The sequence below is a fragment of the Canis aureus genome, chromosome 8, assembly GCF_053574225.1.
Source record: "Canis aureus isolate CA01 chromosome 8, VMU_Caureus_v.1.0, whole genome shotgun sequence".
NCBI lineage: Eukaryota > Metazoa > Chordata > Mammalia > Carnivora > Canidae > Canis > Canis aureus.
In genome coordinates this window covers 9,609,965-9,682,053 of record NC_135618.1, presented here as the reverse complement: position 1 = coordinate 9,682,053, position 72,089 = coordinate 9,609,965, and the positions used below count along the sequence as shown (strand labels likewise).

The following is a 72,089-nucleotide window of genomic DNA, read 5'->3' as shown; positions in this document are numbered from 1 at the left end:
CCTATAGCTCACAAAGCATAAAACACTTACTCATTAGCCCTTTACAGAAAGCTTGCTGATGCTAGATCACTACTGTGCTGCAATCCTTCAGACCACATCTTCTAGGTACAGTTTGTGTCGCCTCCTAGTCTGCCTGAGGATCTGATTCTGATCATCTCGGCTTTGAAACTTTTATCATCCCTTCTCTGACTTCCCTTTTGCTCCATGGACAATTGTTTCTGAGACCATTCCTCTACCCCCCTCTGGCTCCTCTCACCAAGTCTAATGCATACCCCTTGGACTACAACTACTTTCATCCACTTGAATGTCAGCCAAGCCTGATCCAGTCTGGATTCTACTCAACTTCAGCCCACACAGCTCGAATTCCTTTCGGATTCATCGTTCCCTCAGACAAGGCCTCTGGCAGGTATACTGAATGTTAATGCATTAGCTTTCTAAATTAACACATACAGTTATAGAAAAACATTGTCCTGTCTAATCTCTCCCCATATGACTTTTCTCTCCTTTGAAACAGCAGACAGGCTTCAAGTAGTTGAGTTATGTTTCCAAAGAAGAAATGGCAAGTTAAACGTCTTTAACTTGTAGGGTCCTTTTAAAGAGAGTAAATTTAAAAGATTCAGGGAATTTTGGTTAGAAAGGAGCTATCTTTTTCCAAGTTCACCTGTGGCTCCCTCATTCATCATGGTGATGAATGCAATATTTCCTCAAATCGTTGTGTATTTATACTAGAGAGAAAACATAGTAAGGTTTATAAATGACAAACTGCTATTCATAGTCATTCATTTTGGTTAGGTTTGAGTCCCATTTTAAGCTCAACAAAATATTTGTTTGGGGTAGATTCACCGTAGTTTATATATATATATATATGTGTGTGTGTGTGTGTGTGTGTGTGTATATATATATATATATATATGTAAATATATATAATATTCTAAATTATATAATATTATTATATTATAATATATATATAATTGCCTGTAGTAAAAAACAATATGTTTGAATTTCACAAGTCTCTAAGAGCTCTAAACTATCTTGCATTTCTCGGTAGAGGTTTCAATCTCAGCCATTTTTTTTTAAAATAAAAGGATAAGATTTATAAGTGAACAAGCCCAAGAGCCTTACTTAGGCTAAAAATAGATTATCATGACTAAAAATACAACCCTGATTAATGAATTTTCTAATAGTCACTCTTTGGACTTTAGATATGACATGCACTCCCAGATAACAACTTACTTAAAAGTTTCACCAAAACTTAAAGGAACAAAAGATGGCATGAAAGACTTTCATTTTCATATTTATCTTTTTTTTTTTCGAGTGTTATCACCAGTTTGTACAATGGCTACTCTGTTTGCCTACAGACTACCTATTCTAACAGCATCTCATTAATTATTTATAAAGTACATTAGGATACTTTGAGTGTGGAAGATGCTACAGAAAACCAATTCTCCTCTTCTTATTGTGCTAATCCTGGATTAAAATTAATGAATTTTATAGCAGGAAGAAAATGAAAGAATACATAAAGCTAATATGGCAAATACAATGGAATTCAGAAAATAAATTTTTAATACATTTTACTTTGTAACTTAGTGGTTGAGTATGATGTCATGTCCACCTTTATTCTGATGTCTCTATGAACCCTATGGTAAAAATTGTTACAGTATATGATCTGTGTTCACTAACCTAGCAATAGTGAACCTGTCCTATGATGAAAAATGGATTGAACCACACAATGAATCAATCTGTCTCACGCCATCATGTGTACCTTCCATTCCTGTAATAGCTATGTTCTGCACCTTTCCATCTGGCTACTACACGTTCAAGTTATTAGGATTAGAGATTATTTTACAGCATTGGACCCATGTTATAAGAAACATAGTCTAAGCTCACAGAGTCTTGCTTAAATGAGCATTTGGAACAAATAAAAAAAAAAAAAAAAACAAAGTAAGAGATATCATCAGCATTTGATTTCCATAGTACATTTCATGTGAAATATTTACTACTTATACAGCTTGGGATAAAGTAGCTTTGCCATTTTAGGCACTATTTTTTGCCATCTGTAATGTGAAAGAGGTGGATGAGAAGAGGGCGGAGAGGAGAATATACAGCACTGTAGTGCTAATTGGGCACAGGTGTCTCCCAAAACATACAAACCACAGCTTGTTTACATCAAAAGAAGGCACTCCTTGTGGTGGGCAGACACAACCCTACAACAGAGCAAAAGACTTGACCAATAGAGTGGAAATTTGGCTATATTCTTCACTTTCTCCCTTAGCTGGACACCCTTGTGCAATGAACAACTAACAGAAATATATGCGTTATGTGTATGGTAGCTCTAGATAAGCATTAAAAAAGTAGCTCCTAGTTTCTTCATCTCTCCCACTATTCACTCTTTCTGTGACTATAATATGGAAGCATCATGTTCAGAACAAGAGAACTTATGATCAGACCAACATGGAAAGCTGGTTATATTTTTGTGTACCACAGAATGTATTTTGACGACCTGAAGTATGCATCTACACAAGAGGTAAAATAACTACAATGGTGATAGTCACTAAGCTATGCCATAGAGAAGAAATGGATAAAAGGGCTAAAAATTCTTAGCATGACAAAGGAATGACTAAAGAGAATCAAGGAAAAAGAAGCAAAACAAGAAGGTGCATCTTTTTTCTAGATGTAAATAATAACGAGGCAGATTTTAATATAACATAAGAAAGAAATTTTAATAGAACTCTTCAAGCATGAGTTAATCCCAAGAATAACAAGCTGCAAATGATTAGAAGTGTTCAAAGTAATGATGGTTGGTCACTGGTTTGGAATACTTCAGAAGGAATCTATTTAATCAAAAGATCAATTTTTGTGCAAACATATTATGATAAACACAAAGCTTTAAGAGATAACAGTTCTACTCCACAACACTGTTTGAACACATGCCATATTCCAAGCTCTCTACCATCTGCTGAGAATATGCACATAGATAAGAACTAGTCTTTATTTTCAAGATACAACAGAGCATGAAAATAAACATACACAGAATTAAATATACTATCACTATAAACAATACTATTAGTTCTTGTACTATTAGAAAAAAACAAGAAGGCTTTTTGAAATAGTTAACCTTTGGTTGAATCATAGGGGAGGTTGGACTTGAATTTCCCCAAATGGGGAATACTGAAAAAGAAGAGATTGGCTGGTCAAAGTGAGGTGGCTTTCTAGATAGGAACCTACAATTTAACATTTTTCTTGACAAGTTCATTGTTATGCAATGACCAGTGAACAAAACTATTCATTGTTACTCAATTGACATTAATAGAACACCCTACACAACAGGAGAGAATGTATATACTTTTCCAGTGCATGCAGTATATTTACCAAGACTGACCATATCCTGGACAAAAGAAGTCTTAATACATTTAAAAACATTCAAGCTATTAAAAGCATGCCTTGTGACTACAACTGAATAATTTAGAAACCAAAAATGGAAAGATTGCTGATAAATTCCTAAATATTTGCACATTAAACAACATACTTCAAGTAATCATGAGTCAAAGTGAAAGATATTAAAGATTATTTTGTCTGAGTGAAAATGAAAACAGAAACATATCAAAATTTGTGGGATGCCACTAAAGTGGTACATAAATGAAATTTTGTGTTACTGAATTCCTGTAATAGAATTAAAGAATTAAAAGAATTTAATTCTATATAGAATTAAAAAGAATTAAATCAATGATCTCAGCTTTTACCTTAAGAAGCTAGAAAAAGAAGATCACATTAACTTCAAAGTAAGTGGGAGAAAGAAAGATAATTGCGAAATCAATGAAATAGATGTTTAAAAAAGAGAAGAAAAAACAAGAGAAAATCAATGTAACCAAAAGCTGACTTTTTGAGATTAATAAAACAGATAAACTTTAGCTAGACTAATTAGGGGAAAACAAGTTACAATAAAGGAATGTGAGTGGTGATGTTACTACAGATTCTATAGATATTAAGAGGATCATAAGAAAATATTTTGAACAAATCTATGCCAATAACTTTGACGTCTTATAGGAAATGGTCCAACTTCTTGAAAGACACAAGCTACCGAAGACATCTTTTCCATCATAAACTACAAAAGAAGCCATATTGATAGATTTCTTGGTGAATAGGAAATTAGAGAAAATCATCTTAGAATTCAAATGTTTCCTGTTCTACAAGAATGGAACAGCTGCCAGGAGGGTAAAGAAATTTTGTCAGCCTCAGAGACTTGTCTCGACTCAGGAAGATGACTGGCTGGGCACTCAAAACATTTGCCTCTGTAATTCTCTTTTTTTTACTATACTTCCATGGTTTATAAATATCTCTTCTGGAAATTATATTCATTCTTGAGATATATTTGCAGTATCAGGTTAGTACAAGTTTCTCAATCTCAGCACTACTGACAGTTCAGGCTTAATATTTATTTGTTATGGAGGTTGTTAAGTGCTAAAATTTTAAGATGTTTACCAGTATCTCTGGCTTCTGCCTATTAGAATAACTGTCTCCCAAGTTGTGAGAAACAAAAATGGCTCTAGACATTGCCAAATAACCCTTTGAGAGTAAAATTGTCTTTTGGGGCAGAAACACTATGTTGAAATCAAGTATTACTGATGTAGAAACTAGCCTCTACCCTTAAGGGAAGCCTGTATGGCTTTATTATCATACATGGTGTTGATTTCTGAGTCCAAGCTTGTGAGAACAATAGAATTTCTCTAATTGTTTTAATCCTTCTTCTCCATGTTTCAATCATAAGTAGGAATTTTCCTGTATAAGGGACACTAGTAAATAGTTACAAAGACATTTCAATCAGAAAGACCAAGGTGGACAAAAGAATATGGGAGCAATGTGCAGCTGGACAAAATGGAGAGCCAAGAGAGAGGAAAGTGTATCTGAAGTCTTCAAATCTCCTTCATTTAAATATTAACCCTCTTCATTCTGTACTGATAAGTAGCAATAATTAACATTGAAGTTTAGAACATGTGAAGAAGAATGTCAAGCTACATTTTATTATGTTATTCAATACGTACCCTATAATGTAAATACTATTATTATTCCCAGTATGTACATGACAAACCTTAAGTAACTTAACCAAACACATACAATAAATAGCAGAACTAGTCTACAAACTCATCTTGTTCTATAATCTGAATTCTAGACACTGTGCAGGGATAAACAAAGATAAATGAAACAATCTTTCAAGATGCCCCTAGTCTCGGAAATCCTCAATAATCCAGTTTTATCTTTATATATATTATTTTATCCTTAGAGTATCTAATCATTAAATTGCAATTTAAATGAATATCAATTACAAATTACTCTGCAGTGTATTCATTTCCTAAGCCTTGACCATAATATATCCTGAATATTCATGTCTTTGGAAATTTTCATTTCGAATACCATACCCCTGAAGTCAATTGTATCTCATCCTGTCTGCAAGAGGTAGAAATAAACAGATAATGGGGAGGAATATATAGTGATGTGACTATGCCTAGATTTCAAAGACAAGATAGAAACAGCTACCTCCAGTGCAGGGGCATTGACCAAGAAAATTATTGACTTAGAAAATTATTTGACAAAACTTGAATGTTTTACTTAGATTGGAAAGAAATGGCAGTAAAGAACATGTAACTGTATGCAGATGGTTTTCTGTTGTTATTGTTGTTAAAGGTAATGCATCTTTATGTTTTCTTTTGCTTTATTTTATGAAACAGGTAGACTGAAATAGGAAAGACTTTTTTTTTCCTTAATTCACATTGATGTGAATGTTTTTTCATCACCCTAAAGGATCTGTTGTTTACAATTCAATCATATAAGAGAAACAAGGAGAGGTATCCAGCTGAGACAAGTATAGCTCAGGTCCTCTGTTCAATGAGAAAAAGACTATCTGTTCACACACTCAAAAGATTTTTTGATTGGCAGCCTCCTCTCAAATGTTTGGATTTGCATCCTACGTTATGGGCAGGGTTCATCAGGTTCGTGCCAGCCTCTGTCATTTCATCCTGTACGAAGTATGTCACCTGCTGACAGTTCTGGTAAATAGGGAGCAATGATTCAAAGGAAAAGGTCACATTTGGGTTTTTTCTTTAAGACAATATTCTTTGAGGAGAAATTTTGCAAGGCTGCAGGTCCGCAAAAATTCTGTCAGATTTATTTTTTTTTTTTCTAGAAAAGGGCATAGAGGAATGTGACAAAAAAATTTAAAAAAAGGAAAGAGACTGCGTGTGTGTGTGTGTGTGTGTATAATTTTATAATTTTTCTCCAAAAATGTTGAAAGAGGTTTCACAGGAATTATATCAGATGTGATGGCTACGGACAAGTACAGACAACATTCTTGTCTGTGGGATCCTTCTGAGAAGACAAAACCTTTTTTCTTCACTGATGCATATGTTCTAGTTTTCATTTATTTAGTATTTTGAAGTTTTCCCGTATCTCAGAGTAGTATTAGTAATAGCTAAAAAAAAGAGAACAAGACCCTTTCCAAAGATTCTCTCGTGTTTAGTATGTGAAATCCACCTGTGACATTTATTTAAAATATAGGTTCGTGAGTTTTATCTTAGACGATTCATCTCAGAGGTAGATCTAGGATGAGGTCCAGGAATCTTTATTTTATAAGTCACCCAGTTGATGAGTTGGTCCCAGGCCACAATTCGAGAAACATTTGTGAAGAGAGTCCAGCAATATAGTAGAAGATATATAAACTTTCAATCCTTTAGGAAGTAATTATTCACTAAGGCCGTAATGAAAGAAAAACATTTAATATTTCTAAACAAAAATTCCAAGTAAAAGAGTATTTATTCTGAAGGCCCCAAGGTCTTGAAAACCCTGCTGCGGCTAATGTCAGGCCCAGAATCTCCTCTCCTCAATCACGGAAAATTCAGCCACCAGATGGGGGACTCAACCAACAGATCAAAGGCAAGTGTCCTCATGAAATCACAACACCTCCAGTGGTAATTTATTAGCTTTTTGTAAAAATCGTAGAAAGAGCAGTCAAGGCAGTGAGACCTCAAGCTTGATTTGGACACTTCAGCCTGAAAGTCTTGCTTCCCTTACATTGCTTCAATAATAACAAAGGCTGCAGAAATTATTTGAGTGAAGATTATACAGTACATATTTACTTTCCACTCTTCTTTTCAATGCGAACCATTTTTTAGTCTGACAACTTAGCTGTTGTCTTGCTGATTTGGATACTTGTCTAAAATGATCTGGGAAAAATAAGTCATATTGTGCTGTTTGTGGCAGTGGAGTTGGTGCATTTTTTTTTTAATGGATTGTGTTTGTGACAAGAGCTTTCCTTTACCATTTGATTTGAAGACATTTCCTTAACTGACAGAGAAGTAGTTCCAGTGGAGTCAGCCATTTAAAAGAACACAAGAGGATTGTATGCTCCTGTAACAAGTCACATACAAAACTGCCCAGAACACTTTACAACAGGCTAAAATAATTTTTTCCTGAAAGAAATCATAAGACTAGAGAGGCAGCATAGCACAGTGGTTAAAAGTACAAATCCTACTGTTGAGCTGCTTGAATGGAATTCTTGTCACTAGCTTGTGACCTTGGTCAAATTATTAAACCTCCATGTGGAGAATAACCATAGTACCCATTGACTGGATAGTTAGGAGGATTACATGACTTAATACACATTAAAGGGCTTAAAACAATGGCTGACACATGCCAAACATGATTTTATTTATTTAACAGCACTTCTCTAGAGCTGTCTGTGCAAAGGATGAGAACAACTTTGAGGGGCTGGCTGAGGGAAAAGTTATTATGTGTTAGGTACAACTAAACGTGTTGAACGTCTTTATCTACCAAGCACGATAATTACATCATAGCAAATTCCAAATGAAAAAAAAAAAAAAAGAGAGAGATAGAGAGAAAAGAAATGTTTTAGTATTTAGATTATCTTACTCCAAATAACTATTCTTTTGGCTAAGACAAAAATGCATGAATAATATCAAGATAAATTCAAAATTTAAATATTTAATCAGACATTTAAAAAATTGAGAGAAAGGAATCCAGTGGGGTTTAAGTAAAGGCAAAAATAATAATTTTAAGTGCCCTGCTAAGGAAGCAGAGCAACTGTTTCTAGCACACACTTGGTGCTGTGCCCACTGTTCTCTGGAATGCCAGCCAGTTGCAACTGAGTCAGCCTCAGACCCTATCAAATGGCACGTAACACATCCAGTGTCAACTAGGACATGGCACCTTTTCCTGAGGCAACATGCTGACAAGGTCCATGTGAGTTTAATACAGTCTAGGGGAGTAGTGACAAAGAGGATACTTACCAAGGAGTAATCCGCCTCCGTGAGGTCAAGAGACAGGAGAGAACAGAGAAGGAGGTAAATGTCATTTCCCCCCTTCAACAGAATGCATTTAAATGGCTTTGCTTATGGTTATTGCTAACTAGGGATCGGGGATAGGTTGAATAAGACACGATTCTCTCCCTGTACTTGATATAATAGCACAGATGGTTCATTTGTAGAGATGGGGAAAAACGAAAAACCCAAAGCACACGATTTTATCAAGTTCAGTTGACTTCACTCCTGAATCTGCAAAATTTGGTTTGAAACCTTGTGAGACTCAAGTTTCTTGTGAGATTTCTGTGCTTTCAGATTCCATTCAAGTGGAAAATGAACAGGCTCCCTCTCAGCAGCATACTGCTTCTGCTCAGGGTAAATCAGAGCCATCTGGGGTAGAAGGGCCACAAACCCGCCAATCCTAGCATACTGTCTCCAGTTTTATATACTCTAAGTTCCAAGGAAAATCTGCCTTCCCAGCCTTGAAGCTCTCATTCCCTTTATTTTGCTAGAAATGCCTTCATGTCATTCATTCCACATTGACACCCATCATTAGTCCCTTTTGTTCTCAGAGTAGCATTTGCTGTAGAGTGACAGAGCAAGGAGAAGGGACAATCCATGGAAGAGAGATGGAAAGTGCACAGATCTCACAAGGAAGAAGATCCTGGATTAAAGGATTTGGAACGTGGGATACTGGATGGGAATAAAAGCACTATCCCGAACCAATATTCAGTGTGAAGTACATAAAAGAAATACTGCTCTTCCAACAGTGATTTTAATATTCATTTTCTTCCATTTCCTTTCCCCATCAGTCCCTAGTTTCCTCAAAATTGCTGTTGCAAAATAACAACGAAGTTTTCTCACACCTTGTTCCTTCACCTTCAGGGTCTTAAGGCATACTTTCGCCATGAGACCCATCTACTTGCTTAACCTAATAGCACAGATGGTCCATTTGTAATGATCACATTAAATGCACACAGTGGAACAGTAGTGGTGGCTCCTCTGTGAAGAAGGATACTGTGACTACTACTACACATAAAGAGCTTTGAGCTAGTGACAGACAATTGTATCCCCTTATGCCCGAGCAAAGCCCACCACTGTGCAGTGACTCAGGTGAGAATAAAGGGGAGAAGCTGAAGGAGAAGGAAATAGGAATGTTAAGGAATGGGGAGGAACGGTACCTGCTAGACCAGTGAGCTTCGCATGTCTAGTAAAGTCTAGGAAAAATCCTAATCTTTCCAAGGTCAGAGATTTCCATCTGGAAGCCCATTCTGGGTTTTGTTTCCAGCCGGAGCCCACAGTTAAAACAAGGCCTTGAATAAAATCATGCTTTATTTTACTAGATAGACTAGTTTGGAGCAAGAGCAGCGTGTGATCATTTAAATTTGTTTTAACAGAATTGCTCGCTCTGTGTGTCTTTTAAGTTGTAACAGGGAATTACATTTATAAAGTGGTATTTATGAAACGAGTCCCTTTTTCTAAGATTAAGCAATTTAATGAAGTAGACTTAACTAGATTGCTATTTGGTAGCGCCATGACCAGACCTTAGGAATATCAGGCTTGCTGACACTTAGAGTTACAGGTTACTTTCAAGCGTTTTTTTTTTTTTTAAGATTCATTTTGGGGAGTGAATTTCACTCTTGTGAGTCTTGAATCTTTTCCTTGAAAAAAAAAAAAAAAAGGTCTTGATTCCATTTCTTGAATAGTCTTGAATCTATTTCTTGGGGGGGGGAGGGAAACTGTCATGAAAAACTGTGTCTGGCAACTGGGGGTGAGGGAAGGGTTCTTTTAAAGTTTTCGTGTGCGTATGCAGAGCCAGGTCTTTAAAAATGGTTGTATACACATTTTAATCAGCTCTACAGAGGCAAATCAATAGTTTTTAATGTGCATTTTGACAAAACTGCATCTTGAAACACATAGATATGAAACAATAAAATATTGCTTCCTCTATTTTTCATTAATAAGATTATGGGAAGAAAACAGGGCACGAAAAGGATTAGGGAAGTCGACAACTGTAGACACAAAGAAGAGTGGGTGGGGTAGTTAAGGATCTGTGAAAGGTTTTGTTCTATATGTTGGTTTTTTTAAAAATAGTTAAATTTACTTTTTAAACCATTGGGTTATAAAGTTTGTTCACAGTAGGCTATCTTAGAAGCCAATATACAGGGAGAGTTGTTTAAATATTTTTTTCATATTGGACTAATAATATATAATGGAATTTCTGAGGAATAATTGAACTTTTCTCCACACATTTGATGTGACTTTTAATAGACAATATAAAAATATTTAATTAGAGTTACTTGGCACACTCTTGTGTTTAAAATGAGTTGTCACAAAAATCAAACTCTAATATTTTTATGGAGACAAGCAGGAAAAAAGTTATTCTAGACTAGAGTCAACATACAACACACCGAAGAGGTGTGGCTTTTGTGATAAAGGTAAAAACTGCACACTTGCAAAGGTCAACTTTTTTTTTTCCTTTTTTCCAAAGGTCAGATGGTGTTATATTTATATTGCTCCCTTAAAACTCTGATTAAACATTTTTATTTGTACTGTCTCTAGCTGTTAATCAACATCTGGGAAAATGTCAGAATCACTTTTCATCTTTCTTAAGTGCTTTTCTTATTACTCAGCAGCTGGGGTAAGAGTCACCCCGAAGGAGTGGATGTTGTCTCCACCTTGCCGTGTGGGCTGCTGGGAGGGGGGGCTCATGGCAGAGGGCCTTTGTTATAAACCCTCATCCATGCATGTGACCTCGGCATGGTCCATCTGACAGCACGTTCTGAAAGATTGATTAAAATGTAGTCACTCAATGATTAAGGTAAAGCAAGAAATGTTGAATACTCTTAAAAAAGGGAGTGGTTTGGGGACATCCGGGTGGCTCAGGGGTTGAGGCTCAGAATGTGATCCCAGGGCTCTGGGATCGAGTCCCACATCAGGCTCCCTGCCTGGAGTCTGCTTCTCCCTCTGCCTGTGTCTCTGCCCCTCTCTCTGTGTGTCTCTCATGAATAAATAAATAAAATCTTTAAAAATAAAAAAAGTTGTTTAAAAAAAAACTGTTTAAAAAAAAGGGGGAGTGGTTTTAATGGCTCAGACTTAAATTATGATTCAACAGCATGGTTGTTGACATTTTTCTTTTCAATGTCAGAAAACAAGACCAGGACAAAAGGAAGTGGTTTAGATTATAATCAACAACACAGAACAAATCTGCACTCAAGACTCCTGTTTCTGCTCTGGCCTCTGACTCACAACGACGAGTTGCACAACTGAATGGTTCTTTTTGCTTGATGTTTCCTCACAAAAATAATAGTCCCGGCATAAGGAACGGTAACTTTTAAGAGAATTGTGAGTGTTCCTTAATTAATGCTCAAAGGATAGTTTAATATATTTGGACACAAACCTTTATGAAATTGCAAGGTAATATGATAATGGGCTTTAATTGGCCAGGCTGAATTAGAAAATTCTAATTTAATTGTAGCAGTTTCCTTAGTGCCCTTTACTAACACTAACTGATAAATCTGTGAGCTATCCTCTAATACTTGGGCTGATCCTGGAGGGGATTGAAAAGAGCAAATGACTCCCTTAGCACACAGTGTTCAACCGTGAGAGGTGGTTTCCTGCTTCCAGCCCTCCAGGGGACTCTCCATCGTATCAGATGAAATAATTCCTCTGAACTGTTCCTCAGTGGCCCAGAAAAGTGAAATCTTCATGTACATATGGTAGAGCCTCATAAACGTCTGGCGATTAGTGGTTGATCTAAATTTCCAAGGTTAAAACTTGATGTTGAAGTTGTGGTCAAATCAAAACAGACATTGAAGAAACATTTACATTTCTGAAAATGCCTTAAAGCTTCAATGCTGCTTTTCCATCTGGAATAGGACTCGGTGATATTTCAAGTCTTTTGACCAAAAAGAGGTATTAGCTATCATTTGTTCTTTAAGCCACAGAGCAATGCCTGAGTAGGGTTATGTTCTCAACCCTCTTGGAGAGGAACCAGGCAATCAGTGCAGTGACTGAAGGATACAATGATCAAGAGTCTCTCATACACACACCAAAGGGTTTGTCCAATGGTGGTTAGACGTGCATGTCTTTGTTTGTTTGTTTGTTTGTTTTAGGATTTTATTTATTTATTCATGAGAGACACAGATAGAGGCAGAGACACAAGCAGAGGGAGAAGCAGGCTCCTTCTGCGGAGAGGCTGATGTGGGACCCGATCCCGGGACTCGGGGATCACGCCCTGAGCCAAAGGCAGATGCTCAACCACTTACCCAGCCAGACACCCTGATGTGCGTGTCTTAGGATCTAAGGAAATACTTTTCCTTTAAGAAACTATTTCACGAAACTAACAAGTGAGAACCTTTTCCTGCCATTTATCTTTTCGGCCTGAGTCATGATATATTTTCTCCCACAGAAGTTAAATTTTAGTCAAAATACAATAAATTATACCTCTCGAGGTGGTCCCAAAATGCAATCCAATATCCTAAATGATTTAAATTCACAAAATCTTTCCCACTCTTTCTTACTACCAAAAGCAAGAAACATGGATAGCCTCAAGAATTATGTTATCCACGTAAGCACCCTAACTCTGCCTAGATGTCAGTTAATTCCTCTTCTTTATGGATGGACCTGTGTTATTCTAAATAAGTAGTATAACTATAATTCCATTATAGCACTATTGTGCTTTAAAATTACAAATACCTCAGGAGCTAAGTCTCCAACCAACTCCATGAGTTACCCAGTACTGATCCCAGCTCAGTTCATGCCAACTTATTTACACAACAGTCTTGACTGAGTCATCCAACACACTCACCTCATCAGGCAACTGGAGACACATACTCGCCATTCCTGTTCTGTCATAAGCCAGACGATTTAAAAATATTCCTGATTAACATACTCGTTCCGTATGGCTTCCACATCACAGCAGGCTTGCCAGAAACTGATCTGGGGTCTTTGGAGCCAAAAGAGTTAGAGACGAAGCTGGAGAAACCATATCATGTGTGATTTGTGTGGCAAGTTACAACCCTGGGTTAAAACATCTCGAACTGTCTGCAATCCAGTGAGAACCTGCAAAGTTTTGTCTAATGCCCTACCAAGTTGAAAGGCGTGATGCTAGCAAGAGCAGTGCAGTGAAGCCTCAGCTTAGCAATGATGCCCTTTCGTAGACAGATCTAGGGCAACTTGCCGTCATCGTTCTAAGACTGGTTTAACGTTCATTTATTTTAGAGAACTAAATGCAGACAAGGCACTTTCACCCATTTAATGTGTCCTACTTCAATGGCACTATTGGGATTCTTTTTCTGTCAGTTGAAGGTTACCTAAAAACCCTGACGAGTATCTGCTTTTCGTCTTCTTTATTGACTCAATCCAGTATAATTAAGAAGAGTCATGGATTATTTCTAACGTATTAGAAAAGAAGTGCTTTTATTTTTAATTTCTGTGTTTTTACTTGGTCATCTTTATCGTTCAAGGAAAAGAATCACAAATGCTGCCCTGCTGACCACAAGAAAAGCTCCAATGAAAATCTGGCAAAATTAAAGAACTCTGCTGTTTGTGACCATTATCCTTGACACCAAAAAGCTTGGGGAGAAGGACGTGTTAAAGATTAGGGTCTTATTTATTCAGTTGGTTGATGTTTCATATTATCACACATTGATAACCGTCAGGCAGGCACTTACAGGGTTAACCTCTTTCTAGCAAAGAGTGGGATTTTGGTTACTCATCAGTTACCTCCAGGAATCCATTCTCTCTTATTCGGAACGGCACTCCATCCTTCCTATTCTATACAGAAACTCATCCTCCCCTCTTGGCTCATGACATCCACAAAGGAGACCCATTAACCCTTTCCTCTAGGAGGGAGAATAGGATTTGGGCCCAAGTTAATCAGGTCCCTGCATTCCCCTGGTGATGATACATGGTTGTAAGGACAGCATATAAATCAAGACAGTTCAGTTAATATAGTGAATCTTATGACTTTTGGTACATATAGCCAAAACCGAGATCTATCTTTTTTTTTTTTTTTTTTAGATCTATCTTTTATACTGAACTTTCTACTGGATAAATAGAAAGGGGTATGAAGATCTGCAAGGACATTTTTATATGACAAGTGGAAGAAGAGGCTGTGAATATACCAGTACAAAGAAATGTGCTAGGATATGTAGAAAGAATAACCAGAACCTGGTAACATTGCTTGACCCTGGATTGACCTTTCCAAGAAGCAGAGTTATTGCTACACTCAAGAGTTACGAAAGCCAATAAACACATTTCCTTTTCCATAAGCTATTTTGAGTTTTTTGTCACTTCTTTGTCATTTTATAATTGATATTTAGTTTTATTTATCTTCACAGCAATTATATGGTGCAGATAGTATTATTTACATTTACAGAAGTGAAGAAACTTAACCTTAGCGAAGTTAGGCAAATTGCTAAAGGTCCCGGGTTGGTAAATAGCAGAGTTGAGTTTTGAAGCGATATCCACTTCACTGCAAATTATAACCTCTTAAACATTACAGAATAAAAGCTGCTCTGAAAGAGAGGGGAGAGGAATACTGTGATTTCAAAATCAGAACTCCTTGCAACTGATCTGTCACTTGTTTTTACTGGCTTCAAGTATGTGGACAAATAATCCCGTAAGACTGAAATAAATATGATTAAATAACAAAGTCATGGAACTTGTGAATAGTTTGTACAACATATGTCATATGATTCAGTTGTGCTTTATATAATTTATATTTCTTATAATTGCATAACCTTCCTCCCAATAGTAGAATGAATCCTAAACTGACACTTTCCTCTCCTCTCCCCCTGGCTAATTCTGGACTGGTATGACTCATTCTGTTGATCTTAGCTTCACCATCAGTCTTCCCAAGGAAAACTTGTTTTGATTAATATTTAAAGTACCTTGGGGATTGTTTCCTGTTTTTCTTAAGCTGTCTACCCCCTTGCCATTATCTCACAGATGATTTGTTAGGCATGCAGGTTTGTATTGTTTCTGATACTACAAGAAAAACAATCAGGGCAGTGTTTTTCAAACTGTTCTACCCAGGAAGCTATGGAGAGGAGTGGATGTTATGTGTTAAGTTTCTGAGTACAGTTTCATATTTTTTCAAAACAGTGCTGTGCTTCTTTTTAAACTGTTTGAAATTCCTAACCAAAGATTTCCTTTAGAGTTACGCCTATGATCTGAATTTTCTCTGTCCCTCAGATAGTAGCATAACAAGAAGAGCAGAAGACTCAGCAGTACAATTTAATTTAGACCTTGCTATGCAACCTGGAGTAAACAGCTCAACTTATCTGTTCTCAGTTGTATTCCTGTAAGTTGGAGATAATGACAGAGTGCAGGGTGATAAATTCTATAATACAGATACGGTGATGATGCTAAGGGAGAACATTGAATCCCCACACCAGAAGGAAGAGAAGACAGATTTCTGAATTCATGCAATAGCTGATATGAATTTTATAACTCAGGTATAAATTTCTCTGATAGAGGTTGGGGAGAGAGTAGTACAGTTCCAGATTGAGTCTATCAAGTACAAAGAACCGATATAATTAAAAGTCTTTTACAAGATAGAACATAGGGAAAATACGTATCTAAATCCATTGTGTATTAGTAAACTACATGTAATTCAGTGTAGAAAGGCAGGAAGTAGATGATAACTCAGGATGGGCTGAAGAATAAAGATTTCTTAGAAATCAGATTAGAGATTTTTATCCTCAAGGAAAGAAAGAAATGGAAATAAAGTTGAGAAAAATTTTTGAATTTGCATTTCTAAAATATTACCCAGGGGGCAGTGCACAAATAGATTGGATGGACCTAGACACTTCACCACATGGTGACTTGATGAGATGTAGAAGGTGATTTACAACAAAGACTAGAGGTTCCTAACTGGTCCACAGGGTAAATGATGATGGTATTCATTGAGAAAGTGTCATTCAGGAGAAGTAGTAATATTTGGTCGGTACGAAGGGATACCTTTTAGCCTTCTATTCCTTTGTTAGCTAATCACTTTGTACCAAGTAAATAACTCTTTATATTGAAGTTTCTTTACTCAAATAGCATATGCTTCCTGCCTCCTGAATTGACCTTTACTGATACTGTATGCTTAAATATATAATTATTAGAAATAAAAACAAAGAAATAATATATGACAAGAAAGAGGTAGCTATAATAACAATAATGCAGTAGGAAACCCTGTGTTTTAGGAAAACCTTTAAAAAGTCCTAAATAACTCATTGACTAAAGAAGAAATCAGACAGGAGGGAGGAGCAACAAGATAAGAAGCTTTTGCACAGCAAAGGATAGAGTCAACAAAACTCAAAGACAACCTACAGAATGGGAGAAGATATTTGCAAATGACATATCAGATAAAGGGCTAGTTTCCAAGATCTATAAAGAACTTATTAAACTCAACACCAAAGAAACAAACAATCCAATCATGAAATGGGCAAAAGACATGAACAGAAATCTCACAGAGGAAGACATAGACATGGCCAACATGCACATGAGAAAATGCTCTGCATCACTTGCCATCAGGGAAATACAAATCAAAACCACAATGAGATACCACCTCACACCAGTGAGAATGGGAAAAATTAACAAGGCAGGAAACAACAAATGTTGGAGAGGATGTGGAGAAAAGGGAACCCTCTTACACTGTTGGTGGGAATGTGAACTGGTGCAGCCACTCTGGAAAACTGTGTGGAGGTTCCTCAAACAGTTAAAAATATACCTGCCCTACGACCCAGCAAATGCACTGCTGGGGATTTACCTCAAAGATACAGATGCAGTGAAACGCCGGGACACCTGCACCCTGATGTTTATAGCAGCAATGGCCACGATAGCCAAACTGTGGAAGGAGCCTCGGTGTCCAACGAAAGATGAATGGATAAAGAAGATGTGGTTTATGTATACAATGGAATATTACTCAGCTATTAGAAATGACAAATACCCACCATTTGCTTCAACGTGGATGGAACTGGAGGGTATTATGCTGAGTGAAGTAAGCCAGTCGGAGAAGGACAAACATTATATGTTCTCATTCATTTGGGGAATATAAATAATAGTGAAAGGGAATATAAGGGAAGGGGGAAGAAATGTGTGGGAAATACCAGAAAGGGAGACAGAACGTAAAGACTGCTAACTCTGGGAAACGAACTAGGGGTGTTGGAAGGGGAGGAGGGCGGGGAGTGGGAGTGAATGGGTGACGGGCACTGGAGGTTATTCTGTATGTTAGTAAATTGAACACCAATAAAAAAAATAAAATAAAATAAATTAAAAAAATAAAAAAAAAGAAGAAATCAAAATGGAAATTAAAAAAAAATAGAATGAAATTAGAAATGGATTTTTTTTCAAAGATTTTATTTATTTATTCATAGAGACACAGAGATGATTCTTTATGTGAAAACTTCCATAATGCTAGAAAGCCAATTCAGTATTAATAATTAGACTTGTAGCTTAAATTAGAAAAAAAATAGCAAAATTAAAGTAAGAAGATGGAATGAACAAAACGATGCAGCAGAGATCAACAAAATAGAATACAACACATAATAAAGTAGAACAAAGCCAAAAGTTGGTTCTCTGAATCAAGTGATAAAAATTATAAATTTCTCGTTAGGTGAATAAGACAAAAAGAAAGGAGGTACATGTGGAATAAAAGTAATAAAAATAAAACTATAATCATAGGTCATAGTATTTGAAACATAAACATCTTTGTTTTTAAAAACCTGAAAAATACATGAAATGGCTGAATTTCTAGAAATGTAAGACTTAACAGGCACTGCAGCAGGGAAGCTTAAAAAATTTGCAATTTGGAATCAGCTGCCCGGGTTCAAATTCTGCCGTTGCAAGTTGCCACTGGAGTTCTCTTGGGGAAGTGATGGACTCTCTAAGCCTACATTCTTTAGATGTAATGTAGAAGTAATAGTAGTTCCGAAAACAAATAATTCCAAAGCAGATTAAGAAGGATTCAAATATTTGATCGGCCTTATAACCAGCAAAGCAAATCAGTAATTTAGAAACTTTCCACTGATTGACTTATTTTGCTCGGTATTATCAGAGAAGGAGAATTATCATATGATCTCACGTGTGGAATTTAAGAAATAAAATAGAGGATCATAGGAGAAGGGAGGGAAAAATAAAACAAGGCAAAATCAGAGAGAGAGAGAGAGAGAGAGAGAGAGAGAGACAAGCCATAAGAGATTCTTAACCATAAGAAATAAACTGAGGTCACTGGAGGGGGGTGGATGGAGGATGGGGTAACTGGATGATGGACAGTAAGGAGGGCACGTGATGTCATGAGCACTGGGTGTTCTATAAGACTGACGAATCACTGAACCCTACCTTTGAAATTAACAATTTTTACATGTTAATTAATTGAATTTAAATTTTAAAAAAGAAACATTCCAAAAAGAAAACCCTCCAACTTAATTTCTTCCTGATGGAAGGAAGGATACAGAAGGAGGAAATAAATTGAATTTTACACTTTTTTTGTTTGCTTGGTTGTTTTTTAGCTAACAGAGAAATAAAAACATTCTCCAATTCAAATTATGAGCCGAGCACAGGCATGATAGCAAAATAAGACAATGCTAGAATGAGAAAGGAAAATTACATTCATGGATATAGATGCAAAAATCCCAAATAAAACATTAGCAATCTGATTCAACAATATGTAAAAAGATAATTTGGGATCATTTAATTTAAGGCATATGGGATAACAATATTAGCTTGATGCTACAAAAGCAATTAACATGGTATACAGTGTCAACTGATTAAAAAAATATGACAAACTGACATAGAATAAGGCATTTGATAAAGTTCAACAATATGTTCTAGAGTCAAACGTTTTGGGTTCAATTATGGCTCTGCATTTACTATGTGTATAATCTTGCAAAATAGTTCATCTTTGTGTCTCATTTTTCTTCTCTGTAAAACAGAATTCATTATAAAACCTTCTTTGAAGGCATGTTGTGAAGATAAATTTAGATAATTCAGGTAAGTCCTTTAAAAAATACCTGGCAAGTTATAAACCAGTATTGTGATTATTTCCTCATTATCAGTATCTATGTCATTACTACTCCAAGATGATGCCTATCATTAAGCTCTGATCTCCCAATATTAAAAAGTTACTTCTTGGGGTGCCCCTGGTGGCTCAGTCAGTTAAAGTGTCAGGCTTTTGGTTTCAACTGGGGTCATGATCTCGGGGTCCTGGGGTGAGGCCCTACCCTGGGCTCGCTGCCCAGCAGGGATTTGGCTTGAGGATTCTCTGTCTTCCTCTGCCCCTCTCCACCCTCTAAAATAAATAAATCTTAAAAAAAAAAAAAAAATGTTACCTTTTGGGCCACAATGTCTCTTCATCTACTACCCTACCCCCAGTTCCTTTTTTTTTTTTTTTTTTAAGATTTCATTTATTTATTTATTTAATCATGAGAGACAGAGAAAGAGGCAGAGACTCAGGTAGAGGGAGAAGCAGGGGAACCCGATGTGGGAGTGGATCCCTGGATCCGGGGATCATGACCTGACCCAAAGGCAGACTCTCAACCACTGAGCCAGCCAGGTGCTCCCTCACCCTAGTTTCTATCAGAGCAACACTAAGAGTTTTCCAAACAGTTGGATTCTTCTTCCTTTCTCTCTTTCTCTTTCTTTCTTCTTTCTTTTCAATGATGTTGCTCTGATCTCACTTTTCATTCTTCAGGTCTGTATTAAATGTAAGCTTTGACCCTCCTAATCAGACCTCCCCTACAACACTATACTATCATTTGCCCATAACACTTACACCACCAAACATTATCTTAATTTACCTTTTTCTTTGTAATTTCAACTTCACTAGATTGTAAACCTCACAAGAATAAAAGGCCGTCTATTTCAGTCATTGCTCTACACCCAATGCCTTGAACAGTATGCCTAGTGGATCGCGGGCACATATTGCTTCAATACGTTGGTAGAGTAAATGACATAACACAGAAACAGATGTCTGACACAAAGTAGATGCTTAAGGAATGACTTTTTATTTTTTAATCTTTTTGTTTATCTACATCCAAAGGAAAGTTATCGATGGCTTGTTTAGTAAATGATCCTCTGAGTGGTATGGCTAGATTCCCAAATATGACCCCAAAATAACCATGGCCCTAGATTCTCTTGACTCTAACTAAACTGCCATCCTTTTACATCCCTTTCTTTCCCCAGTCAGTCAGAAACTGCCCTCCTATTTGGATCACCAGCCATTTTCATAGGGGATTCTCTCCGCAGAGTGGTCAGTTCTTCCTTCACTCTGATCTTTCCTTTGCAGAAACACTGTGCTAGAAATATCACCTCCTCCTCCACGTAGATCTGCTGTCAGCTTAGTCCACGCTGCCACATGTCTCCCCAGACTCAGGATTTTTTTTTTTTTTCAAAAGACCCCCCTCGTTTCTCCAGTCAGCTTCTTTTCTGTTAGCCATGTCCATTCCCTCGCATCAGTTTATACTCAGGAAAACTGCAGCAAGGGACATGATCCAAATTCTCTTCTGCGAAATTCTGTAAACCCATGAAAAATTTTAAATATGGCCAGGCATGTGCTCCAGTGGACATTCTGTGATATGTAAAAGAATTCTCTAACCATTCTGTAGTAGGCAGGACTGTCTACCAGGGAACACTACGGGGTGGAGGTGGCTTAGCTCCTTCACACTCTAGCTGCAGACTCCGCTCTGGCCCCCCAAAGAGCATTATGGTAGTACCCCAGCGATATCTTAAAAATCCATCAGTACAGTAACACGCACAATCATTATTTTTTATAAGAAAGAAGTGAAACTGCTTGGAAAGGTCAAATTGAGCACTTGTTTTACTTAACTGATCAACTACGAACGAGCTATCAGATGGCCTGAACCGTACACTTAAACAAAACACTATCATTTTCAATCACTGTTGCATACATTATTTTATTTAATTTATAGCATTTTGAGAAAGTTAGAACTACCAAAAGCTATTATCACTAGGAATGACCTAAGTTGTCATCTACTTCAGTTTCTTTATTTCTGTAATAATGGTGGTGATAATGACACCACATTACTGATTTGAGTTATCTTATTCTCTTGTTAAGACCCTTAATATAGTTTTAAAATTAACTTTAAATCGACTCTGACGAGCCAGTGTTCTTCTGTCTCAGTAATTTTGCAGCCCATGTCAATTATTCCAGATACATGATATTCTATCCTATATGGCAGCAGATTTTTAAATCATGTTCTCAGAATACTGTTTAAATTAAATATAGGAAAAAAATGTAAATTTGAAAATTTAAAAGATGACGCTGTAACGTATTGGCAGTTGTCATACATGTATTATCTTTTATTTGAAGACATGGCAAATGTGCAGAACTCATACCATATTCTGCTAACTCTGATACCAAAGCCTGACATGTGCTAAAATGTTAAATCTACCAATGTCAGTTAGTAGTACCTTCTGTGAAAGTGTATTCAAAAAATTTTTATGTCAGTTTTCTTTCTTTCCAGATACTGTTTTGGAAGCTTCATAAGGTATTCATGACCAAGAGAACTCTATTTTTTTTTTTTGTCCTGGTAATTTTTACATGGCTTTATGGGATCTGTTCAGAAGAATATAAATTCCTGGAAACTCACAAGAAATTCTATCATTTTTTTTTCTGTATACTAATTGCCTATCCTTAAAAGAGAAAATGTTAGCTTCTACCAGCAACTACTACCAGAGTAATCATGGAGTAATTACCAGGGTAATCCAGTAATGCTAAAATGCTACGGCAGATTAGCTTTGCCCCTCTAACCGCCATGTCCTTGCTGTGAGCCTCTATATGCCAAAAAGACCCTTTCTGGGGAAAAGGGGAAAGGGGTTAGAATATGTGGGTTTGTTTGCTTTCATGATGGTTTTGAGGAGTTGCGGGGATTAAGGTATCTTTCATATTTTAAGAAAGTTCCAAGAAATTATTATTTTGTTAAACCATAGGTGTTACAACTTCACAACTCCAGAAAAAAAGTTTCTCCATACTGATTGTTCTCACCCAGATAATGAATAATTTCACTTTATGGATGACGTAGTTGAGTAGTTGAGTCTCTGAGAGCTCAAGTGCTTTGAAAAATATTGCACAGTTAATTCAAATAGTAATAAGCACTTAATACACTGTCATAATTGTCTGTTTAGGTGTTTGTTGGCCCCCCTCAAAAGATTCTAGGTACAGAAAAGTACACACACAGAGGGATCCCTGGGTGGCGCAGCGGTTTAGCGCCTGCCTTTGACCCAGGGCACGATCCTGGAGACCCGGGATCAAATCCCACGTCGGGCTCCCGGTGCATGGAGCCTGCTTCTCCCTCTGCCTATGTCTCTGCCTCTCTCTCTCTCTGTGTCTGTCATGAATAAATAAATAAAATCTTTAAAAAAAAAAAAAGTACACACACAGAGATTACATTATTATCACTTTTGAATCATTGGCTCCTGGCATCCCTGCTTAGCACGTAGAAGTTCAGTGTTATTGGGAAAAAAAATAATAAACAGAAAATAGTAGTTCCAGTACTGACCGCAATATACTACTGATGTGTGGGTATGAACATGTATTTCTTTTGGTTAGAAACTGTGAATGATGCACCCTATTTGCATTTAGTAAAATCATAAAATCAGATTTTTTTTAAATAGGAGAGGACTATAATATCATACCATAATGTCAAAAACAGAAGAAAAATTTTTTTAGTCCTTCAAACTATAAAATTGAGTGTGAAAATTAAAACCAAAAATGGGCAAAAATATTTTTTTCACACTGTTCGATGGAGCCCAAATCAGGCCTTATTTCTTCTGGTGATTGATACCCTTTATGAATAGAATCTAACAAAACTTTTTGTAACCTTTTCAGGAAATATTGTATTTTCCTTTCTCTCTCAGAGTTTCTTTCTGATCCACAGTACTCAATAAATTCACGATGAAAATTAAGTTCAAACTCTCATGCTTTCCTACCATCATCATTATTAAAGACCACCAGGTGCTCAGTCTTCAACCTCTTTCTGGGAGGAAACTGCTCAGGTCTTTTTGACAGATTTCGAAACAGAGAACCAATAAATCCATCTCTAACCTCAAAGACCTATCTGTCAGTTGCAGACTGACAGGTCTTTGTTTTGTTTTGTTTTGCTTTGCTTTGCTTTCCTTTATCCTGAGGCACTAATGGCTGCTAATAATTGGGACATAAAGATAATCAAAGAAGAGACACAAGCAGCATTATATATTAGAGAATATCACCAGATTGCCGTAAGCATCATTTTTTTCTCATCTCCCACTAACATGCATGGGTTTACATAATGTTTCTTTCAAATACAACTGTCAGAAAACATCAGACCAAATTGATACTATTTAGTATTCAGGTGGTCATTTATTTTGCCGGGAAAGAATGGAAACAACATATGAAGAGTAACTTTCCTGTAGAAAACACCTATTCTTTTCACTTATGCTTATTCACCAGAGCTCTATTATTATATGAAAAATCGCTTGGATTTTGAATAATCATTTATCAGATCAACTTTGTAGTGACTTATTTATCAGCCAACTGGAAATCATTTGTGTCAACAAAGTCATTGTTGTGTCAAGTATATTCACTCAAAAAAAAAAGAAGAAAGAAAGAAAGAAGAAAGAAGAAAGAAAAGAAAGAAAGAAAGAAAGAAAGAAAGAAAGAAAGAAAGAAAGAAAGAGGAAAAGAAGAAGGAAAAAGAAAGAGAGATGTTGCTTCATGAAATGTTTTATTCTGATGTACAGATGATTAGGTTAGTCTCAGGTCTCTTCCTCTGTTCCATAATCCATAAAATGAGCTTCCTATAATATTCTTCTTATAATTTAAAAATTCCTGGCTTCTAGAGAAGAGATTTGAGTGGCTTTTAGTTTTGTAGATAATATATAAAGTTTGCATAAATACCTGTATAATTGATGAAAATTACTCAGTAATTTAGCCTTCTTGAAAAATGTGAGGGAAAATATTGGAGAGTCATAATAGAGGCCTGTATCTGATTTTACATTGGTTGGCAGTTTTTCCCTCTTAATTAAATAAACATGAAGGCATCACAGGTCATCTCATTTCGAAGTTTCTACTCTGCTGCTATAGATTTTAACACAATAGCTGATCTGAGGAGGCATTCCTACGATCAAAGGCAAAACAAACTTTAAAGAGACTTCTCTTGTTCATTAAAGACAATCTTAATGGCCTCAGTGGAGTAAGACCATTTTTTCTTTGTCTTATTTGGAAGTTTCTTATTTGAAACTAACCTAGAGAAACCAACTAAATGAGAAGTTAATGTTCAGATTTCTTGGGTTGTCCTGTGAAGCACATTTCCTGGTCATGCCATGACATCTGAAACAGTCTGCTATTCTCAAAGTCCACCTCCATGCAATGCAGGTTGTCCTTTATGAAAGTTACTATGAATTGTATTGAGACTCTGTCTATCTGGCTATACCTGACCATTCTAGGGATCAAATTCTGATGTCACCATGGATATAGAGGCAGTGGCTTATGATGAATCCTGCCAAGTACATGTATCTGCCTATGAGAGTTGCTCTGTACCACAAAGTGACTAATAAATAAAACATATCTTCTTTTTCAGGGTTTTTAATTATGAGACAGACAAAAAGAGAATGATAGTAAAGTGGCTTAGAGGCCAAAAAGCATTTGGACTATTATCATTCTGGATGCTTTCTGACTGCAGCTAATAAAATACTCTGTCCCAAACTGGGTTGAATCACAAGGAAACTACATTTGCTCCCATAAAAAATCCAAAAAGAAACGTGGTCTAGAAAAAACAATTTAAGGCTCCAGGTCAACTTCCCAGTGAATCATGCTCTCAGGCTGGAAGCAAAATGCATGCAGTGGTTTAACAAGCAAAATCCAGAAGAAACAATACAAAAAAAAAAATGGCGGATATACCATTTCTTCTGTCTTCAGTGCAAGGAAAACTTTCCAGAATTCCTCCGGAACACTTGCCCTCCTATACCTTTCATAACCCAATCACTAACAAAGGGAGTAGAATTATCATGATTTATGCAGCTTAGAAGATTCATTTGGGGAACATATCATTTAGGAGATTCAACTTCAAGGAACAAGGAAATACTAAAAACAGCGAGAATAAGAAAACGGAATTAGAAGAACAAAGGGATTACTGTCGGGATAACAGTAAGCAAAGTTGTTTTGTCTTGAAAACCCACCAGTTCTCCCTAAAGCCTGGCTAAGGGTATATAAATGATTCTATTTTCTGAGCCTACTTCCCTGTGTATCTTTGCAACAAAATTTCATAAGTTGAATTAAATTTAACATGTTCCTATCAACTTCTAAAGACTCCAGCACAGCATCTTCGTGACTACAAACACTGCAAACTTTTTACTTGTTGTAAAGTACTTTTTCATATCTTATTCCTTTAAGTCTTACTCTTTAATATTTAGAGTAAAAATATCATTAAGTGCCATGACGCCTTCTCAGATTCTAATGGTCCTTAGTCTAATCGGAACCGAAATATAGGAAGTAAAGGTGTCTGCTTTAGGCCTCTCTCTCTTACTGTTAAAGATATTCCTTGTTTCCAAATTCCATCTCCTCCTTATTTTCTTCTTCCTTAGCTGCTCTCTCAGTTTGCTATTGCTTTCCTTAACTCAGTCATTGCTAGAAGGAAATCAATCATCATGCCACCTAGGATTCTACTGTTGGTAGTTATTCACCAGCAGTTTTCCTGCAACTGCCATCATTGCCATGGCTACCACAAGAAAGGGAGAGCCTTCTCCTGTGACTACAGTTCTTTTGACCAACTCAATCAACAACAACTCTTTTAGCAGTGTAGCCTTAAAAAAAGTTTATTAGTTTTCTAGTGTTGTGCGATAAATTGCTACAAACTTATCACACTAAAACAATGCAAATGTGTTATCTCAAGAGTTTCTGTGGGTGAGAAGTATAGCATAGTTGGCTGGGTCTTGAGCTCAAGGTCTCACGAGGCTATAATTAAAGTGTTATCTTGGACTGCGTTCTCTTCGGTGTACTCTTCCAGGCTCACAAGATTATTACTAGAATTAATTTCCTTGCAGCTGTAGAATTCATGGAGCTTCTTTTGTTGAAGACAGCAGGAAAATTTCTCTGACTTTAGAAAAGCACTGTTCCTTATAAGTGTTCATTTAATTAGGTAAGTCTCATCCAGGAGAATCTTCTTTTTGATTAATTAAAACACAACTGATTTGGGACCTAATCATGGGGGTGATAATCCATCATACTCATGGTCCCAACCAGACTCAATGGGAAAGGATTATAAAAGATGTGTACACCAGAGGGTGCAAAAATTGAAGAGCAAATTAAAATCCCGCCTATCACAAAAGGCATCCTTCATTTTCACTTTAGAGTCTTTATATTAGGCAGTTGGGATAAAAAGATGAATGAGAGTTTATCTCTACTCTTAGAGAGTTTAATTCAGAAGGCATATATAAAGATATTAAATAAAGGCAATGAGATAAGTATTATGATAAAAACACTGAAGAAAAGCAATAATTCAGCAGAGGAGAAATGCTAATCCAGTTTGAGGGAAGAGAAAGAAGGGTCATGACTTAAAAAGGTGAAAATCTCCTTAAAATCTGATGCTCTCAGGGATGAGTAAACATTGTTCATGCTAAAAGTTAGAGAAAAGAAAAAATAGCCAAAAGTAAGAGAAGAGAGAAAGAGGGAAAAAATGGTCATAGATCTTGAAGTACATATTTTTAATTAATTAAACAAGATGTTTTTAGTACCCTAGCAGCCTACTAAGGAAGCCAAAACCTAAGCTTATAAATGCATCAAGAGTGGGAGCCTCCGTCAGTTGAGCATCTGGCTCAGTTTTGGCTCAGGTCATGACTTCAGGACTGTGAGATCAAGCTCTGTGTTGGGCTCCATGCTCAGTGGGGAGTCTCCTTGAGATTCTCTCTCCCTTTATCCCACTGACATCCCCTCTAAAATAAATAAATGAACCTTTAAAAATGCATCAAGATTAAGAAATCAAAACCAAAGACAATAGCCACAAACCATTGGACTTTCCCAAATAATGCAACTTCTTAAGCTATAGCCAGTCAAATGACTTTCTTGCTTTACTTCTATCTCTTTGCCGGAAATACTTTCCCGAGTTCTTTTTGGTGGAGTGCTAACCACTTCTCATTTAAAATTGGTCAATCTGGATCAATTTTTGCTCAAATAAAACTTTAAAAATTTGTAACATGCCCTAGTTTATCTTTTAACGATATGAACTGGCAGTGTCCCATGAAACAGTAGCCACTTTTCATTTTGCTAGAGTTTGAGGTTGGAGGCAGGAAATGGAAACTATTAAAATAGACAGTGGCATTAGATTGGGAACAGTGAATGAGACTGTGTAGTGTAACTACAGAGTCTATTGTGAATAGAAAACAATTTAAGAGACTTTGAAGGAAATTATTATTGTATTTGTGTACTTCATATATCATACGATCTTGATGATCATGTGAAAGATGGCTTGCTGGAAGAAAAGAAGAAGACATGGAGTAAGAAGTTATTGCAGATTCAGGTCAGAGATATGGAAATGAGGTATTACAGCAGTATAAGAGCCAGAGAAAAGAGGAGAAATCGTGATGTATTGAGGAGCAAAGTTAGGCAAAACTTGACAATTACCAATATTGAGGGGAAAATCCAGACAAATTCCTACTCTCTCTTCTTGGCAATTAGGTCTTTAGTGGGGAAGAGATGACCAGTGCAGTGTGAGAAAGTTCATTTTGAGGTTCTTGTATAATGTCTTATTGCAATGTCCATAAAATCATTTTATGGGATCCTTGGGTGGCTCAGTGGTTTAGTGCCTGCCATCCACCCAGGGCGTGATCCTGGAGTCCCAGGATCGAGTCCCACATCAGGCTCCCTGCATGGAGCCTGCTTCTCCCTCTGCCTGTGTCTCTGCCTCCCATGAATAAATAAATAAATAAAATATTTAAAAAATTTATATGTAAACTAAAACAGATACATACATACATACATGTGTGTGTGTGTGTGTGTGTGTGTGTGTGTGTATCTGCAGCATAGAGAGAATTCAAAGATCTGGACTTTAAAGTCAACAGCATATAAGTTTTAGACAACCACATTGAAATGCCCAGGAAGAATATATAGAGTGAAAAAAAACAATGAGCCAATAATTGAATAATGGTTAAATGGAGGGAGAAGATAGCTAGAGGAAGTTGGTCAAAGAAGAATCCTAAAAGTCCAAGAAGAAATGTCAAAAATGTCATGTAAGACTGCATAGAATAAGATAAAGACCAGGAAGTCCTTTCCATTAGATATGGCAATTAGAAGGTCATTGAATATCTTCATTAAAGAAATTTAATGAAGCAATGGAGAGAAAAAGCCACTTGAAATTGTCCTAGGGATAATAGGAAGTAACAAAATGGAAATTAGAAGTCTACACATGAAGGAAAGAAAAGAAGTTTAAGAGATAATCTAGCTAAGGCACAAATGTAAAGCTTGGAATATTTGTAGGTTGTGTGTCATAAATCAACACAAAAAATATTAAAGTAAAGGACTAAGAAAAATAATATGGAAAGAAACCATGGAAGGTAGAATGGAAATCAGAAGCACTGGGCAGCCCTGGTGGCCCAGGGGTCTAGCGCCACCTTCCGCCCGGGGTGTGATCCTGGAAACCCAGGATTGAGTCCCACGTCAGGCTCCCTGCATGGAGCCTGCTTCTTTCTCTCTCTCTCTCTCTCTCTCTCTCTCTCTTCCTCTCTCTCCCTCTCTCCCTCTCTTCGTCATGAATAAATAAATAAAATCTTAAAAAAAAAAGAAGCACCGACAAAGGAGATTGGTCTTGAGAACCAGAGATGGTATCTCTTACTGAGACTGAACAGAAGCAGGAATGGCAGAAATACAACTTCTGTTAGACAATGTTTTGTTAATGGAGTTCAGATCAGATTACTAACACTTATTTTGTTTGTTTTTACTAAAATAAAAGTGAGATCAGGGTAAAGGGTCTCTTTAGAAGACAAGAATTAGTTAAATTTATCAGAGGAACAGAAGACCTTTAAAGAATTGAGAGAGAGAGAGAGAGAGAAGAGGCAGTGGGGATCCAGGTGTCGATTACATTTAGCATCTTGTAATTCTGAACAGAACAAGCCAACAAGGTGAGTTACTAACCTAAGGGACTAGACCAAGCAGTTTGAAGGACCTACTTGAGGTTATGGACTTAAGATCACTCCTGTCAGCATGATTGTATCTTTTTCTTCAACCACATTCAGCCATGTTGGCCCAGGAATTAAATGGACAGAGACTTGGAATCAACCTTGGGCCTTGGCGCCATTATCTTATTGCCATGTTTACTCTTAATGCTTAAATAAGATTCTGGTTGCCACCAACAGAGCTGCTGATATTCAAATGAATTCATCTTTAAAAGTTGGGTATAACATTATACAATGGATAATGACCTCCTTTCTACCATATGTGCTATTATTGATTCTTTTCCCCAAGTATGTCTGGAATCTATCAAAATGCCTTTAGTTCCAAAGCTGCCACATTAGTTCAAGGCCGTCCTGCCTCTCCTATAATCTAATTTGTATCTCTCTTCATGTTCACCCTTTTTTCTCTCACTTCAGTAATGAAGTATTTCAATATCCAGAAAGCTGTTGAAAACAATGGCAGGTATTTATTTTGTCATATATACTACAGAGATCTAAAAGGAAAACGAGATTAAAATATAGCTAAAATCTTTTCTACTTCTTTCTATGTTTATCTCTATCTTCTCTTTCCAAGAGTAAGCACTGTCCTGAATTTGGTGTCTATCACTTCCACGTATATTTTTAAAATAAATTTATCACATATTCATTATAAATTAAGAAATATGAATGTTGTTTTTTTATATCTTAAAACCATTTAAATGGTATCATACTTCATGCACCATGTTGGGTTTCATTTCTTAAAATATGATTTAATTTACAACAAATTCAAACATATAATTACTCAAGAATTTTTAGCAAAATATGCAAAATATAGGTACATGTTGAAAATGACTAAAGAACTGTTATGTTTATGAATTGGAAAATTCAATATCAATTCTCTCTGAGCTATAAAATAAACATAATCCTCTTCAAACTTGTACTGTGATTTTTTTTTTCAAATACAGATTGCCAAGCTGAATCTAAAACATATATTAAGATAAAAATGATCTGTGATAGCCAAAACAATGTTTAAAAGAAAAGATAATAATAGAGATGCTATCGTGTTTCAATATTTACTGTCTATCTAGACACACTAGTCAAGACTCTGGTAGTAGAAAATAGGATAGACAAAGGAATTAATTGAACAGGATAGAGTCCAGGAATAGATCCACAGTTGTATGGTCAATCATTAACTCAAAACACATCAGAATCTAATAGTAAAAACTAAAAAGGATAAAATTTCTAGAAGAAAATCTTTGCAATCTTAGAATAGGCCAATATTTCTTAGGACACATGCACAAATAATAAAAGAAAAATAATGCAATGGCTTTTCTCAAAATAATAGAATTTTTTCTTTAAAAGATGTTTTTAGGGAAATGAAGGCAAGACCCAAAATGATGGAAATGTTTCTAATACCTATTATTTTATAGTTACATAATATTTTAATACACATATCTTTAAAAAGAACTTGTATGAGAATATCTTAATAACTCATAATATGATAAGACAACTCAATAAAAAAGGCTGTCGTAAAACACATTTTATAAGAGAAAATATATGAATGGATGAGAAGCATCTAAAAAGAGACTTAACATCATTAGTTATTAAGAAAATGAAATTAAAATTACAATGAGATTACAAACTTGTTAGAATTGCTAAAATTAGAAAGATTGGCAATACCAAGAATTGGTAAGAATGTGGAGGTACTGGGCTTCTTCCTGGAAGGAAAAATGACACAACCACCTAAGATCACTAAGATAAAATTCCATTAGTCATTTGGAATTTTCTCAGCCCAATACATCCCCATCACACAACTCAGAAATTCTATTCATTGGCATTCAGACTAATAGCAATTATTATATATTACTAATAGCCACACACTTAAAACAACTTCAGGGTCCATGAACAGGTAAAAAGATAAGCAAAATGTGGTATATCCATATGGAATACTAAGCAACAAAAAGGAAAGAAATACGAAATTACTCAACAATAGGAATTAATTTTAAAAAATAATTTTGTTAAATACAAGCAGCCAGACATGAGCATGTACTACATTACTCCATGGTATGAAATTCAAGATAATAAAACTAATATATAATGATAGAAAGCAGATTATTGTTTGGGAAAGGGATTGGAGGGAGCTCTCGTCTTCAAAGGTTCACAAAGAATCGACCAGAAATGATGAAAATGCTCTGTATCTTGATTTTACACTTTAACTGGGTGCAGTTTATTGTATGTAAGTGAAACAAAACAATACTGTCACACACACAAAAAAAAATGTAAACAAACAAAATTAGAGATATAAGTATATAATTTTACCAAGGTAACTAACAAAAGAATTTTAAAACAATAATAAAGCTTTCAAAAGTGGATTCAGGAAAAGAGGAAATAGGAACTAGTATGAGTGAACAAATCATCTTGCATTACATGGGTGAAAATTAACAGATTAAGAAATGAATATGTGGGGGCAGCCCAGGTGGCTCAGCAGTTTAGCGCCACCTTCAGCCCAGGGCGTGATCCTGGAGACCCCCAGATCTCCACATCAGGCTCCCTGCATGGAGCCTGCTTCTCCCTCTGCCTGTGTCTCTGCCTCTCTCTGTGTGTCTCTCATGAATAAATAAATAAAATCTTAAAAAAGAAATTGGCTTTTAGGCCTTGATGTATATATTCTCCGCTGAATTTCACTATAAGAACCAAGTGTTAAATGTTCAGAAAAAGATGGGTTTAATTCTTTTATTGAGCTTAATAAATATTTTTTATTTATTGTTCTTGACATGTACAAAGCCCTTAGATTATTCCAAACTCTCCAATAATATTGTCAAGCATGGGCCAAATGCTAATGGTCATTCCATTTGGAGCTAAAAGTGGGGGGTGGAGGGATGGAATCTAAGGATGTTAAGTTCTAATAATTTTTTTAACTCAAAAAACATTGATTTTAACGCAAAAATTTTAAACAATGTATCCACTGTAAAGGATCTATTTGTGTTAATTTCTATATTCTAATAGAAACAAAATAGATGAATTGGTCAGTTGCAAATCCACATTCAAATTAATAACTTCTATATAGGTATTAATATATATGTATAAATTCCAGTGGAATATTTAATTATGTATAAGAATGAAGAGACAAAAATATTTACTGTTCAAACTTAGTTATTGATAGCCTTTAAAATGATGATAATTAAACTTCAGAAGAAGATTCCTGTCTTTGTTCTGAGTCTGTGGTGGTAACTGGGAAGAGTATTTATCAACTAGTATTTAGATTGACTTCTGAGAAAAATGAAAGGTTTTGGTAACACCCATCTCTCTAATTTAAAAATATATTTAGGGGCACCTGGGCTGCCAGCCAGTTAAGCAGCTGACCCTTGATCTCAGGATAGTGAGTTAAAGCCCCACATTGGGGTTACTAAAAATAACAATAAATAAATAAAAATTAAAATTAAAAAATTATATTTAATTAGCCTTTCTTAAAATCTTTGACTCCCAAGTTCTAGCCAAGTACCCAACACAAAGGTCTAATGACACAATAAATGCCTGATTAATTACTGAGTGAATAAAAGAAAACAAACACCTTTAATTTTTAAAAAAGATTTATTTATTTTATTTCATTTTAGAGAGAAAGAGTTGGTGGAGGGGTGGAGGGCAAGAATCTCAAGCAGTGTCCCTGCTGAGCAGGGAGCTAGATGCGGGGCTCACCTCACCACTCAAAGATCAAGACCTGAGCCGAAATCAAGAGTCAGCCACTAACCAACTGAGCCATCCAGGCGCCCCAAACTTCTTTAATTTTTTATTCAGAAGTTCTTCATGCCTAAATTATTCTCTAAAATAATTTAAGCATCCTCAGTAGCCATATTAGCTTTCACAGAACATAGAGCATGAAATAAAAGAAACAAAAAAACCCTCCTACTAGCTTGAAAAAAGTCAGTGGAGCATGTTTCTATGTCAAAATCCAAGAATGTTAAATCAACCTGTTAATCAGAAGTTTCCTTTTGGTTCTTCCTGTGGGATGAACACAGTAATATTGACAACAAAAATCCGGCGAAGCAGTTATACTCTATATTTTGCCTACATTCGCAAATATCCAGATAATTTGAGTGCAAGTGGATGACTATTTTACTTTGCATTTGCAGTGATATGCCTTTTATAAATAGCCACTGGAAGAGATTTAATCTGGTGGGAGTTAGGAAAGGAGAGATTGTTAAATTTTCAATTTAAAAATTGCTAATCCCTTCTATGGTAGAATCAGCACATTTTTTTTTCAGAAGTTTTTAAAGAATTAAATCAAAAGGAGAAAAGTTTCCATTATCTCATTTTTGATATTCAAAATGAAGAAATGATTTATAAATTTTATTATAGAAACTTTGACCACATTTTTAAAAAGTTTCTGAAAGGTGAATCAGTGGACTGATAAGAACCTGAGCCTTTCCATAAGGAATATATTTTAAATTAGGGCTTAGGTTTATCTGCCATACAGCTTTTATACAAAAATGAAAAATTATACATTTCTTAAAACTTGTGGAATTAATACTGCTGTAAGAATATTTTTCTCCCTGGGTATATTTAAATATGTCAATTTCCATCTTGTTTTCATTGTCAGTGGTTGAATGGAGCAATATAACATTTTACAAAACAATAAGCCTTCAAAATAATCACTCCTGAGAAGAAATCTGGCATAATATTAATAAAATAAGATGTCTGCATACCAGGTAAAATGACATTGGCTACGGTTAACTGTCACCTTTATTTTTGTAGGCACAGAGTCTAAAATAGGGATCAGAGATGTTCATAAATTCACCCATTGAATATACAAATATCATTAAGAAAACCTTATCAGGCACATTCCATGAAAACCTTCTAAACTTTAATCATACATGGATAATGGAAAATTTGTCACAGAGTTCATAAAGTGAGATTGTGATTTAATTTGAAAACTTGTAATGAGACAGAAGCTTGCACAAGATAGTCATTAATTCAGGTCCTGAAGAGGCATAACCAAAGACCCCCCTCTGCCAATTTTCCCAGGTGTATACTGCATACTTATTCGTTCTGTCTTTGGATGTCTTGCCTAAAGACATGGATGGTTTTTCAGTTCTTCCTTCAACTCTGTGAGCTGTGCAATTTTTTTTCCTCATAAATTACTCTTTTCGCTTAAGTTATCTTAAACTTTGTTTAAGCTAGCTAGAGCTTATTTCCAATCATTATCAGATAACCATAATGAATATTAAAATCAATAGCAAGAGTAAGTTATGGGCAACATCACCTTTAGAATTGGTTATTAGGTTGAAATGAACCAAAACACTCAAATGACACTTCTTTGTTGACCTGAAGCCACGTGCCTAGTAAATATTTAGCTCCCAGTGTCAATTTTTGTATTAGAATCCTTCATTTGCTATTAATAGAGATCAAATACCTTATATTAAATTGCAAATAATTGGAAGGAAAAGCATAATTTATAAGATTGGCAGGTGGGGGGAGAGTTGACCAACTAGATTTATGCACCTTCTGGCTTGGTATTGGGAATTTTTGGAGACTGTTTGATAATAAGATGTAGGAAGAAAATTTTTCCTTTACCCTCCGAGGGTCACTGGCTGGGTCTGAAAATTAAACTGAAAAAGACAGATTAACAGAGAAAAAGCATACACCTTTGATTAAATTTTTACATGTACATGGGAGCCTTCACAAGACAATAAAGACCTGAAGAAGTGACCAGAGCATGAACCTTTATAACTTTAAGACCAAGAAAAGATTTGTGAAGAATGGTCAAGACAAGTGAATTTGGGCTAGAGGAATAAATGGTGAAGAAGTAACTAAAAAAAATAAGGGTTAGTTTAACAAGGTTTGTTTGTAGAGATGTCATGGCTTCAAATTCCCTGTCTCTGATGATAAGAATGTCTTCTGTCTTCCTGGTATAGAGAGAGCACCTTTCACAGGGGAGTTTTATGACTTGTTTCAGGGAAGAAGGGTGGGTTTTGGAGGGTGGTATCAGAGTGACCCTTCTGCTTCTGCTGTTTTGTTTTAAATTCCTTCAGCTTACGTTATATAGTACGCCATATTTTGAGATAGCGTATCCTGAGCCCCATCAAGGACACCAGCAAGTGACCATCATAAACTAGCCCTATTGGATCAGCTCCCAAAAGTATATTTTAGCCCTAGAGGCAGAAATGTGAATGAGGAAATTGCTCAATCTACAAATGTGCTACTATTTTCATATTGTCACCTGTCACACAGTCCACAACTATGGTCCCATGAAGAGTTTCCTATTACGACATGATTGACAGTGAAAAACCTCTAGGTTTACAAAAGGCCCAATGAACTGCACCAACCAGTTGAAAGTACACTGCTTAGGTCTTGCAACTTCACCAAGGAATGTCTTCTAAGGACTATGAAAGGTGAGAGTCTTGCAATAGACATAAATAGGTGGATTCATTTCTTTTCTGCGTTACCAAAAAGTAAGATGACCATGCTCAATTCCAAGGTGACAATCTTGGAATAAGCCAGATTGGAGGATTAGTGCCAAGACTTGGGAATGGGAAACTGAACCCGATAGAGTAAATCTGGAACTTGAACATGTCTGTGTTTGATGTTATCATTCATCAAATCCTTTCCACCCACATCCCCGATTCTCATTAAAGAGGCTCCTAGTGATCAGGTGACAAGGCACACACTCTCGGAATGTTGTCATCCTCTTCACTCGAGCAATAGACTAACAGATAAATGGGCACAGCGCTGAGCAACCAGGCAAAAAATGTGATGCACAGATTATACAACTTGTATTGCCCTTCAACACTGACCTGGTTACTTTAACTGCCAAGCTTTTTTTTTTTTTTTTTTTTACTTTCTTGGAATAGAAACCAATCTTAAGTTCCTTATATGTCAAAAACTTGCAGAACATCTGGGTCGGTCTGATTAATTGAAGGAGGCAGAAATAGATCCTCATTGGAACAATGCCTTAGAGTCACTTAGATTATTCCGAATTTGGATTTGTGTACCGAGCTGAATATTGTGCTCTCAATTATGAGGTTACATTAATTAGTAATTAGTTAAGAGGAGATCATACTGGATTAGGGTAAGCCATAAATCCAATATGACTGGTATCTTAATAAGAAAATGTGGACACAGAAACTAATATTTTTACCTATAATAAGAAATTGTGAAACTGAATAAAGGAAACCTCATCTAAAAATTGCTATTTAGGGCAGCCCAGGTGGCTCAGTGGTTGAGCATCTGCCTTGGGTCCAGGGCCTGATCCTGGAGACCCAGGATCGAGTCCCATGTCTGGCTCCCTGCATGGAGCCTGCTTCTCCCTCTGCCTGTGTCTCTGCCTCTCTCTCTCTCTCTCTCTCTCAGGAATAAATAAATAAAATCTTAAAAGATAAAATAATAATAATAATAAAATAATTATTTAGGAGGCTGACAGGAGGAGCTCTCTTACCCTACAATTCATCAAGACAAGAAGAAGACTAGGAGGAAGGAAGATTCTGTTGATTACTGCAGACCAGCCAATGAGAAACTGCCACAACTCAGCCAATGAGAAAAGTTACCACCTGAACTCTTGCTTTCTTCCAGTAGATTTTTTGTTTTTTTAGATTTTCATTCAGAGCAGCCTTTCCCAAATTTCTCCTTTTTCTCTATAAAGTAATCTTCCTTTCCTGTGTTCTCCAGATTTGCCTAGACTTTGCCATAGCTTGCATGTCCCAAATTGCAATCCCTAGCCACTTCTCAATAACCCAATTTGCTGGTAAAATAAATGGTTGTTTTATTTTCAAGGTCAACAAAATATGTATTTGGTCATCCTCTACTGTTCCTGACATGTAGCTCCTAAAACATTTTAATTCTCTATATAAGAACCATAGAAACATCTTTTGTTTTAATACTTAGCTTGATTTACAGTTCCTAAAATAGCTCCAGAGCATTAAGGTTAAATAGATGTCTTGTTTGTCATGTAACAAGCCCCTTTCAACTTCACCGGACTTTAAGTTACTGAGGGACTTTTATAAAGCCACCCAAAGCTGGGACTGGTTGCCAGGGGAACCAACCGGGTATTTGGAGAGTTGGAACTTTTATCTCCACCCTAGAGCTGAGGAGAGGGCCTGGAGGTTGCCTTAATCATCAACGACCAATGATTTGATCAATCATGCCTAAGTAATGAAGCTGCCATAAAAATTCCCAAAAGGACAGGGTTTAGAGAGCTTCTGGGTTGGTGGAGGTGCTGGGAGAGTGGGGAGCCCAGCCAGAGAGGACATGGAAGCTCTAAGCCCTTTCCACGGTACCTTGTTATGTGCATCTCTTCCATCTAGTTATTCCTGAGTTACTTCCTTTGAGAATAAAATAGTAATTGAGTAAGTTAACTGTTTTCCTCAATTCTGTGAGCTGGTCTAGCATATTAATTGAAACTGAGAAGGGAGTCATAGAAACCTATGATTTATAGCTAGGCAGTCAGAAGTACAGGTAACAACCTAGATTTATAATTGGCACCTAAAAGTGAGGAAGGGGAAAAGGGAGTGTGGGACTGAGCCCTTGACCTGTGAGATCTGATGCTATCTCCAAGTAGATAGTGTACAATTTGGTCAAATTGTAGGACACCCAACTGGTGTCCAAAGAATCTGAGAATTGCTTGGTTTGGGACTCTTCTCCAACACACACACACACACACACACACACACACACACACTGGGTGGCTCAGGAGTGCTGTGAGTGTAATGTTAACAGTATAGAAGACAGACAGAGGAGGAGTATTTTTTCCTTTGTGGGAACACAGACCCAAAGAGAGAACACCATAGGAGGATGGAGACAGAGACTGCGTGATGTGTCAACAGGGAATGAGCACCAGGGATTGCTGGCAACCACCAGAATGAAGAGAAAGGCATGAAACGGATTCTTCCTAGAAACTTCAGAGAGCATGGCCCCGCCAACATCCTGATCTCAGACTTCTAGCCTCCAGAAATGTGAAAATAAATTTCTGTTGTTTTAAGCCACCGAGTAGTGGTACTTTGTTATGGCAGCCTACAACTTAATATACGTTTCTTTACATGTCAGATCTCTGCTAGCATCCCCATCTGTGGATCAACCGAATCAAAACAAAATTTTCTCTGAGCAAAACATTCACTTCAAAATGAAAGAAGCACAAAAATTGTTTGGTTTTCGGAGGATTTATTGTAGTGGTTGGCTTGTCTCTTACTGGAAAAGGATTGAATGCATTCTCAGTTGTGATGAGTTAGTGTGATAAGATTAAAGAAAGGAGTATCAGGGCATGTTCTTTTGTGAAAAATTGTAGAAATGAGCATAAAAAGAAAGGCCTTTAATGTTAATTATATAGTGCTGTGTACAAATGAGAAGAGAATTGATTTATTTGCTTTCCAGAGATAATTTGATGATTTAGTATTTTAAATGATATTGCCTTTTTGGACAGGAACTACATGAACTACATCCCCATATTTTCAACTGTACCCCATTGGAATTACAAAGTTTTGAGGTAAGATGGAGACTTAGCAAGGCAATAAGTGATAAAACAGATAACAAAGAAACACATTAAACTACAAGAAAGTAAGTGTTAGAAAAATGAAAACGAACCCCTAAGAGGCTGTGGGAACAAATAGTAGTCAAAGCAGAACAGAGATTATATTTTATACAACACAATATAGGCATTTAATAAATGTGAATATGTTTTCATTATTACTTTTCCCTTGCTATCATTAACGTTATTAATTTATGAATCACTGCAAACTTAGAAAATAGATGGTAATTGTAATGCTTAATTAAACTAGGCAAAGTGCTACCAGAGTAAATGAATAAGTAAAACTTCCAAGTTCATTTTATGAAAACCTCAGCAATTTTATGTTATTAAAATCTGTACTAGTAGGTTCTTTTTTTACAGATACATTTTCTGATGTTTTCCTACATCAAATATTATATTAGTCTCATAATTTATGTAGCTGTGACATAGGTAACCAAAAATACATATTTTAAGTACATTGTTATGTATACATGTTAGGTTCTACGGAAATTGAAGCAAATCAGAAATTGATGAAAACATTTTAGAAGGAAAGAAAGAGAATTGGAATTTGAACAGTGTTCAAGGTTTTCTATGTTTTGTTATGAAACTGTTTTTTAGAAAACACATTTCAAGGAAACCTGGATTATAGGTTTATTTATAATTTAAGATCTCATCCCCCCAAAGATACAATTAGACTGTAGCAAATTACTTATTATAAAAATACTTCATGTCTAATGAGCACTTCCTATGTGCAGGGCACCATTCTAAACTCTGTTCATATATGTGTGAGCTCGCTCACGCTCAGTGTTCAATGAAAGAATTATCAGTATTATCCTCATTTTGCCAGAGGAAACTATGGCAAAGTGAGGTTAAAATAATCTCTCCAAAGTCATAGAAAATTGAAATAGCATTCTTTAATATTAACTGGTTAAAACTGTGTAGAAAATAAGATTTCCCACAAAACTCATAATCTAACACGGCATTTCTCCAAGTATGTTTTGCTTTCCCATTACAAAATAATGAACAATGTAAAAAAAAAAAAAAAAAAGAACTCCATGAACACAAAACGCCAAGAAATGTTGGTTTAAACAAAGTTGTGTTTGTGTGTGTGTGTGTGTATTCATGTGTATGTGTGTAAATGCATGAAGACTTCAGTCTTCTAGTCTATAATAGACTAATGTATATTGTAATTCATGAAAAGAAGGATGTGGACAATTATTTAGCCAAAATATTTATTGAATTCCCACTACACTCTAGGTACGAGGCTAGGACCTAAGGAAGCAAAAATGACAAATATATATAGTATGGACGGACTATTGGAGAAGTCATGAAAGATAAGGGCCTTGAAGAAATACAAGGAATAGTTTAAAATATAAAAAGCAATCTCAGGGAAGTTTTGGTAGGAAATGGCATTTAAGGTTTTTTAAATAAAATCAGCAGAAGAGTGAATCACTTAGCTGAAGAGAAGGGAGGATATTCCACACAGAAATACATCATGTGCAAAAACGCTGAGGTTAATAGAAAGGTAGATTCAGTAATTATGAAAAGTCCACTATAGCTAGATTAGGAAAAATGGAAAGATACTGCCCAAAAGTTAGCCCAAGGAACATGCCTTAGGTTCAGAGACTTAGTGAGTTGCCTCCAAGTATATTTTTAATCTATCTGCTTCTCTCTATAGCTATTGCTACTACCTTGGTCTAAATCACCATCCATCCTTTCTCAACTCTATTGTACCAATTACTCCCACTTCCCACCACCCTCAATTTCTTGACTTAACCCAATGATCATTTCAACACATGGACATCAGGTTATATCCCTCCCCTGCTCTAACACCTCCAGTATTATCCGTTCTTAATAAAATACCAATGTCCCAGCATGACCATGAAGCCCCTTCATGCTTTCATTTCTTTCTATGCTCTGATCTTGCCAACTCCTGCTCTAGAGCCTTTGTACTTATGATTCCCTCTGTTTTGTCTTCAGACACTCCTTAGTATAGACATGACGGGGCAGAAGGAGGCGCAGATCAGAAATCTTTTTCCACTGACTAATGTAATATTTGTAAAGTTGTTGCTTTGTCCAATTGTATCATCTCTTTGATTTCTAGAGCTTTATCAAGAACCTAGATAACTCAAAATTCTAAGTATTTCAGGCAATTTGAATAGAAACACAAAGGCTGACACTTGATTTTGCTCTGAGGGTGAAACAAAGTTTGGAGTTGGAGAATACATCAAAGTTATAATTACCTCAAACTTCTATTTTCATTTTTATACGTGGGTATATGTGTGGGGAGAAATCTGGCCATTTCTTTTTAAGTGAGAATTAAGAACCTTAATTCCCTGGGCGCATGAGATATTAATACTGAAACATACTTTCCACTGCCCTTGTTAATGACGATGCCTTACTCTTAGGACTTAAAAAAATGCTTCTGTAAAACAATAGATGGATTGTTAATGTCCTTGAATGTGTCTCTCTACAGTGGGTGCTGGGATCTGGGTGTGGTTCCTGAGTTCATTACTCAGTCTAAGTAAGTAGTGGGCTTTTTAAATAGCAAGCTCACACCATCTGCACAGGCTGTGTACTTTGACTCTTCATAAGCTACAGGAAATCAACTCTGCCCTAATTTCCTACATGATTCAAAAGGGTGGAAGCCAAGGGAATGCACGCTAATGTGACCTTTAAATACATTCCTATGATATTAAGCTTCAGATGAAAAATTTGGGGAAGAGGTAGACTGCCCTTTAATAGTAGGAATATGCATCTTTGCTGATATTAGTAAATAAAACTTAGCAATTCTGAAGTGATTAGTCTTAGCAACAGGAACTGCTTCAAATTCACAGAACTTATTTATGCAAACCTTATAAAACTTAGAATAGTAAAGACTATTTAAAAATAATTACAATCTAGTCATCTAGATTGGTTCCCAAATTTAATATAATATGCTTATAGTGTGACTTTTTTTGCAATATTTTTTCTAATTATTCTTTATCTTTATATAGTTGCCAGAGTCTTAATTGTTTTCTTAGAAGTCCTCATATTATTAGATCTCACCACTATATTCTAATTTTATAAATTTGAGGTACACAAATATTAGTTGTGAGGACTGCTGGATAAAAATGTAAGAATGTCTAAACTAGAGGATGAATTTTCTAAGAAAATGTTGGTAATATCGATGGATCAATGCCTATAGCGATAATGTCATCGCTCCTTATCAGAAAAAAAAAAAAAAATAGAGAAACAAAAAATTGCCCAAACCGCTAAAATGGCAGCTGCAGACCTTTCAAGGACAGTTAGAACTTCAAGGTAGAAAACACTGGCATGTCACTTACATTTTCAGGTAAACATACCTGAAAAAACAGAATGCAAAAGAGGCAGCAAGTCTGATAGGAAAAAATTGGGCCTTTCTTCTTTCTGATAGAGAGGGGTAATAAGACATTTAACCCAATCCTAAAATGAACACATGGGAACAATCACATATTTCTCCTCTGTTGAAAAATGTTATTTTTTAATGTGACTCCAGAAAATTGTTTAATCCAGCAAAAAATTACAAACAATTTTGTCAAAATGCCATCATTGCGCTGGCAAGGCAATTGCCCTTTCTGGTTATGGCAAAGAAATTAAAACCTGAGAAATTCTAATTCAGGAATGTAAATACTAGTGAATCTAAGAGAGAGTCAATTTTTCTCTTAATTCATTTCTTCAAAAATGTTTGAAAGGTATATGCCAAGATTGTGCCAGCTAGGGGTTCAGAGATAAAAATAATTGTCTCTGTGCTTCTAATAAAAAGATCCTGTCCAATAGTTACTGTAATAGTGGTCCCTCAGCAGTCAAGTTTATGTTTTGACTCTGCTCCCTGACTCTGGCTGATTAGAGTAGTGGTGAATTCTCAGTCCAAGCTGGAATTATCAAATTTTCTCCCCAGCAAATTTGGGAAGGGAGTTCAGAGCCATTCTCCACATAGCTGGAACTATGATGTATAGACTCTTGAGCTCCAGGTTAGCCATATTGTATTTTGTCATGAGGATAGAATCAGGGACAGCTGATTTACAAAGAGAGAAAATACTGAAGTGAATAAAGATAAAGAAACAAACAAAAAATAAAATAAAATAAAAAAATAAAAAATAAAAAAAAAAAGATAAAGAAACAAAGACAACAAAGAGAAAAACCTCTGTGGACCTTGGTTAGAGTTGCAGATCCTGTGTCTATGACTTGCTATACTCCAGCCTTTGGGTTCCATTAACCACTTCTCAATCTTTACATTATACTCCTCTATTTTTCTCAATCCAATTTGTATGGCTTCTGTTAAGTGCCATCCAAGTAGTTAACTAATTCAAGGCCATTTACTCTAGCGTAAAGCCAGGAAACTAAGCCCATCATTATAATATAGGTGCTAACAGGTAAAGAAAGCAATAGAGTGGATTATACACCAAACAAAGCTAGAAGGGATTATGGGTGTTGGAAACAAGGTAGAAAGAAGGTAGAGAAAAAGAGAGAAAAATGTCCCTGGGGTGAAGTTTGTCCTAAATTTGATGCTTGGTCCATATGCTAATAAACATAGCAAAAAAACAAAGGAGGCACAAGAAAATATATGCAAGATTTGAGAGTGCGTATGATTGATATATGTACTAGATTTGGGGTTCTCCCTGTGTCTTTATAATACATGTCTGGGGAAAGACTCCCAGGTGACAATTACCCTAAATCAGAGCGGACTAGTTTTGTTCTAGGGTAAAATGAGGGGGAGCACAGAGAAAACCGTGTGTGCGCGCGTGCCCACACTCACACATCTCCACACACATACACATTCCTGTTCGCCAAGGCATCAGGCAGGCATCTAGAACAGTGACTATTAATTCAGTATCTCTATTTCTTTGAGATGCTACAGATATACAAAGCAGTTAGGTCAGCACAGGTGTTATCAATGGAAAATAAGATGTGAACTGACTTCATTAAGATAAACTTTGCCATTGATGTTAAAGTAGTAAAATCTCTTTTTTTTTAATACCATTAGCCAACCTCTGTAAGGAATGTTTTATCTGTAACAGCGTCATACTTAAGAACCTACTAAAAATAAATAAATAAATAAATAAATAAATAAATAAATAAATAAATAAATAAATAAATAAAAACCTACTTCAGCTGGCTGTGGATTTCCCTTGCCTCAGGCTTTCTAGGTAGGTGACTATTGTGACCAAAAGTCTTACTGCAATTTCTCTTCAGAACCTATAAGAAGGATTCAAGCTCAGTTGCATCAGGGCTATTTTAAATGCCTGAATATCAAATCAACAAAATCTACTACTTTCCATTTCACCCATAAAAATGTAATAACAGAGATGCCTGGGGGGCTCAGCTGTTGAGCATCTACCTTCGGCTCAGGGCATGATCCCAGAATCCCGGGATCAAGTCCCACATCAGGTTCCCTGCATGGAGCCTGCTTCTCCCTCTGCCTGTGTCTCTGCCTCTCTCTCTCTGTGTCTCTCATGAATAAACAAATAAAATCTTTAAAAAAAAAAATGTAATGACACAAGAGTGGGACACCTGGGGGGCTCAGTCCGTTAAGTGTCTGCCTCTTGATTTTGACTCAGATCATGATCTCAGAGTGATAAGATCGATCCCTGTGTGGAGCCTGCTTGGGATTCTCCTCCCTCCCTCTCTCTCTACCCCTCACTCACTTCTCTCTTCCTCTTTCTAAAATAAAAATAAAAATAAAGTCATACCACAGGAACATTGAAAGCAAAATGAGTCGGCTTTTATACTTTTGTCAAATTTCACCGTATTTCTTTCCTTTTTGATAAGAATATGCTGTTTGGGAGCCAAAAGTTTCATTCTCAAAATAAATATGGATAGTAAAATAATTCAATAAATACACACACACACACACACACACACACACACAAAAGGAAAAGAATAAGCCAATAAGCCACCTAAAGTGAATTGGAGAAGTCCATCCACATCTTCCCCCCAATGTCAATGAGCTACCAAGTTCTCTGACCCAAGGAGTCCCCAAATACTGAAACCATCCCTAACACTCCATAAAAGTACCTGATATGGAGAAATATGCACAGATCCATTATTTGCAATATTACTAGCTCATCTATCATAAAATTCTAAATCTAAAACACTCTTAGAAATTATTTTTAGTCTTTTGATTATACCAAAAATGGACACCCAGAGAGGTTGAAAGAGTCTTGCAATAATCTATGTTTTCCGTTTTCTGGTCTGCCAGAAGCCACAACTTATGCTCCAAAATGACACCATCTCTGGACCTGTAATAACCTCCTTTACATCTGTAACATCTCCCTCTTCATAAAAAGCATGGCTATAGAATAATTAGTATAAGTTAAAATTAATGCTTTTCTGTCTGTAGAACTTTTTATAATATACCTCCTTTACGGTACGCTACCCAGAAGTGCACTTAACCTATCCTAGCTTTGCTTTCATACTATTTCTTCAGGAGCCTGCACTATTCACAGTCATCTCCAAAATAAAACTGAAACCACTTTTAAAGCTGGAATCAGATTGCTCTCTAAATAACCACTCATCTGGTCCCATCTTTAATAGTATCTTTAGTTACTGACCACCCCTCTACAACTCATTACATCTCCAAACATAACATTCTTCATAACATTTCCCCCAAATCTCTTCATCTAAAGTCCTGCTGAAATCTATCTTTTCTGTTCTTCTCAATTTATATTTGATTTATTTATTCTGGGAAGACAATTCACAGAAACCCTTTCTGGGCACCATTGCTTTGTTAGTCCTTTTCTCTGTTCACCATTTTTTAACAATGCTGCTCGTATCGTTGAATTGCAGATAACCCTCGTTTTAGAATTGTCTTCCCAAGCAACGGCTGTGGATTTCACTACTCCGGGCACAGATGACTGAAGTTCCTGGTAAAGCTGCATAATTTGTGCAACGGTTTTTCTCTATGCCAAACAAAAAGGGCCAGTGCAACAATTGACATCATGACTCTAATGTTATTAACACCATTAACCAAATTCTAGTCAACTAAAAAATATGTTGACCCGCTGGCTGTCTCTTATGTTTGTTGTTTTGCTGTTGTTTGGTTACTTTTGCTTATTTATTTGGGGTGTGTATGTGTGTGTGCGTGGACATGCATGTGTGTATATTGATGTGTTTCAGCTTTAGACATATGGCACAGCTAAACAAAATGCCTACATACTTCTCTATCACCCAAGTTCTAAATAATCAGAAGACCATGCCAGGCATTACTTCCTTAACTGCCTCTAATTCCTTGGGCAATATCAGACCTGGCAATGGTTCTCATCACGAGCCAAAGAGCACTGAAGTATATCAATTCCAACCACCCCCACCATGACTCACAAATGTGTGTGTTTGTGTGTGCATACCTGTGTACGGTTATAATCTCATCAGCCTCCAGTTGGATCTAACAATTCTGCTTAAAGAATTAAACGCTCTAAAAAAGCAGACTTCCTACTCTTGTCTTAGGATAACACGTAGCTGGGGGATATGATCCTTCTTGGCATCTATAATGCACAGTTCACCTTGGTTTCTTTTGATTCTCTCCTTTCCTAACTTTGTGTTTTTTAAGTTACTTCCTGCTGTCACAAAGAGAACTAAGATTGCAAAGTGTCCTTCTCCTTCCCCCCACATGGATCCTCTTTAAACATTTATGTTAATAAATGATCTCCTACACTCTTGGAAAAATTTTTGAATTTGATGTATTTCAGTCTTGCTGAATTGTAAACAGTTCCATTTTCCTTCGGCATTTAGATTTTATTAGCTTTCAAAAAATATTAAATTAACATGCTGAATAATAAAAGAGTCAATAAGATGTTTTTTACAAGCTTTGCATACGAATTTAAGGGAAAGATTGTTGAAGGGCTGACAGATTGAAAACAGTAATAGTTAATGGACACATCGTGCAGGATAAATCACATTCTTTATGGAAATTTGTAGCAGATAATCTTTGAAGACTATTTCTTTTCATCAGGGCAAGCCATAAGCAAAGATTATAAAAACAAAAGAAATGTTTGTGTTGCCCTCGCATGGAGGGTCCAAATAGGATTTTTTAAAGTCAATCTGGAGTCAAAGAATGATGCATGAAAACATACTTTGTTAATCTGTGGTGTGAAAGAACTACATGCACTTCACTTGCCCTTGAATTTCAGCACCTCATTTTTAACTGTACTTAGTTTACATTTTACTTACAGAGATTAATCTTCTCTTTTGCTAAGTGCATTGGAAATCATGAGCACTAACTATGTAAATGATGTTAGAAAATGTATCCCCCAAGTATGAAATAAAGCTCTAACTAGATAATGCTAATAAATATTAATATCTGAAGATAGCAAAGGAATATTAAATGATTAAGATGCCCAAAATAAGAATAATAATATACTTAAAGTTCTCAAGGAAGCCATTCAGTATTTTAGGGCTCGACAAATATTAACAAAAGCAGAGCCTGTAGAGAATCGTAGATCCTAAAGCCTTTATGACTTGAATCACCAGAAGAGGAAGAACGGGCAGTGGCCCCAACTAATCAGGCGAAGAGTTGACTTAGTTGCTTATAGCGGAAAATTAATTGTCATCGATGCAGTCTACTTTATCATCTTTCATCATCAGAGTTTTTCTACAGAAATTACCACACACCGGCTTTTTTGTTTGTTTGTTTTGGGTTTTTTTTTTTCTTTTCTTTTCTTTTCTTTTTTTTTTTTTTTTTTTTTTTCTTTAAAACAAAAGGGGAAAAAGTATTTTGTAGGGCTTGGGAGTTTCTGGAGATTTCGCTTTCACCCTAACCATACTACCTACCCATTTTTGGTCTTCAGATAACTGGATAACGAACACTGAAGGTAAGGGAATAGAGCGTGTTACACAGAATGTAGAGGCCTTTGTCACACAAAGGAGAAGTGAAGTCCACCAGGACACATTCCATGGGCATCTTATATGTTTGCAGGTTCACAGAACAAAACATAAAATGAGTGGCAGTTTCCCAAATTTTCTCGTGCAAGACAGCACCGTAGAACCAACCCTTCGTTTAGCTTTTATTGTTTCCAGTATTTGAAGAATATCTTGTGCAAGCCGTTACAAATAGCTTCAATTCAGGAGGGCATTCTCTCCACTGCCCTGCATCAGGGTTATTTCCAGTACATTCTTATATTGCTGTAAAGTGACCTGACTGATGACCGGGTCAGTAGGATTTTCTAAGAAAGAGTGTGTACCAAGCTATAAAGGTTTTGTTTCCATATTTAAGAAGGTGAAGAGAGTAGATAGACGATGGTTCCTCGTGATTAGCACCCCTCCCAAGCCCCATCTCAGTTCCATCAAGGTAAAGACACAAAATTATACCACTGTGTATATTAGCAGCATGATAACAGACTCTGAGCATTGTTGTAAGACTATTTCCTATCCCTGCAAGATTTGAGAGGGATGCCCGTCTACTGGCCACATTAGCAATTACTCTCTGGTCTGCACTATAAATAAGGAAACTGAGTTGGAGATAGTAAAAGTCAGTATTCTTAATCACAGAACCACCGCTGCAGTTTAAATTGCACTTCTTGCTTATGGGGATTATGTAAAACCAATAATAAGAGGACGACCTGGAAACAATTGAGTAGCCGTAGCATGACTGTTACCCTGCGTGCAAAAATCAGAGAAACACAAAGAAGGGAAAAGGGAGTTATTAGAAGAAGCAGTACAAAGCAAACAGCACAAAGCAAAGAGTCCATAGATGTGATTTCAAGTAATTCAGTGAGTTTCTATACAGTGCATAGCTTTCAGCTTCAATAAAAAGCCAATTATTAATCCTGCAATTACCCAGCCTTATCAGCACTGCCCACACATGCTGACTATGGCTAGAGTTCTAGATGATATTCTTTTCATTAGTGTGGCCAAAGGGAAATTTAATTAGAGATACATCTCTTGAATGGACAAAGGAAAATATAAGGATTAACAAATTAATCCTAACGCTTAATTACATTAAAATGTTTATCATTCCGTATAGGAAATATTGACACTCTAGCTAACCTCCTCTCTATGTGTTCTCGCTTCTATAACAGTCAAAACACTATTTTTGAAGAGGAAAAAAGGTGGGATTTCCTTCCTGCCAGCTTGCGTCCTGCACAGGAAGAAATAATCAACCCAGTTTATTCTGGACCCTATCAGTTCCTGACCACATTCCGTAAATGCAGGCGTTCGGAAGAAAACAAACTGGTACACAGGTAACAGAAACCCAGCGATGTACTGATGGAGAGATAGGGAAACGGTGACTAATGAATTCAGGTAAGTCTACAATCAAGTGATGGGAAGAAACCCCGGGTGGGATCTTTAAAGAGAGAGGTACACTTGCATCACAAACCTGTAGCACCCGAGACAACAACTAAAGTCCTCCAATAAACTGCAATCTCTGCCTGCCCACCTCATCCTCAGCTTCTTTTTCCTGGCCTTCCTCACTGTCTGCACGTTAAGATAACTCAGGGGATTGCTCAGCTGTCTAAAAATAAGGCCCAGCTCTCCGGTTGTAGAACACCCACTCACACCTTTCCGTGTGTCTGCTGGAACTTCACTATTATTGTTTTGACATTTAAGAAACAGATGCACGTTTTTCACTTTGGAGGGCAGACATCTGTTTTTCAGAATTCTTTCCAGAAGCTGGAGCTTTCGAGCAGGAGCCTATTAAATTAAAGAAGCCCTGCCATCTCGCCCCCTACTTGTGTCCCTCCATGGAAACTATCTCCAGAAACAGGACAGAGAAACTTATGAATCAGCTTACAAGCAGGAAGGCTCTCCTGGCGTTGATTAAAAAAGTCCCTACAATGTTCACTCCAAAGTAATCTATGCTAATGCAATTTAGTAGGAAGAAGGGAAGAAGGAAGTGGAGCTTGGAGCTGCCATCTATGGAGAGCTGCCTGAGGAGCCAGGGAGCCCAGAACTTCAGAAAAATTGCATAATTCCCATGAAAATTAATTCTGTCTGTTTTTATTAAGAAAAATCTAACCTAAAGTGCATATAATCATTTGTGTCTGGTTCTGGCATGTTGAACACCCTGGTGAAAGGGGGTGGGGGGCGGTGTTTTATGAAACGTGCATGGGAGGAATTCTTTTTTTGTGTGTTGTTTCATTTGGGCTTCATTTTAGGAGGGGGTTCTGTTTTGATTTGACTCTGGAAAGTAGACATTGCCAGCTCCATCAAAGTGGAGTTTCCAAAATATGAAATTGCAAAGCCCTCAGAACATATCTAGTTCATCTGGAATTTGTAAATATATTAACTCGCTATTCTCCAGGGGGAAAATGGTATGTTTTAGATGAATTTTGGATGTAAATTCTAAACAGGTGGACAGAGCAGCAGGGAGGACGATAGCAGGCTTTCCGCAGGGGGCCCACACCACATAGTTGTAGAAAATGAATCACAGGGATTGGTGGTAAAAGAAATCAGATTTGCCAAGCCGAATATTTATATATGAAAGGAGCATGAATGCTCAGTAAATTATAGATCGGGGATTCAAAGCCATGCGTCCAGAGCCACAGTCACGCAGACTCACTGCAAGCCACTAACGGGCCTTCAGGAAAACAATACACACAGTTTTAATTTAATTTTCCAAAATTTTGTGCTAGAGCCTGAGCCTTCATATGGTGAAAAGCATCTCTCCCTATATACAGACTGCACACGTGCCTGGGAGCAAAGTTGTTTTTTAATTACAAACATTTGTGAGCTTCCCCGCTGATGACACCATTTGTGACACTGGCAGGAACAGAGTTCAAATGGAGAGGTGATGAACTTTACATCCCTCCTAGTTAAATAATACCGAAGACAGCAAGGGAGTCCCTGTGTCATTTTCTAGCAAGGTACAAACTGTCCCGAGAATAAATAGCGGATGTTGTTTTTGGTGCCACACTCCCAGTGGGGACACAGATATTTTTGTGGAATTTCCATTTATTGCTGGCATTCCAAGAAATGGCAGTTTGTTTGTCTTCTTCCGAGTTGGCAATCTGCAGGAAGCTTGAGAGTTTTGTTGGAAAAAAAATGCATTTTAGCACTTTCAAAACATTGGAAGTTCGACGTCTCGATGGCCTTGGTTTACGAGGCTTCTTGAAGCGTCACAGCCATAAATGAAGAAGGCTCCTCGGCGACATTTGCCTTGGCACAGCCCTCTGATCCTCCCAGGTGTTTTGTTCTGCATGACAAGCAAAATAATGATAATAACATAATTAAGATTTACTGAGCATTTACTACTTACAAGACACTGGATTAAATGTTTTGCATTCATTATCTCACTTAATCCTCACTCTAACTCTGGGAGTTAGGTAGCATTATTATCCCCTTTACAAAATGGATGAGGAAGCTGTAGTTTGAAGAGGTTAATTAATTTGTCTGAGATTATTCATTCTAATCATTGGCACCGCCAGACTCAAAGGTAGAGTTCTCTGACAATAAAGCCATCTGAGGCTTCTCCGTGCAAAGTGAACTGACCCTTCTCCCAGTCGATCAATTTAATTTTCACTAAAGTGCTGTTGCGGAGTATTAGCTTTCAAAAATTATCTCCAAAAATGTGGTAAGCCTATGTTGCTTGACTTCATTGACCTTGGGTTTTCCTGGACCCTGCGGACTCTTCTCTTCCCCAGTTCTCTTATCCCAGGTAAATGAGGAAGGTGATGGCCCAGCACTCATTGCTCAGCCAACTTCGGAGCTGTTGTTCAGAAGTGTTCAACTGCCAACTTCTTCTCACTGGAGCCTCCGCTCTGGGCAGCCCAAGGAGACAAGACCTACGTGGTCTATTCCTGACAGTCCTCATCTAAATGACAACAAAGTCCAGTCTTGTAAGTTCCCCCATAGAACAGGGCTCTAACCAGATCAAACACCAAGGCAGTGATCCTAGATCCACATTTATCCTAGATGTTTGTAGGTGGGAGTTAGACCACCATTTGTCCCGCCTTCTAATGGTGGAGGGTCACACGTAAGCTCTTTGTGGACCTCCAGAGGATATCTCTACTACAGGTTTGATGAAAGAGGGCAAGAAATTCTCTCACAACTGGGATGACCGAAAGCATGAAACCCAAAACACAGTCTTTATGAATATTATGTCCTCATAAGAATTATCCCTCATTCACTCTCATGAAATCTCAAAGTAGCTGAGGAAACTCAAAATTTTTAGATTAGATTCTATGGAATTTATCTTGTAAGCATGCATTTGGTGATAAGGCAAAGATTTTAGCACGTTTTATGTAAGTGGCTAACAAAAATTTCCATTTTTGATGTCCTGTTATATCATTATACTTATATAGTTATGTTTTTACTTGTACCAGTTGCTTCAGTTTATTATTTATCTTTCAAGGATGGTTCTTTGAGTTTATTAAATATTACATTTGTTTATGCACTGTAATTAATGTCTTCCTTATTGTTATTCATTGTTTATAATTTTTAAAATAATATAAAACAATATCGATTTATAAATATTTAACCAAATCTTTAATTAAAAACCAAGGCTAGGCCTTGGAAATGTAATGATTGAGTCTACATGCATGAATTGTAGGGTTTTGAGCATATGGTGTCAAGTTTACCTTCTAGGAAGTACTATTATAGTATCTTTTTATTTTCTGTACCAATAGAAAGTAGGTATTATAATTTTCAAATATATTTGATCTTTTACTGGATTAATTTAAAAGCATAGGGATTACCATGCTTATATTTAAGATTTTGCCTTCTTTTATTATCATTTAGGGTTTACAGGGTTGAAATTTAACATATTATTTCAAAAGAAAAAACATGTTTAATGGCATTAAAACTTTCAATATCTTTTTTTAAGATTTTATTTATTTATTCATTAAAGACATGGAGAGGGAGAGAGAGAAAGGGAGAGAGAGACAGACAGAGACACAGGCAGAGGGAGAAGCAGGATCCCTGCAGGAAGCCTGATGTGGGACTCGATCCCGGGGTCCAGGGATCACACCCTGAGCCGAAAGCAGATGCTCAACCACTGAGCCACCCAGGCATCCCTATCAATTATCTTTTTGAATATCACTCTAATACTGGATTACTTAAAATGAATAGATAAAATGATAGGAAATACTATTGTTAAGGTTAAATAATCTATTATTACTTCTTACCAAAACAAGTATAAAAAGTGAAATTCTTTGTGCAAAACATAAAATATCCCCTCTCCTTTTAAAGAAACTTCCATTCTTTGGACTGGAATTGTCCATTATTTCTTTTCTCTATTTTTTTCTTTTCTTGGAGTATGCAGGACTTATTCTGCTAGAGTTATTAATGTGTCAGCATTTCCATCCTTTTTGAGAGGTTTATAAATCAGCCATAAAAAATGTGATGCTGGCGTAAACTTGGCATATATTCTTAGCCCAGAAGCATTATTTTTTTCACACTTTTTAAATGAAATAGTTTGGCTGCTATGAACCTACAAAAAGGCGAAATCTAAATGTTTTCTGACTCTATATGTGGTATGCCCTTTTCCTAAAAAGATCTGTTCAACAAAAAGGAAAGGAAAATGTAGAGACAGTTCAAGATAACAGCTTTGGGGAAGTCATTACAAGTTTGCCCTGTCAAAGATTTCTGTGTTAATAGCTTCATGTGTACATCAATGCATACATAATAATAACTTTACAACTTGTCTGACTCCCACTTAGGCAGCAATGGGGAAACGTATTCAAGAGAGAACAGGCAACCTACAAGCTGAGGTATGTATTTAAACATTTTAACTACTGAAATCCTTTCTTGTTATCACCCACGGTTTGGTAACCAAAGCTCTATAGCTAATAGAAGAGAGCATAGCAGACGTGTCAACATGTTACAGAAAAAAGAAAGTATAATCTTCTCTCTATGTAGAAAAGTCTACACAGTGCTCTAGTTTCTTGGAGTTGGGGGCCAGGAGACGTGAGGGGACAAAAGGAAAAGAAAGGTTTCAGTATTATTGCTACTTAATGCTTTTTATCTTATTTTATTTTATTTTTAAAGATTTTACTTATTTATTCATGAGAGACACACAGAGAGAGGCAGGGACGCAGGCAGAGGGAGAAACATGCTCCCTGCAGGGAGCCCGATGTGGGACTCGATCCCAGGACCCTGGGATTGCGACCTGAGCCGAGGGCAGATGCTCCACCACTGAGCCACCCAGGTGCCCCTACTTAACATTCTTCAAACTTCAGAAAAAGTCTGAGGCATTTTTTTGATTATTTTAAAGTGCAAAGGCACTCAAATAGATAATAAAAATTGTCTTAGATGCAGTATTTCTGTAATTATCTCATTTATAAAGCTTTCGTTGAAGTATTAACCACATAATCATTGAAAAGCAATTAAGAAGAATTAAAATATGTTTGTCAGTTCCTTTCCTCCTCCTACTTGTAAGATAAGCATTGTCCAAATAGTAATAACTAAGAGAAATTATATAGTTTTACCACATAGCTGATAATCACAAGTTAATAAGACTAAAGTAAGTCTGTAGTGTTGGTTTGAAGTGAATCTTCTGTATCTTACATTTCAAAGGGGAAACTGAGGTGAACCATAATAGGGTAATCATTCCCTAAGGGAATTCACTTTGTCAGTGAAATACTTAATGTCTCACAAGAAAATCACCAAAAACCTCTGGACACAGTTCATTGACCTTGAAGAGATTATATTTCACTTCCAAAGATTGCCAGGTTGTTTTATCAAGAGTAGACCTCAAGTAATATCTGATTTTATTTTATATCCCTACTCTAGAAAATTTCCTCCCTATTAAAAATATAGGAAATAGAAAGAAAATCTTGGATGGAGAATAATATCATCTAAATGTAAAAGGAAAGAAGTTTCCTAGTATTTTTCTTTTTTTAGTTTCCTAGTATGATAAAGTATTGCCCAGTTCCTTATATCTCAAAGAACAAATAAGATGTTTCACATCCATACCTGGATGGATTTTGACTTACTCTCATTTCATAATAAATCAACCATTTTCCAATCACAGATTCTATTCTCAGGTCAAAAACTACTCATTAGCAATGTTATATAACTTTTTTTACAATATATAATACACTGCACACAAATCATTTTTGAGGGCCATATGAAAATAATTCTGATTTAAGATTTAATTCATTGTTATTATAATCTATAAACTTTCTGACAATTAAAAGGATAGCATACTGATTAGATTTGTTTTCCTCTCTACATTTCTTCATAACAGAACTATTCAGGTCTACAATACAAGGAAATATTTAACTTGTGTTTCATTCAATTTTAGATCTGTAATCAAGACTCTCTACTGGCTACAGGGCCAGTAACAGGCCAAGAACTGTTTATCTGCAGAAGAGATCAGAGTTTTGCTCCAAAATCCCAAGGTCCTGTGCGATAACTCACCTACAAGGACTTCCCAAAGGCTCCAAACAGCATCTCTGTCCACCACTGGCACTTAAGCCCCATTGGATCTGCTGGATCATGTGGTCCTGGTGATAGAGCAGAGGCCACAGCCGCCTGGATCTGCTGCAGAGCTTTCTCTTGTTCTGTGCCTCACTCAAAACCAGCAGCTCTTTGCATCTATCAACAAATAGTCTGGAGTAACACATCCAAATGAGGAATTTGATGCTTCCAAAACCAAAAGGCTCACTAGGCATTGTGCCTTGTAGCGGGGGTAGGGGTGGGGTGTGACATGTGACTAAATATATGTGTACATGCATGTGTGCATGCACTTCCAATCCTGCCTTTGAGAAATAGGATCATCCCTTTCTTTACGAAGAGGAAAATGGATTTGAAGGTTAATGTAATTTGCTCTGAGTCACTTACATAGCAAAGAGCAGAAAGAAAGTTCGAGCATAAGATACATTTGGTCTATTTGAAAGATTGTGTTCTTTCAGTTACATCCTACTTTTTTTTCCTTGTACCCTCTCCCCTCTCTGGCTCTATGGAAAAACTAGGCACTGTCGAGTAGCAAATACAACAATGATTAAGTGCATTCGTTCACTCGTTTAACATATTTTGTTTATAATTTACCACTTGTTAGGCCTACACTTAGCATTGCGAATATAAATGTTAAAAGATATCATCATTTATATCCTCAAGGAGCTGAATCTCGTGCAGAGACAAATATTCAGACTAGAATTATGTATTAGTTATATGGATTGCCCTAAAAAGAAATGTGGTCCCAGATTCAGTGGTGGGCAAAGGGAGAAAGAAGGGGGTGTGGGTGTGTGTGCATCTTGATTGGAGTAAGGGAGATCTATATTAAGAGACAAAAAAATGTGTAAAAGTTGCTGGCGTTATAAGAATTATAAGTACCTTGGTATTGCTAGAATGTATGTATATAGAGGAAAGAGATAGAACAAACTAGACAGGCAGTGGCGCCATCAAACGGAGCTATCTGTATGCAATATGGATTGGAAGGCTTGAAATATTTTGAGCACAGGCATGGGGAGAAAATGATAGAATCTGGACACTAAAAATAATACTCTTTGGTCAATGTGGAGACTGATTTTGAAGTCATGTGATCTACTGCAGGTGAGCTGTGCCCCTTATGACAATTAAAAAGACATAACTGCAAAATTCTTTGCCACTCTCCTAATCAAGAGATTGAGTCTTTTAAATACAGAGAACACACTGGAGGTTGACGGAAGGGAGGATAGTAGGGGGCTGGGTGAAATAGATAAAAGGGATTAAGAGTACATTTAATCTTGATGAGCCCTGACAAATATATAGAATTGTTGAATCATTATACTGTACACCTGAAACTAATATAATACTGTATGTTTATCATAGATGAGAGATAGATAGATAATAGATAGATAGATGATAGATAGATGATAAAAGAAGTTGAGTCTATTTATCATCCCTTGAACCTGAAAAGAGAAGGGGAGATAAAAAGTTGGTAGGTGAATGTAATCAGCCAGTAAAGATTACTGTAAGCCTTGTCTAGGACAAGCCTTAAAAATGGAAAGTAGATGTTAAATATGAGAAATACTTAAGACATAAAACTCTAAAGAAGCATACAATTTGGTGGTGACAGACTTGTAGATAAGAATCTATAATGAAAAGCAGAATGTAATAGAGTTTAATACAGTAACAGCCACTATGCCCCAAAGCACGTAGCAGACACCGTTGGTCCATTACTCCAGTCCTCCGGGTGCTCACCTTTCCAGACTTGCAAATATTGTCCACCCTGCCTGAGGACTTTGGCATAGCTCTTCTGCTGGAAACTTCCAAGAGTCAGTGCCCCTATGAGCAGCCTTGAGCCAATGATATGTTAGAGTTTCAGGATACGTAAATACCTTACCAGGCTCATGCCTTGGGTGTGATAATCCTGAGGACTTTTCTAGTTGATCTCCCTAAATTCCTAGAGGAACTGAGGCCCAGTAGCCCACAGTGGTGACCAAATCATTGACGTACCCTATTCTGCCTTCCTCAGCCCCGATGAGTGACTTCTGTGGTCTCTTTACGATAAACCATGCTCACACAGGTCCTGGCCTTAAAATGATCTTTCGAAAATTTCTATAAGCCAATAACAGGTAAAGAGATTCAATTTGTAATTTTGAGATTTCCCACAAACAAAAGTTCAAGTGCAGATGACTTCATTGGTAAATTCTGCTAAACATTTCAAGAAGAATTAATAAATTCTTTTTTTTATAAATTCTTCCAAAAAATAGAAGAGGAGGGAACCCTTCTCAATTCCTCCTACGAGGTTGGTATTACCATGATACTAAAGTCAGACAAAGCCATCTCCAGGAAACTGTAATGTAATGGTTATTACATTAAAATCCTCAACAAAATATTGCTAAGCAAATCCAGCAACATATAAAAAGGAATATAAACCATGAAAAATCGTGATTTATCTCAAGAATGCAAATTGGCGTAACATCTGAAAATCAACATAATACACTATGTTGATAAAAGGAAGGACAAAAACCATACAATCACTTCAAAAGATGCAGAAAAAGTAAACAAAATCCAACCCCTTTCAGGATAAACATCCTTAACAAACTTGTAATCAAAGGGACCTGTGTCAACCTGTTAAAGGACATCTACCAAAAAATCTACAGTAACGTTACACTTGACAGTGAAGACTGGATTCTTTCCCCTTGATAGCAGGCACAAGACAATGAAAACCAGTGTCTTCTGTTTACATGGTATTAGACATCTGGGCTGGGGCAAAAAATCTGGGGAATGCCTCCTAATGGGTATGGGATTTCTATTCGGGGTAATGAAGTGATCCAAAATTAGATAGTGAAGGTGATTGCACAATACTATGGATTTACTAAACACCACAGAATTATACATTTCAACAATGAATTTTGTATATGTGGATTATACCTCTACAAAGTTATTATTAAGAAGAAATGCACTTGACAAAATTCAGCATCTCATTTTTTATTTTGAAAAGCTCTCAGCAAATTAAAAATGTTCTCTATCTGAAAAGCATTCTTGAATAAACTTCAGCTAACACCATAATTATATATCTAATATTGAAATAGCGAATGTTTTCCTCTGAGATTAGAAACAAGCAAGAATGCCCACTGCCACACTTCTATTCAACAATACACTAGAAATAAACTCTTTATTCACAGATAACATGATACTATTTTTCATATAAAATTGTAAGAAATCTACAATCAAGATGCCAGAAATAAAAAGTGGATTTAGCAAGGCAATATTCCAAGAACAATTGTATTTCCATATACTTCTAGCATAAATTTAGAAAATATAATTTAGGAATTACCATTTACAACAACATCAAAATCATGAAATATTTAGAAATGTATTTAACAAGATACAGAGAAGATGTCTGTGGTTAAAATTATAAAATGCTGTTTAGAGAAATTAAAGACCTAAATAAATGGAAAGATAAGCCATACTCATGAATTGGAAATGATTAAGATGTCATTTCTTCCCAACTTAGCTCATACTTGTAATGCAATCCTGATCAATATCCATTTCTTTGTAGGAATTGAGAAGTTGATTCTAAAATTCATATGGACATGCAAATGACCAAGAATAGCCATAATCTATCTAAAAAGAAAAAGATAGTTGGAAGACTAACGCAGCCTGATTTCCAGACTCACTCTAATGTTATAATAATAAACCAGCTTGCTATGAGCATGATAGGCAAATGGGTCAGAGGAACAGTATTCTGAGTCTGAAAATCAAACAATACAATTGAGTTTTGGCAAAGATGCCAAAAAAAGTTATTAATTAAAGAAAAATCTTTTTAACAAATGTTGCTGGATCAAAAGATAAATAGGAGGAAAAAATATATCAAAATATATCCTTGTAAACAAAAATAAATTTGAGATGGATCATAAAATTAAAGGTAAATGTTAAAACCATAAAACTTCTTTTAGAAGAAAATATAAGAATATCTTTGCAGCTGATGGGGCCACAGAATTTCTTAAATGGGACACCAAAAGTAATCATGAAAGAATGCAATGAAAAAATATTTTTATCAATTTGTTTTTAAAAACATCAACCAAAACACCAGTAATAAAAAATGGATACTGGGAGACACTATTCACACTACCTATACCTGCAAATGATTTTTTTCTTGTTTTTGGGAGGATTTTCTTTTGTTTTGTTTTGTTTTGTTTTGTTTTGTTGTAGAGAAAGAGCATGAGAGGGGCTCGGGGAGGAGCAGAGGGAGGGAATCCCAAGCAGGCTCACATCCAGCACACAGAGCCCATCCAGGGGCTCGATCTCGGACTCTGAGATTATGGCCTGAGCCAAATCAAGGGTGGGATGCCTAACTGATTAAGACACCCAGCCTCCCCCACCCCCCGCAAAGGATTTTTATAAAGAATTTCTAAGAAAGATTACAAGTCAATACCAAAATATAAGCAAAAACAAATGTAACCTAATCAAATATACAGACAAAAGATTTAAGCAGATACTTAACCAAAGAATATAAACAAATGATTAATAACCACAGGAACACATTAGTTTAATTGGAGAAAAGCAAATCAAAACTCACAAAGTATCACTTCATGCCTGCTAGGATAACTAAAATTTAGATTCTTGACAACAAATGTTGACAAAAATATGGTGCGATTTGGACTTTCCCAGATTGCTGATGGGAATGTAAAATGATTCAACTACTTTAGAAAATTGACAGTTTCTTATAAAGTCAACTACAAACCTCGCCTGTGGTCAGGTCATTCTATTCCTAAAATCTAAGTCCATAAACAAAGACATGAACTAGAATATTTAGAGGAGCTTTCTTCATAATAACCAAAACCCACAAAGAACTCCAACTTCCAAGAGAATAAAGAAATTCTGATATGCTCTCGCGATGGAGCAGAAATCATCAAAAATATCACTTGAACAACACATGACGACATGTGAGGTCTATCGGGAAGCAACTACTGAGGAGGTAGGACTGCCCAAAATTATTGGAGAGTAACACCTGAAGAAAGAGAAGAGAAAGCCTGATTGGTCAGGACTTCTCATGCCTTTGCTGTCCTCAAAGTCTCGGCCAGCTCAATGGGGAGCTTGTGAGCAAAGAGCACAGGGTGTAAATGTCTTGCACCAAGACTTTACTGCCAAAGGCTGGAGGTCACCTCAGGAACAGCATGATTTCACTTAGTTCTGTATGAGAGCAGCCCTCAAAGACAATCTAACACAGACTGAAAGCTGAGATGGATCATGAAGGAGCTTCAGGTAGAGGCTATCAGCTAACCACAATTTTGGTTTAAAGATTTTATTTGTTTGTTCATGACATACAGAGGCAGAGACATGGGCAGAGGGAGAAGCAGGTTCCCTCTGGGGAGCCTGATGTAGGACTCAATCCCAGGACCCCGGGATCACGACCTGAGCCAAAGGCAGAAGCTCAACCACTGAACCGCCCAGGTGCCCCACTAACCACAATTTTTGCAGCCGGGCAGTGAGTTCTTTCTTGTTGGGGAACTCACAGCAGAATATTCTATATCTGCTACACTCAACAAACTTAAATGAATCTGAACCCCATCATTCGAGTACATGAAATTAGACACAAAACCAGATGTACCATATGAGTCCTTTCATATGACATTCAAAAATAAGTATAACTATATATATAGAAATCAGAATAGTGTTTGTGTTTGGGAAGATAAGAAATGTCTGGAACAGGGCCTGAGAGAACATTATGGGGTGATGAGAAATTCTTATATCATAATTAGTGTACTAAATATATCACTATATTTGTCAAAAGTCATCCACTTGTACAGTCGAGCTATATGTTTTTCTTCAGTTTTAAAATTTGCTTTGTTGGACACCTGGGCGGCTCAGTGGTTGAGCGTCCTTTGGCTCAGGTTGTTATCTCAGGGTCCTGGAAAGAAGTCCCACATCAGGCTCCCCACAGGGAGCCTGCTTCTCCCTCTGCCTGTGTCTCTGCCTCTTTCTCTGTATCTCTCATGAATAAATAAATAAAATCCTTTTTAAAAAATCACTTTGTTTAACCACTATTCCTCCTTCTTACAGTAAATACAAAAGATAAAAGCATCTGAAACTTAACATATCTATTAAAATTGTCTATAATTATCATTTTCCGTTGCCCACCAATGTTAACTCTAGGATAACTGGGTTTGAACACAGTCAGTTGAATCTTGACTCATTTAGCTGAGCATGATTGTGTGTGTGTGTGTGTGTGTGTGTGTGTGTGTGTGTGTTTTCTAGGTGAGTGCTCGGGCACAGTTGTATGCATCCATAGACATGCCTAGGTCTGCACCACTAATCAATTGCACATTTTAAATAAGTTCAAGTATGTCTACAGGCAGAGCATGTCCAGACCTTATTCCGAGCTCTCCATCAATCCTCGGTGGAGTGGTTATACACATGTGTGCATGCATTCAAATTAACTCTATATTCAAGTTATTTTATTGAAATAATGCGAGTGTAAGGTTTCATGTAAAAGCTGCTCTTTCTGTTCTCCCCAAAGGAAAGTATCCCTTTCTACTTGTTTTTGTGTTTGTCTTAAAATTTGTTTATGATTTTCATGTATTGCTGTGGTTTGATTCTGTATTTTTAGTTTTTAAGATTTATTTATTTATTTGTAAGAGTGAGACAGAAAGAGAGAGAGAGAGTATGAGCTGGGGGAGTCGAGGGGAGCAGAAAAAGGGGGAAGAGGCAGACAATCCCAAGCAGACTCCCCACGGAGTGTGGAGCCGGACTTGGGGCTCAGTATCACAACCCGTGAGATCAGGACCTGAGCTGAAATCAAGAGCTGGCTGCTTAACCGACTGAGCCACCTAGCTGCCCTTTGATTTTGTATTTTAAATATTATCTAATAGACTTGTTTTCATGGCAGATATAAATTTAGTTATTTTACAGCAATATCCCCATTCTGGACCTTTTCTCCACCTATCATTCTAATGTTATCTTCAGACTATTTACATAATATTCATACTATTTTGAATGTATAAAAATAATACACTGCTAAGTCAAGTGACATTATTTACTTTTTTCTTTCCTGTGTGATTAGTAGTTTCTCCTATTATTAAAAATTGCCTTGGTTTTTTTTTTGCATACTTATTTCTATACTAATCAATTCATCTGTAATTTTCAGTAACCATTAAGTGAGATTTTTCAAATGTTCAGATATCTTCTAGAATTTATCACTTCTGTTTATTTGCAGAACTCTTGCTCCTGAATACTTATATCTTCTTGTTCCATTACAAATTCTTATGGTCTACACATAGCTCTTGTGCAGGAACTTTTCTTCTTGGTCATCTTTTGCCTATCTTTGGGTTGGATTTCCAGTTTCTTTGATCTCATATTCTTGTCATTTCTTCTTTAACTTCTTCAATTTAGTAAATTCCTAATCCCCTGCGCAAAGATGGTAATTTTTTGATAAATTGCATATCTGATAGCGTATTTTTTTGTATTTTCACATTGTATTCATAGTTTTTCCCGGTATTGAATTCTAGGATAAAACCAAGATTTGCTCAAAATCTTTAAATCATTGCTTTTTTATCTTCTGACTGCCATTACTATTGAGAGTCTGTATGAACATTGCATAAGAACGTCTTATTTTTCTTCTCCCTACAAGCTTTGAGCTCTACACTTAATTCTTTTGATTATGCAAATTTAATGACAAATATATATTTTAATAATCATTTTTAACACATATATTGTAATACTTACTTGATAATTTTCCTCATGTCTTTTCTCTATTTTTTTTCTGAAATTCATTAGTCAGATGTTTGACCTCCTAAATCAAATCTTTAATCATTTCAAAAAATATGTTTTTTTCCTATTGTCTCATTGTCTTTTTTTGTTGTTGTTATTCTCTGCAAGATTTCCTCAACTTTATCTCTTGAAGTAAATTTTTCTTCAACCTTGAAGTAAATTTTATATTTCAGTAATATGATAGAAATAGACTGATAGGAACACCTGTGGTTAATGATTGACAACCCACTAAGGTACATTCACCTACACCTACATGCTTTTCTTCTTTACTGTTACAATGAAAGAATTATCTGTCCTCCCATCTAAGGCCACATTGGTGCTTCATTTATTTATTGATGCTTATTTGTGTTTTCATTAATTTATTTATGTCTATGTTTAACAAATATTTATTATGTGACTGTTTCCTAGCCTTCTTGTAGGTCAGACAACAAAAATTAAAAAAAAAAAAAAAAAAAAAAAAAGCCTTCACAGCATCTTATTTGAGGGGCCAAGGAGACAATAGACAACAACTTATTACACTGGATGGTAAATGAGAACATTATAACTCAGTCCTTTACATGTTTTGAAGGATTTTGCCTCTGCAACTGATTCCCTCATCTCTTGCATCATCAACCTCAATATCTACTGAATCATTTCTATTAGCAAATAAACATAATATAATACATTCCAACTAAAAAAAAAAATCCTGGGGCACCTGGGTGGCTCAGTTGGTTAAGCATCTGCCTTCCACTCAAGTCATGATCTCAGAGTCCTGGGGTCAAGCCCCATGTCTGGCTCCCCTCACAGCGGGGAACCTGCTTCTTCTCCTCTCCCTCTTCTCTCCCTGTTTGTGTCTCTCTGTCTCTCTCAAATAAATAAATAAAATATTTTTTAAAAATTCCTATACTTGTTGATCCCCTTTACCTATTGGCACATTTACCTGCTTCTGGAATTGGTTGTCTGTACTCAGTACCATTGCTTTTCCATGCCCTTGTTTCTTTCTCCCTCCATCACATTATGAAACTGCCATTGTCAAGGTGACCCTATTGTCAACATTAATGGACAATTCTTAATCCTACTATCACCTCCTCTTCACAATGAAAATAGCTGATCACTCTTCCTTTTCTGAAATACCTTCTGCACCGGATTTTCAGAATACCGTCCTTCTGTCCTCCAATCTTGCCAATAGTTCTTAGTCTAACTTTCTGGCTAATCCTGTAGATACTGGTCTGACCAGTTATTGGCACTTAGTCTTGGCTCACTTCTCTTAGCCCACTTCTCTTAGCCAGCAGAACTCCTCCAGCTTCAGGTCCAAATGCCTTTTGCATGGTGATGAACCCAAACACATATAGCCAGGTGCCTAGTTTTGATACCTTCACTAAGATAACTGTTAATAATAAGAACTTAACAGTAATTGAGTGTTCTTTGTGAGCCAGAAACTAAGAACAGTTAGAACGTGAATTAATACATTTGATTTCCCAACAACTAATTTTACAGATGATGAAGTTGACACACAGACTGCTTAATTCAGTTCTTAATATTATATAGATAATAAGTGATTTAACCAAATTTAAACCTAAAAAGTCTGGCTTCACCTGCACATGCTCTTACTGACTACACTGTATTTCTTTTGGCTAATTAACAGCTGGCATTTCAGACTAAATACAGGAAGACATTTAATTTAAATCAGATTTATTTCTGGTGAAACTAATGCAATATTTATATGTGTTTATATATAAATATACAGCCCATATTTAAAGATTATACAAATATATGCTCGAGACAAAAATGAGGTAGAAGCTGATTTCCAACACAGTCACAAATGTACACTCTCCCCAAACAATATTTTGTCTATTTTCTGCTTTCATTCAGCTGAAAAAGTGGTCACTATCAGTATCAATGTTAAGAAATCACCAGGGAAGAAAACCTAGAGTCTGTGGTAAATATGGAAGTAATATTTATAAATATGAAGGTAAAAGCCTGTTATATATGTAAATAAGTTGATAATCAAACCTAGATTAATTATTTCCATCAGCTTATTGCTGAATGAAATTGGAGATGACAAAAATAGGCTAAGATATTTCTGCAGGATAAATGAAAATGTTTCTTGCTTCACGTGACATTTACCTTTGATTTCATATAATGTGGAATGATATCATAACCGAAATAGTAATAGACTATATCAATAACCGAAAGCAGCACAAATTGAGTACAAACAACATGAAAAGAGAGAGTCACCAGTTCACTTAGTCAATAAAGATCACAGCTTTCCAGATCATGCTTGAATTGCTGCTATTAATCACAGTACCCATTTACAGCAAGCAATATTGTGCAGCTGATGATTGATAATCATCTTGGACATAATGGCAGGTCTTCTATGAACCAGGAAGACTGGGCCACATATTTGAGATCTCACAGATTGTTGGAATCCACAGTTCAATACCTGCTCAAATCAGTTACTTTTTTTTTATTGTTATTATTGAATATATTGGGAGAAAACAACTGAAGAGCAATTCTTTAGATTTCTTAGGTCATTTTTGAAATTCAGGTGAATTTATGACACATTGATCATGAACATAAAAGTTATTAGAAGTAATTGTTCTATAATAAAAATTGAGTGCACATAATGTGGTTATAGCACAAACATCTGCCACTCATGCAGACATCATTCTGTAAACCCATCTAACTAACTCTATTTTCCTTTCTGATCGTATCAGGGTAGCTTGCGGCATGACAGTGATTTGAGTGACAGGCGTCCACCCTGGTGCAGTGTGATGCATACTTATGTTTTGTTTGTGAAAATCATCCCTCCTTGAAAAATGTAAATTTTTAAATTGGTTTTTATTGAAAAGAGGTATATAAGGAAGCAATGTTGTTGTCTTCACTCCTTAAAAAGTCAAAGTTATTATAGGCTCCAGCTTTCATAAAAATTTTACTAAGTTTTTAAGTTGACTTTTTGGTTTTGTAATGAAAAAGAGCATGAATTATTAAGAAGCTCCAGGCAGGTTTTCTTTAAATATATATATATATATTAGAACCATACAGTACAAGGGAAAAGACAATGTTCAAGAAAAAGCAATAGCACTCACTATATTTAAGAGAGGTTAACATCCTCACATCTACCTCCAGAGAAACAGCCAAAATCCTTTTCAAATTTTAAAGTTATGTTAGTGTTAGCTTTATTATATGTCATATACAACTATGGTAAATATCTGTTATGGAATCCTTATTCAGAAGGTTAGCATGTTAAATTTGAAAGGGACTTTTGAGGGCACCTAGTTTGATCCTAGAAGCAATGTGGAAATTTCATAATGGTACTCCTGTCAGAGGGTCTTCCAACACTTGCTCAAACATTAACTTTTATAGGAAATCTATAATCTTATAAGGCAACATTCTATATTAAAATTCTGTATGAGAAATCTACTGTTGTAGGAAGACTTTTTCATATTAAGCCAACATCTACCTAGCCTTGACTTCACCAAGAAGCACTCCGAGGCTACATGCACAACAAAAGAACTCACAAAGGAGACTCTTAAAATTTGTAGAAGTATGTGAAATGTTATTTTGATACTGAAGTGTAACCAATTATTTCTATCACTCATATAAATATCATAATGAAAACTGTTAACAGATATGATCCTTAATAGCTACCTTGGTAAAATAATTGTGATGGCTTTATACACTGAAATTGCTTGTATCTGAACAAATCAATTCCCAATTTTGACAAGTCTGTGAAAAAGAATCACACGCAAATGGGGAAAAGATGCATGAGGATCTGGATTCCTGAGCTTTTCTTCAGTCCCATTTAACTATATCTTCATTCCTCCACAATGTAGCAGACGTAATGGATCATACATATATCCAACACTGTAAACAGCTTTCCACCACCAGAGCTGTCATGTAGGCGAAATGTGGTCCCTTGCCAATAAACTCATGCTCTCCTTTCAATTATATCAATCTGTAAGTTGGCTTTATACATTATGTGTTTATTTGCCAAACAGTAAATTGATTTGTTAAGGGAGAATTTTAAAAGGAGAAAACAATGCCTACAGACTCCAACAGTCATGCATCTTTATATCAGGGGGCTGTGCAAAAGAAGAAACAAAGATCTCTCTCGCTGTTTGTTTTTTAAATCCAGTTGCTTCAAAGACAACTTGGCCCTTGTGACTATATTTTGTCTTTGAATGCCTGATATTCTCTGAGTGTAGTTATTAATCAGAAAATACTCTAATGGATCACTTAATTGAAAAGACAGGAATTTAGCATTTAGCACAACCATGTCATTTTATTTTATTTTATAGATTTCATTTATTTATTTGAGAGAGAGAGAGAGTGTGTGTGTGTGTGTGTGTGGCAGAGGGAGAGGGAGAACCATGTCATTTTAATGTGGATTAAACTAAGAAGCCAAACCTGTTCTTCAACTCAGAATTCTGATTGTTTGAACAATGTAAAGAAAATAACCAGGGGGTTGTTTTTGAAAAATTCTACCAAGTCATGTGTTTTGTGGCTTTTCATAGACAAATGCATCTTCTCTTAAGAAAAAAGGACAAATTCTGATACATTTCTCATAAAAAATGTTCTCTCCACTTTGAATTAGGGGGAGGGGGTTAGTAAGTAGGGAACGGGTTAAAGCCTACCTATTCCTCCAACAAACTTGGATAATTAAAAAATAGGTATATAATATATTTGTAAAGGAACTTGCATTTTGGGTTTGTATTGGGTAATGAAAGACGCCAATTCTCTCAAACTTTGCCATTTTCACTCATAATCTTAAAACATATGTAATTGTTTAATTAAGTGAATCTTGGTGGGGGCAGTACAAGAAAATAAAAGTTTAATAGATGGGCAGCCTGGGTGGCTCAGCGGTTTAGCGCCGCCTTCAGCCCAGGGTGTGATCCTGGAGACCTGGGATTGAGCCCCACGTCAAGCTCCCTACATGGAGCCTGCTTCTCCCTCTGCCTGTGTCTCTGCCCCCTCTCTCTCTCTCTCTGAGTCTCTCATGAATAAATAAATAAAATCTTTAAAAAAAATAAAAATAAATAAAAGTTTAATAAAGATAAGAAAATGAAGGCTTCCCTTTCTTGTAAGAGGATGATGCAATATAAAACATGGAAATAATTTATTTTGATAGAGCTGTAGAAAAGAAAAATAATAGGACAAAGATCAGTAAAAAATAAAGGGTTCAGGGTTCCAACAACATGAGACATGCACACAAAAGCTAGTGGTCTAGAGCCCTGAATAGAAAATGAGTAATGAGTCTGCCTTTGACATAGTAGGCAAGAAGGACGAGCTGTTATTTTTTTTTTTAATTTCTGATCATTTTGCTGTTCTTATAAAACTCCAAGAATATAAGCTATACAATATTTAGCTGTTTTATTTTTGCTTGGTTATGTACCCCAAATCCTATAAAATATTGACACATGTAAAGCACACACCCTGGGCCAGAAAAGAAATACATTACACTCTTCTTTATGTATCAGAATGAAAACATGAGAAAAACATGCCATTAATTTTACTGTTTATTAAAGTAGTTTATTTTCTAAGAACCACAACTTCATAAATGAGAAACCTATCAACTCCATACATAATTGTTACTTTGAAATCATTCCAGTTACCTAGAACCAAGTTCTATCTCTCTGCATTGGGTCTATGTGCTTTCAAATGATCCAGATGTCTGACATATCGCAGGGTGAGTAACCATCCTGGTTTGCCAGAGGCCAAGGGATTTCACCGGACACAGAACTTGCAGCATGAAAACTGGTCAAGTCTTGGGAAAAGTAGGACAGTTGGTCACCCCAGTGGATGTATAATTACCAAGTACTAAACTTAGCTCATATACATCAGTGGAAAAAACGAAAGACACAATTCCATTACTGAAAAGCCCCAAACCTGATCGTTTTCCATCTTACCTCATAGATGAAACATAATAAAGATTTACTGTTTTTTTTTTTTTTTTTTTTAAATGGGAGCTACCTCAGGAAAAATGTTTGTTTTGCTTTGGTTTTAGTGGATGGTGTTCCTGGTAGTACTCCAGTTAAAAAAAAAAAAAAAAAAAGATTATTATCCTTTCAGAATGATGGGCTTTTTTGAAGGAAAATAAATACTGCTGTTTTTCTATGCAGAGAATTAATTAAGGGAAATCTAGAGCCAACCTATCCATTAAGAGGCAGTTTGTTAGTTCAGAAAACAAAAGCTTAACAGAATGAAACATAAAAATAGGAGAAAAAATTAAAAGTGCAAAAATTGCATTCAAGGAGAGAAGGCAGGGAAAGAAACATTGTGCATTATGCTGTGACTGAGGATATTTGCTGACTGAAAGAAAAAAAGTGTTTTAATAATAGCAGAGGAGAGAAGTCGAAAAATATACAAAGAGTGAGAAGAAATATAGTAACTCCTATAAAATTTGAGAGCTAAGGTAAGCAAGTAGGAAGAAAGGCTGCCTCTAATGATTTCAGGAAAGAAAGCAAAGATATAGAAAAATAAAAATAATTCATCACTTGGTCACTGTTAATAGAAGTACCTAGTTCTGAAATCTCTACACTGTATAGAGCACAGAAGAGTTTTTTAAGTGGCAGTGGGCCAAGAAAGTAGATGTGTTTATTAAGAACTTGTATGTGTTAGGGAATGAGCACATGCACTCTTCTTAGGGGATCTTGTTAAGTCTTTTGGCTTTAAAAGCATCTATATGGGCAGCCCAGGTGGCTCAGCGGTTTAGCGCCACCTTCAGCCTGGGGTATGATCCTGGAGACCAGGATCAAGTCCCACGTAGGGATCCCTGCATGGAGCCTGCTTCTCCCTCTGCCTGTGTCTCTGCCTCTCTCTCTGTCTCTGCGTCTCTCATGAATAAATGAATAAAATCTAAAATAAATAAATAAATAAATGCATCTATATGCAGATGATGACCAAATTCTTATCTACAGAAAAGACCTCTCCTCTGAACTCCATATCTGGCTTAAAACAAATATTGACCTAATTAACATCATGGTCCAGTGTCCATCTCCAAGAGCCTGGCCTCCTTCCACCACTCTCCATTTCCTTTAAACTTTCATACTTTGAAGACAAGAGCAGAAAGGAGAAAGCCAAAAATCACAACTGTAACATGTTCAAAAAGTAAAACCTGCTTTCCACACTCTCCTCACCAGCTCTCCATTGCTTTCTCCACTGCTCTTTATCTCTTTTAATGACACCACTATTCATACACTTGATGACAACCAACATGGGAGCTCCTCTCCTTTTTTTTCCCTCAGATATAACACTGAATTTATCATCAAGCTGGTTTACCTCCAAAATGTATACAGGAGATGACCTCTTCCCACCACATCTGCTTCTAGTCCCCTCTTTCCTGCTTTGCTCACATGGTCTACTTCAACAGCCTCTGCATCAGTCAGGACCTCAGCAGAAAAGAGATGGCATCCTCAAGGTAATTGAGAAGACTGTTTGCAAAGATGTGGGGAGGCTTTAGGAAAAGTAACAAGGAATGGGATAGTGATAGTGATAGGGACAGTGGGAGATTTTATTACTTCAGGCCTGGAAGAGCAAGAAGAGAGAGGAAACTGAGTGGTTAGGGCCAGCTGATGAGACTTTTGACTTTTTGTAGTAGGATAAAGCCAACTCACATAGACCCATCAGGAAAAAACATATACCCTATACCTCAATGTCCCCCTTCACTCTGGTCTGCTAGTACCCATTGGCTAAGCCCAACTAGATGTCAGAGGGCAATGTGCCTCTTGATAGTCTATATCATATCAGTCAGTCTCCCAAAGCACACATGAGGTTGGAAGGCGTAGACACAGGGTAAAGAAGAGTAGCCCACCTTCTGACATGGTTTCCTAGTTCTGTCTTGCCTTGCTGCCGTAAATTCATCATCCTTCACCTCTTCAGAAAAACCTTCCTCGTGCCCTGTTGTCATTAGCCAACCCTTGGCCCCCTATTCTAATTCTTTGTCTCGTTATCCAGTTCATTCTCTTCCATCATGGTCATATGCAACTATCTAAATTCATTGTACACATGGAAGGGTTGTTGGAAGGATGGATGCACAGACAGGCATATGGACAGACAGATGAATGAATTGATAATGGATCTGTTAATGTTCTGTCTCCTTCCACAAGAATAACTCTAAACTCCACCAGAACAAAGACTGTATGGCCTGTTTACTGCTGTATCTCTAGTAACAATGGCTCACTCAACAAATACTTATTGAATGAATTGAAGGAATATATGGATTATTTTGGATAATGAAATTTATTACAATAAGACTCAGAATATTTGGGAAGTAAAATAAAAGACAATATTCACATTAAGTCTTAGAAGAAAAGCAACTCAGACTAACAGAGAGCTGGAACCCATTGGTTAGAATGCACAAAAATGCTGAGTTTAATAACAATTTTAAATTTTTCTATTATCTGACCATTCTTTTGTTTGCTCAAAATTAAGCATCCCCTGCTTTGCCATAACGGCTGCTCATCTATCTTTTATGTCTTAATTATTTAATGACCTCAGTTCATTGATGTACAGATATATAATTAAAATTTTTCTCTTATAATTACTGACTGTATCAATCTTAAAGAAGGGATTATTTCATATTATCAGACATTTACATGTATTATTTAATTTTGTTTTTACATTGGTAAATATAATTGTCTACTTTTGGTAAGTGATTAATCTTAAAACTCAATGAAATAACTGGATGGAAGACATAGACTATGTATAATACGGTTACGATCATCCCAACAAATCTTTTTTAAGATTATCCTAAAATATATCCTACATCTTAAAAAAAGTAAAGAAAAACATAATTTATAGAAAGACTTAAAATCAAGCACACAAGCGGTAAAAAGAAACAAATTTATGTCCTTTTAGGTTTATGAGAATTTGTTACAGCAACAAAGAAAAACTAATACAATGAACAACCATCCCTGTTATACTTTATCCTTACCAATAGTTTAGTTGTCTTGGCCAGTTTGCTGGGAATGGCATCCCATTGTGGTTTTATTCTACATTGATGTAGATGTAGATGTAGATGTAGATGTAGATGTAGATGTAGATGTAGATATACATAGAAAGATATATGGGACGCTTAG

General features: G+C 36.3%; 1 long non-coding RNA gene across 1 annotated transcript; it reads left to right on the top strand.

The window, feature by feature from the left end:
* The first annotated feature begins 49,059 nt into the window (after window positions 1–49,059).
* Window positions 49,060–55,840, top strand: LOC144318008 (uncharacterized). The gene is made up of 4 exons (XR_013383868.1): window positions 49,060–49,191; window positions 51,531–51,725; window positions 53,547–53,597; window positions 55,133–55,840. It is a non-coding gene; the product is annotated as an uncharacterized LOC144318008 (long non-coding RNA).
* Window positions 55,841–72,089: the final 16,249 nt, after the last annotated feature.